Raw genomic sequence first — 69,897 nt, forward strand, 5'->3', positions numbered from 1 at the left:
TGTGTGGAGAGAGAGGGAGAGGGAGAGAGACTGACCTTATTTCAGGGCAAGGTGTCTCAGCTGCTGGCCTGTACCTTGAAGATTATTTCTCAGGCCTTACTTTGTGCCTCACAGAGGCACTATGGCAGATAAAGCCGTCCCCGGTCTCTACCATGGACTGCTGCCACTGGACCTCTGCAGCCTATTAGTATCTCTCTAGTCATTCTGTCTCCAATAATCCTTTCCTGAGAACAGGAAAGACTAGATCCAATAGGGATGGAAGCAACAGCAGAGTCTGGCATTTCACAGGCCAATGGCAACAGACTGACTAGGAAGAACCTGAGACTTTTCCCCTCTCAGGAGGCCTGCAATAGTTCCTGCCTTTTTTGCCACAAGGAAAGACATTGATCTGCATACTTTGAAGAAGAGAGAAATGTCCTCCCAATCTGTGTCTTCAAGCAACTTCCAGATACAGGTTTGCTAATTTACATGTTCTCAGAACCAGGTGCTCACTGAACAGTCTCCATCTGTAATTTCATCTTATTGGATTCTGCCCATTATTCTAGACTACAAAGATCATTTTGGAGAGGAGTCTATTGTCTGATGTGTTAGTTATCTCCAGCTTCCTGTCAGTGAAATTTAAGCTAGTTAAGGATGGAAAATATAGGGTTTTTTTGTTTCTGTATGCCCCAAACAAAATAGATGCATTATAAATGTCTGTTGAATCCACATCTCACATTTAGATCCATAAATTTAATAAGCATGGAATTTCTGCTTTTATGTTAGTCATAAAACTACTGAAAAGCACAGAAGAAAGACCTGCGGCAGTTTCTGATTTAGCAAGGAACTATTAATGATTATTTGTTGGATACCATCAATTAGTCTCAAATTCACCTAATCAATCAACCAAAAGACATTTATTAAGCACCTACTCTATGCCAGCCACTTTGATGGGGGCTAAAGACAGACAAAAAAATTGAAACAGTCCCTACCAACTTTCAGGATGCTTATATTCTACTCTGCTATCTTCCAGTGTAATAGTGTCAATAGGCAGAAACAAGACCAATAATTCACACAATGAGATTCTTGTAGGCTGAGTATTGACTTAGTTTGAAAATGTTCCATTATGGATGTTTTAATGTAATTTTGTTAAATATTTCCAAATTACATTTTAATCTTTTTGAGTAAGCTCTCTGGATTGTTGTGGGTTGTGTGTTCCACATCTCTGTTATAATACATCTTTATTTTATAAAGAATATCATGTTTATGTTTATGTCTTTTCTTTTCTAAAAAATAAATTTTATTGATGACCAAAATTTTTCCCAGTATCTCCCCTCCTTCCCTTCCCAAAGAACTATATATGTGTGTGTATACACACACACACATTTTTAAAGAAAAGAGAAAAATATTAGCAAACTGAACACAAAAAAGTCTGAAAATATGTGACCCGTCTTACCCTTCCACTATTGCAAAGTGATGGAATTAGGGTATCTTCTTATAACTCTTCTTTGGTGCTATATTTATTCTTTATAATTTTGCATTCACTTTAGATTTTTTTTTAGTTTTTTTTAGGTTTTTGCAAGGCAAATGGGGTTAAGTTGCTTGCCCAAGGCCACACAGCTAGGTAATTATTAAGTGTCTGAGACCGGATTTGAACCCTGGTACTCCTGACTCCAGGGCTGGTGCTTTATCCACTGTGCCACCTAGCCGCCCCCACTTTAGATTTTTTTTGTCTGTTGGCATGGTGGTCTTCAGAGTGTATATTGTTTTCTTGACTCTACTGATTTCACTCTGCATCAATTTATGTAGATCTTTTCATGCATTCTTTATCATATCATTTCTTATAGCATGGTAATATTCCTTGACATTCATGTGCCATGATTTTTTATCAGTGGCCTCCTTGGTGTCTAAGTCTAGTGGTAGACAAAATTATTTTGAGTAATTTATCATTTGTCACTGCCATACGCTGAAATACATTCAAAGTCCTTCATAATCTAGGTCCCTCCAATCTTTCCAGTCTTCTTGAGTAACATTTGCTCTGATCCAGTTAACTGGTTGATCCACAAACAAGATATTCCATCTCTTGAATCTGGATATTTTTCTCTAGCTATTCCTTCTTCAATTTCTCCTGATTTTCCTGGCTTAAGGTCCAACTAAAATTCCATCTTTCACAGGAGGCCCTGCCCAACCCCTCTTCATTCTAATGCATCTAGTTAAATATTTCCATTTTATCCTGTGGATAGCTTATTTATATATGTTTTCGTGTTGTGTACCCTATCAGACTGTGAGCTCACTGAGAACAAGGACTGTCTTTTATCTCTTTTCCTACCCCAGAGACTGGCATATAATAAGTGCTTACTAATTAGTCTGCCACATTATGGGGTAGATGCCACCAGCACAATATCATTCATTACAAGAACATCTAGATGATCTCACCATCTACTGAACATTCCTCTTCAACTTGGGTTCTGTATTGGGTCACAGTAGAGAACAGCTTTAACATGGTACATGTCAGTGTCTCTCCTACTAGTTATGATCAGAGAGCCAAAGAACAAGATTATTTGTTTTTATATCTTCTAAGGAATCTTGATTTGACATATGGATGTAAGACATTTGTTAGATGTGACACCATACAATATTATACTTATTAAGACTGATATGTGAAGAAACATAGTCTCTAAGATGGAATATGATGAATTGTTCTTTAGAGTGTCTGAGACTAGCAGTCCTGCTGCCCATTTACAAATAACTGTCTTAAGATCAATTAGGGTAAAACACAGGAAAACAAAAAAATTAAAAAAAAAAGATGTGGCACCATATTGGAAGTGAACTTTAAAGGATTCTTCAGAATTCAACAGATATGATAGACATATAGAAGATTGTGAGCCAAAGTCCAAAGGCAAAAGGTATATTTGTCAGATCAGTTTGGCTGAACCACAGTGGGGCTAAGGGTTGGATGCATTTAGAAAGACAAAGCATGTATGACTATTTTATAGAGAGAAGATAAAAGAGTTTGTTTATTCTGGAGGCAATAGGGGAACAGAATAGATTTTTGAGCAAAATGAATGACCAGACCATGGACCACATAATGGAAGAGTACTTTGGCAACACAATGAAGACATTTCAGAATCCACTGCAGTAGGGTGGTGTGTAGGGTGTCCTTTTCAAGAGCAGTAGTAAGAATAGACACACAGAAATAGAAGTGACAAGATAGAAAGTGAAGGGGCAGCTAGGTACCATAGTGGATAGAGCATCTGCCCTGGAGTCCCTGAGTTCAAATCTGGCCTCACACACTTAATAATTACCTAGCCTTGGGCAAGTCATTTAACCCCATTACCTTGGAAAAATTTTAAAAATTTAGATAATACTCGAGAGTCCCCTTCTGGACTCCCTCAATCTTCCCCAGGTGAGGTTAGAGGGGGCAGGAGACAAGGTACTCCATCAAGATCTACCAAAACACCAATGCTTAACCAGCCTTTCCAGTCTCTAATCCACTCCTGTGGCGCTCAAGGACAGCAGGTGATGGTAGGTAGTGTACAGAGCTCCCCACACATATAGGGAAGCTGATGAACCCGGTGCCAGAATCTGAAGCCTGAATGGGGAGGCTTACGGCACATGGAGGACCATCTGGGGACAAGGGGGAGAAGGCTGACTTTGAGTTCTGGCTTCCCAATGGAGCTATGGAGGCTGATGCCCAATTAGGGAGCAGGCCGTGCCAAGGCGAGGTGCCCATGAGCTCCATCAGCATTTACGGGGTTGGGAGGTCTTTGAAGGCTTCATTACAGCAAGCGTGCCTCAGTGCTCTCCAGTCTTCAAAGGGCTGGGGGGGTGGAGGAAGAGGAGGAAGAGGAGGAGGGGGAGGGGGAGGAGGAGGGGAGGAGGGGGAGGAAGAGGAAGAGGAGGAGGGGAGGAAGAAGAGGAGGGGGAGGAGGAGAGTAGGGGGAGGGGAGGGGAGGAGAAGAAGAGGAGGAGGGGAGGAGGAAGTGGAGGGGGAGGAGAGGAAGAGGAGGGGGAGGGGAGGAGAGGAGGAAGAGGAAGAAGAGGAGGGGAGAAGGAGGAGAGGAGGGGAGGAGGAGGAGGAGGAGGAGGAGGAGGAGGAGGAGGGGGAGGGGAGGAGGAGGGGAGGAAGAGGAAGAGGAGGGGAGGAGGAGGAAGAGGAGGAGGGGAGGGGAGGGGAGGAGGAGGAGGAAGAGGAGGAGGGGAGGGGAGGGGAGGAGGAGGAGGAGGAAGAGGAGGAGGGGAGGGGTGGAGGAGGAGGAGGAGGAAGAGGAGGAGGAGGAGGGGGAGGAGGAGGAGGGGGAGGAGGAGGAGGAGGAAGAGGAGGAGGGGAGGAGGAGGAGGAAGAGGCGGCGGCGCCCAGGCTTTCACCCTCCCCAGCACACGGGCACTGCGTCCGGCCGAGGTCCCGGCTCCCTCCGCGGGGGGCGGCGCGGGCCTCCTGGCCGCGGACACTTACACTGGGGGGGGTGGGGGTGGGGGTGGGGGGGGGCCCCCCGCAGGACCCCCGGGCCCGCGGTCGGCCCTCGGCTTTGAGGCTCGCCCGGGCTCCTGTCCCCTCCCCTCCCCCCAGCCCGTGAGCCCGGGGCGCGGGTTCAAGTCTCCCTCGGGGCCGGCCGAGGCTCCTCGCGGTTCTGCGCCCCTCCCCCGCTCGGGGGCCCGGGGGGGGGGGCCACACGCAGGCGCCCCAGGCCCGTTCCGGGGGGGGGGCGCGCGGGGCGACCGCGGAGGATTCTGGGGCCGGAGTGGGCGGGGACAAAGGCCCAGGCTGAGAAGGCCCCGCCGCCAGCGCGCCTGCGCCGAGCCAGGCCCCGCTCTCCCCCCCCCTCGGAAGGAGGCCACGCCCACGCCCGGTTGGTCCCCCACTCGCATTGGCTGCTGTGGAGCCCAGAGCCGCCATTGGTCAGCATCAACAGGGCCACTCTGTCGAGACTCCGAGGCCTGTAATTTTCCCGGGACCCCCTCCTTCCCGGCAAGGGTCCCCTTCGGCGTTCAGCCTCAGAAATGCCTTTTCGCCGCCTAGTGAGTGGCAACGGCACCCACCAATAGAAAGCGGGGATGCCGAAAAGCGCCGACCCACCGGGACCTCGATTGGCTCGACGAATGTGACAGTAAGCCGGAGCAGCAGGTGCCCAACAACCAATCGGTGAGGGCGGAAGAGGGTATGAGGAAGGAGTGATGGAACGGGGTGACGTGGCGGTGACGGTGACATAAACTAAAACGAGTGGCGGAAGCCGGGGCCAATCACCTACGCGGCGGGTTGGGCCCGTTCCCTCTTCCTCTGAGAGTATGGACGACTTCCAACCCCCAGGACCAATGAACCAGGGCCTCGGCGTGATTGGCCTCCCCGGCACCCAACCGGCGGAATCTCTGGCGGAAGTGTCCCACCCAGGTGTACTTTAGGGTGGGGCTACCCGACCAGCCCGGGGGACACGCCAATGGTAAGGGATCGCCGCTCGAGCGGCAGCTGCGCCGGCCAACGGGGGCCCTGCGCTCGGCCGCCGGTCCCGCCTCCCGGCCGCTGGACGGGCGGGGCGTGGACGTTGCGCGGCGGCCGCTGCTGCGCTCGCCGTGTGTCCGTGAGTGAGTGTGTGCGCGAAGGAGTCCGGGCGCCGCCGCCGCCGCTGCGGGGCCGCCGGGGCCGGTGTCTGGGCGCGATGGCGGCGACCGAGCTGCGGGGCGTGGTGGGGCCCGGCCCGGCCATGGGCGCCGCGCCGGGCGGCGGGGGCTCGGGGCCGGCCGCGGCCGGCGGAGGAGGCGGCCGCGGCGACGCCGGGCCCGGGCCCGGGCCGACGCCGGGCCCCGCGGCGGCCGCGGCCGGGGGAGGCCCGGGCTCGGGGCCGGGCCCCGCGGCCGGGGGTGGGGCGGCGGCCGGCCCCGCCCCGGCTCCGCCCTCGGGGGGCTCGGGCGGCGGCGCGGGGGGCTCGGGCTCGGCCCGGGAGGGCTGGCTCTTCAAGTGGACCAACTACATCAAGGGCTACCAGCGGCGCTGGTTCGTGCTGAGCAACGGGCTCCTCAGCTACTACCGGTGAGTGGAGGCCGGGACCCCCGACCTGCCGGGCCTCCTCAGAGCGGGGACCGGCCGGGGCCAGGAGCCGGCTTCCCGGGGCCCTGCTTGCGGGCCTTTCGCGCGTCCTCCCCTGCCCCGCAGCAGGAGTGGGGGGCCGACCCGGACCCTCCGCCCGGCTCCCTCGTCCGCCTTCCCTGCTGGGGGCTGGTCCGAGAAGCGGCCGGCCACCTCCGCTCCCTTCTCCACCTGCCGCCCGGGCCGTCCGCATCCCGGCGGGCCCGGGGCGTCCGCATCCCGGCGGGCCCGGGGCGTCCGCATCCCGGCGGGCCCGGGCCGTCCGCATCCCGGCGGGCCCGGGGCGTCCGCATCCCGGCGGGCCCGGGCCGTCCGCATCCCGGCGGGCCCGGGGCGTCCGCATCCCGGCGGGCCCGGGGCGCCGCGCCGAGAGCCCCCGGGCGTGCCCGCGGAGAGGCCCGCGCTGCCGGCCTGGGGCGCTGTGCTTCGCGGGCGGCGGGTCTCTTTGTTGTGCTCGGTTCTGCTCCGCCTCCGCGCACGGGGCCCTTGTTGGACCCCCACGATCCTGAAATTCCGAACCGAACGCTGCCGTCCTGCTCAACGAAGTAGGGTCCCCCAGACGCAGCCCAGTGGGTAGAGCTCTGCCCCCGAAGTCCGGAGGACCCCAGTTTCAAAGGAGGCCTCAGATACTCACTAGCTAGGTGGCCCCCAGCTAGTCACTTTCCCCATATTGCCCAAGAAAATCCAACACAGCTACCGTGGAAATAAATTACCTGGTTCCTTAGCCCCTAAAAAGACTCTCCTTCCGTTGTATTTAGGACAGCACAGGGCAAAGGAGCCATCCAGGTAGAACTAGCTCCTTCCAAAGCCAGGTTTAAGTAACTAGTTTAATTGAACAGAAGTGTTCGGTAGAAGACAATGGGTTCTTGCCCTAATGTTTAGGCCGATATAATTCCGTTCACAGGTCTAAAATATTAAATGTAGGATGGCTCATATAAGATGCTTAGCAAACGATGAATTAAGATCTTTTCCGAAGGACTGTTCACTTCAAGTTTCAGGAGACTCATGGCTCACGCCATAATGTTGGATTTTTGCATTCGCTAGCCAGCTCTGCATGTCTGCCCCTTCCCGAGGTAGCAGTCGGATTTTGCTCAACCTGTCCTATTTCTTATATAAGCCTGAGTGGAGCACAGAATTTAGACTTACTTGATTTTTGCTTTACCTCATCTGATTCCTTCCTCTCCAAAAATGACACGTAAACAAGGAAGCTTTGTCGTGGTGACTTTTCCCAACTCAGATTCCTGACAAATCCATTTTAGTCTGTTAGGGTCTTGGACTTCCCTGTGGCCTTATTGTCTTAGTCCTAGAGAACTCTGTTAGTTTTCCAGATAGACTGTGACTATCCAAGCAGATAAAATAATCCAAGATATATTGAGATTCAAATACAGAGCAGTGGTTCTCAAGTATGGGTTGGGGATCCTTGAGGATCCTTGAGACTTTCAGGAGATTCATGAGGTCTAGACTTAATATAATATTATAATATATTGTGATAGATTAAATTGTGATATATATTAGTAATATAATATTACTAAAATGCTTTCATTTCTAATTCTGTAAACATCAGTAGGTATATACTTAAACAAAAGAGTAAGGTGCACTGGGACCAAAGAGTCTGAGAATTTGTGTTATAGATTTTCCTTGTCCCTTGGAGAATTCTATTCACATGCCAACCAGCCAACAGGCTCTTATAGAACTACACTTGGGGCCACATTACCATATTGCTTGCAGGTCAGGCTTGTGATTTCCCTGCCCTTGATGGAGCTCCTTACTTGTCCCCTTTGTATACTTATGAATTGTGCAGTATGGTAGAGGTCCAAGGCCAGTGGGCTTGGGTTCAACTTCTAACTGCCAGCCATCAGCTGTGGGATGGTTGACAAGTCGCTTCACCTCTTATCTGCAAAATGGGGAAGATAAAACTTGTGCTGGCTCCCTCCTAGTAAGCAGTAAGGAATGGGCTAGATGGGTATGCTGCTTTGTAATTCCATCTGCCCCTCCTAAAGCAATCCCTGGGAGACTGGTCAGATTGTCCTTCCTTGTTGTGGGGAGTCTGGTTTTTAGCCTTTGTGCTTGTGCTCTGCATCCCCAACCAGCACAAATGTGTCTTTATATATGGCAGTCTAGGATATGGAAATGAAGCATCTGCCTGGCCTTTGAAACCCTCAGGTAAGAAGTTCTCTGTGCAGGGTTCCATTATCTCTACTATAATTTTTTAAGGGAAAAGCTTTCAGGCAAAGAAGTAACACTTCTTGCATATTCCTGTAAGAACTCCCCAATCTCAAGCATCATGTCTCCTTATTCACTCGGCCTTTAGAAGGAGTCCTCTGAACTCCACAGAACTGAATAGAATCAGACCTTACTCAGGAGTTTTTAAAAAAATCTCAGTCCTTCAGAGGGGTCAGAAAAACTTCTAGATTCGAAATGGTTAGTTTGGGGATATCACACTGGGTACAAGAGATTCCCGTGAAGTAGCCTGTGGAAATTGCCACCAGGAAGGAATGTGATGAAGGGGCCAGGTGGTGCCCTTGGAAGGGCGAGCCAGGGTGTCAGCTGTGAGGGCCTGGAATTTGGCCTGTATTATTCATAGAGTAACCGAAGCCTGGGGAGGGAGAGGGGTGGTGGCAAATAGCCTGCTGCCTGGGCTCAGGTTACCGTGGATCAGGTAGAGGGAAGGGGAAGGCATGGTCTGTTGAGAAGCCTCACTTTTTTTTTTCATAGTTGGGGGGGAGGGGAATGGGGAGACACTGAGTGGGCAGAAAAAACTGGATTCTCCTGAGCAGAGAGTCAGCAGACTTTGCTCAGCCCTTCCAAACCTTTTTGGAAAAGGTTTGTAATAAGCTTCCCTTTGGAGCAAGTAGGAATTCAGGACATTCCAGGTGTTTTAGTCCCTTAGCTAGGAAGAAAGAGAACTTGGGGCTGGCAAAGGACTTTGATCTCTTCATGTTTGTGGCTTGGACAGAGTACAGCCTAAGTAACCAGGCTGTTTCTTGTTGGTAGGGCCTGGGAAGCGGGCAGGTCGACACTGGGAGGGCTCCAGAGCCTTGCACATTTCTGCTTCCCTTGTAAACATATACATTTAACTGAAGCTTATTATTTAATGAAAACTCTCTTGCTGGTTGTTGTGTCGCTGAGCGGTGCATTAAAGCTCCAGAAGTTGCTGCTATTAATAGACCTGCCAGTCAGGGAGCTCTGGGGAACTTTTACAGCACTGATCAGAGCGGGCTTGCTGGATCTCACCTAGCCAAGAAGAGCTTCTCGTCTAGTCAGTGGGGCTTAGGAAGGAGCCGAGAGGAGGAAGACAATGGCTGGTTGTTCTCTTCTTGACACCCATCTTCCCCCCACACACAAGAGAGGTTACTTCAGAGTAGCGGAACTCCACACTGCATTTGCTGAGCTTCGTTTCAAAAAGGTCCGAGAGACTTTTCACACCTTCCTAAAACGTTGTTGGACTGAAAATGATGTTAGCAGCCAAGGCTAGAGTTTTCATCTTGTCTCATCCTTACATCGTTGAAACTGTTGCAGAGATAGTTAACCTGTTATAAGTAGCAAATGTGTTGCAAAAAGCATCTTGTGAAGGGGCTGCATCCTAAACTGAGCCCTGCAGGCCCAACCTGTGAGAAGTCACTGAAGTACTCAGCCATTATAACGTCATCAATTAAGTCATTCTACTGAAGGCAAAAGGTATGACAGAGCAGGGTGGTGTTCTCTGACTTGGAACTAGCATTTATAGACTTGGAAGATAACCCCACATAACCTGCCTTGCATTTTAGAACCAAACAAAAAAATCCTAACTAGAATTTGCAGGTTTGTGAGTCTGCTAGCTTTGCATTTATCTTAGGGTATTGCAAGGGAATGGAATGTGATGAGGGATAGATTTTCAGCCTTACATTCTACCTGGCTTGTCTTTTGTTTCCTTGGTGTAGATCAAAGGCAGAAATGCGTCACACCTGCCGAGGAACTATCAACCTGGCCACAGCCAATATCACTGTAGAAGATTCCTGTAACTTTATCATCTCTAATGGTGGGGCTCAGACCTATCACCTGAAGGCCAGTTCAGAAGTAGAACGTCAGCGCTGGGTGACAGCCTTGGAACTGGCCAAGGCAAAGGCTGTGAAGATGCTGGCAGAGTCAGGTAAGTGGGGGCACAAAGGAAGGAGAGATGCCCATGGTGAACTTCTTGTTAGTGTTAAATGCTCTTTGGGCCCATCATGCTCTGCTGATGTCGACCTGCTGTTCCCCTGTGTCTTTTGGGTACAGTTCCCCCTAAGTTTCTATTATCCCATAGCAATATTCTTGTAGATGTATTCTATTAAGAATTCTTCTTTTTTTAATGCAAACTATCCACCTCATGCTTTAATATGACTTTACAGGTCCAAGAAACACCATTGATTAATGGCCTTAATCTTTGGATTACTATATACCTAAATCTAGGATGCAATAGGATTTCCACTCACTTCTCACTTCACTGTTGTAGGATTTGATTTCTGGATTCATTAATTATTCATTGCATCCTAAGACCTATATCCCAGACTTGATGGCATCTCTCTGTCTTGACTTTTCATTTGAGTCTAAATCATTGGACAGAAAATAAATCTCAGCAGTTTCCTTAAAAGTGTAATTGCAGACTTCCCTGCCTTAAAGCCCCATTGCTACCTTGGTTTCTATAAAGTGAGTTACATTTTTCTGTGCTCTTGATTTTTCCATCCAAATGGTCCTCCAGGGAAACTGACAGAGTGCTCCACTATAGCCAAGCTGCATGGCTATTTATAGGCTGGTAGGGTGGTCATTCATAGGTCTACTTTTTCTCCTCACCGCCATGCCATTTTTAGGGTTCGTATAGCAAAGACAGCATGTTACTGTAAATTCATGTTTATGATTCCATTTGAACTTGGACCTTTTTCCCTCATTAGAGAGATTTAAGTGGATTTCATACTTTTTTTTTTTTTGCAAGGCAATGGGGTTAAGTAGCTTGCCCAAGGCCACACAGCTGGTAATTATTAAGTGTCTGAGGACACATTAGAACTCAGGTCCTCCTGACTGCAGGGCTGGTGCTCTATCCACCCTACCTCCTAGCAGCCCCTGATTTCATACTTTTTAATGCTAACTTAAGCGAGATGTTGCACTCCTAGGGCTAGTGGCTCTTAGAAGTAAACTTCATTATCTAGTCCTGTGAACTAGAGAGTTAGTCAATCTCCTACTACCTAATGCAGTTTCCCAGGTCTCAGAATGAACATCTTTTGAAATTTCCGATCCCTAAGCCCACCTTTCTAGAGGTAATTTAGTTCCAGTTCTCGAGTTTTGTGATGTGGACTTTTGTCCACAAGAAATTAGACTGAGATTCTTAACTCATTTCATACAGGGCCCACCGAACAACCAACAGATGGTAGTGGATTTTCAGTAACAGTCAGCTTGGGCTGGATTGGAACCGGCAAACTAGAGGTAAAAGAAAGGCTCGAATAACCCACTCCTGAGCCCAGGAGCCATTGAGCTCTCCCTTCCTCATCCCTGCCCTGGAATCAGGTGCTCAGTTAGTCTCCCTAGGGCCTCTGTGTTGGTAAGAACTCTGACCACGAGAATCACCAGTGGCAGGCGTGTCTCAAGTTGGTGGACTCCTGATTGGTTCCCTGGAAAATGTGCCCTGGCTCAGCATCACCTCACTGCATTGTTTTCTCTCACAGATGAATCGGGAGATGAAGAGTCAGTCTCTCAAACGGATAAGACAGAACTGCAGAACACCCTCCGTACCCTCTCCAGCAAAGTGGAGGACCTGAGCACATGCAACGACCTCATCGCCAAGCATGGCACGGCACTTCAGCGCTCCCTCAGTGAGCTCGAGTCCCTCAAATTGCCTGCTGAGAGCAATGAGAAGATCAAGCAGGTCAATGAACGTGCCACGCTCTTCAGGATCACATCCAATGCCATGATTAATGTAAGTCAAACCTCATACCATGTGGCCCTTGGCTCCCTTTCCTGACTAGAATATAAACGCCTGCATATATGCTGAAATTGGAGCTCTGTAGCATAGAACATCAGGCTTCGCCTCACTGCTCCTGGAACTAGAATTGCTAAGCTGGTTGCTTAAAGGGGAACCGGGCACCCAGCTGAAATGACCCTTTGCGTCCTGCTCAGGTAGAGACAAGGGCTCTCTGGGGACCCAGAGTAAAGTCTGGTTCCTACCCTGCTTGTGTATGTTGGCCCAGAGAGGAGTAAACTGGTCAGGTAGATAAAGTATTAGAGGGAACTGGAGGACACTCGAGGACACTGTCCGGTTTCACTACTTGCTTTCAGAGGTAATTCATGTTTTAAAAAAAAATTCTTTACATTTTGGGGACTTTTCTGGGGAGGGGACAGTGTTGGAGTGTGTTCTGTCACAGGTGGATCTTGTTGGGAGGATTGGGAATGTGGGGAAAATGCTTCCTCTGCTTTGTTAGGAACAAATGCTGGGTAAACAGCTTTTATGACCTCTAGACATTGTGTAGTAAGTACAATGTAAGCATGGAGAAAAAACAGCAGCAGCCAGCGAGGATAACTCATTCAGGTCACACTTAAACATTAGAAAGATGATGGAGAGGAGGAAGATCCTTAAGAAAAATAGTTCTTTGGGTAGTTTTTTTGCCTCTTAAATCAAATGAAGGCATGATGAGATAGAGTGAATAATGTCAAGGTTAGCAGTTAGAGGACCTAGATTTGAATCCTCACTCCTTACTACCTTCTTGACTTTGAACAAGTTGCTTCTCTTCTCTGAGCCCAGTTTCCTCACTAGTAAAAGGAGAGAGTTGGATGAAAAGATTTTAATGTTTCCTTTGACCTCCAAATTCTGTGTAGCCATTTATTTCATGGGGCCTCTGTGTCTAGTTTCAGGGGTATTCCTAACTACTTAAAATTAGTTTGATTTAACTTAGTTTCTAAATACCAAATTTTTCTTATTAGCAGCACAACTAAATGCCCCCTTATTATTAATAGACAGTGCCGGTAACTTATATTTTCATATTATTTTTTCTAAAATGTTCCAACAGATACTGTAGTTAACCTTATAGCTAGAATGCCTCATCACCTGCTTCTAGCCTGAGAATTTCTGCATTAAAAGGCCAATTCAAATGTCACCTCCTCCAGGTAATCTTCCTTGATATCTCTAGTCAGTGATGACCTTTTTCTCCCATAACATTTTGATTATATTTTTGTACTGTATAAATATAGTAAGAGTTGACACAGGGCTTTCCAGATTAGCTCATCTGATTCTCAAGACAGCCCTGTGAGATGACTACCAGGAGTATTCTCCTCATCTCATAGATGAAAAAATTGAGGCTCACAGAAACTCAGTGACTTTGAGCCCATGGTCACTAAGTGTCAAAAGGCAGCGTTTGGAATTGGAGTCTTTTCCCAGCTCCAAACCCAGCCCCCCTTTCTCTGTAAATATCTTGAGACCAGGAATTTTATATCTCCCCCCCCCCCCCACCAGTCCCTGGCACTTCTGTGCATGCAGTCAGAGTTTAATAACTGTTCAGCATGAGTTGGGGATTCTCTTAACTTCAGAAGGCAGCAAGAGAATGACTTGTTTGAGCCATCTGCTCAAGAGGAAGGAATGTAGAAAAGTGGATGATCTTCATGATTTCTGCATTTCTCCACCATTGAACCAGTCTTTCTGATTCCAAGACCCATTGTCTTTCCCCAAAACGACCTGTCATTTAAAAGATATCCTCTGACTCCATTAGTTCTCTTATGACATCTTTATCAAAAAAGGGAGGTGATTAAGGCAGTAGCAAATAAATTTACTTGGAGCTTTTCCTAAAAGAAATGATAAGAAAGCAGTGCCGGTGATGTGGTGGTGTGGGGTAGCACCCAAGCTAGACTTGGAGTCAGACAAGAGGGAGGGTTGCTTCCTACCTCTTATGTTTATTGGTTGGGTGACTATGGGCATGTCCCTAAAAGCTCTGAGCCTCTGTTTCCTCTTCTATAAAACGGGGATAATAATACCTGTCATAATTCATGGCAGAGGCAGGATTTCAGTTTTGGTTTTCTCTTGACTCCAGGGTCAGCAAGTGCTCTTTTAGGCCATGCTGACACTCTGTTGTTCTTTTGAATTATAGCTGTACATGAACGTTAATGCCATCAGAATGGGGACTTAATCTCATCAAATTTTCTATCTCCCCCTGTTTTTTCAGTTGATATTTTATTTTATTTTTCCAAATAAATGTTAAAGTTTTTCAACATTCATTCACATGCATATGCATATTTTTTAAGTTACATAATTTCCTTTCACCTTCCTTTCCCAACCCCTCCTCTCAGTGGCAAATAGTCTGGTGAATGTTGTACATACACATTTGTGTGTTTAAGATGTTTGCAGATTAGTCATTTTCTATTTGAGGAATTAGGATTAAGGGAAAAGAAAGAAAACCATGACACAGGGGAGAAAAACACAAGAGAAAATTTTTAAAAAGTAAATGTAAGAGACAGCTAGGGTGGTGCAGTGGATAGGTCACTGACCCTGGAGTCAGGAGGATCTCAGCTCAAATCTGGCCTCAGACAATTTAATTACCTAGCTGTGTGACCTTGGGCCAAGTCACTTAACCCCATTGCCTTGCAAAAAAGAAAAAAAAGTGAATGTAGCATTCTTCCAGATTCTGTAGGTTTTTTGTTTGTTTTGTTTTTCTTCCTCTGGATGTGGATAGCATTGTCCATATGAGATGTCCAAGAATTGTCCTAGCTCTCTCAACAGCTGAGAGCAACTGTATCCATCAGGGTTGATCATCTCACAGTGATGTTGTTGTTAATGTGTACATTGTTCTCTTGGTTTTGCTCCCTTTGCTTAGCATCAGCTCCTGTAATTCATTCCATACTTCTCTAGAGTCTGACCAATCATGGCTTTTTATAGAACAATAGTACTCCATAGCATTCATATTACCAAAACTTGTTCATCCATTCCCCAATTTATGGGTATCCCCTCAATTTCTAATTCTTTACCACTACAAAAAAGGGCTGCTATGACTATCTTGAAACATGTTCTCCCCCAATTTCTAACACAGAAAGGATGATATATAATGCTTTGTGTAACCTCAAATGTTATTTAAATGTTAGATATTATAAAAAGAGAGAAAAATCTCTATACATAGACATTCCAAATTTAATTGAAAAGCTTTCTCATATTAGAATTTGCTCAATATTGTCCTTTAATTTTTCATCTTTTCTCTCAATCACATTGAACTCAATGGGGATTATTCTTCATGTTTTAAAAACTTTGGTACTGTACATCTCATTCATTGCAATATGGCAAAGCATTATACAAAATGCCAGGGCCACAGAGATGAGCAGTTGCCCAGGCCCACTCCAAAGTAGTTTCCTGTATAGGGAAGGGGACTCAGACCAGATTTATACAAGATATGGGGTTGGATTCAGTCAGGGGAGAGAGATACATGAAGAAGACTGTTGGGTGCTTTTGAGGAGGTAAAATCCTTTGAGTTGAGGGTGAGGGGAGTTGTCAGGGAAGGCTTCCTGAAGGTGCCACATTCAAGCTGAGCCTTAAAGGGAGAATGCAACTATTTATTTTCAGAGATGGAATATTATCTTGGTCAGGTTACTTTGCTTGTTAGTCTTCCCCTGGGCTGCCCTCAGCCTTTTCTCATTTGAGTATTCTGTAAAATGCATTGTGCTTTTTGTCTGTATGTTCTTGATTTTCCACTTAATGATGAGTCTGTATATTAAGATTTCTATGTTTGTTAGCAATGAAACTGGGAAAATATATTGAAAAGCATTTTCTCAAGGAGAAATAGACTTGTTGTATCTTGAGAGATTAGTTTTCTAGACTTTCAAATCTTCCTGTTTTGTTTCTTTGTAAAAATAAGGTCTTTTTTCAGCTCTCCTTTTCTTCTTTCAAATCAAGGTGAAGGTGACCTGACCTTACCAGATGACACTGAATCCTTTTGTGATCCTGAAGTTTGAAACATCAAACTTTTCCTTTACTCCCAGTTGTACTTTGACTTGACTTCACTTCTATCAAGTGAGAACCAAAGTTTTTGAAACATGAAGAATAATCCCCATAGGTACAATGTGATTGAGAGAAAAGATGAAAATTAAAGGAGAACATTGAGCAAATTCTAATACGAGAGTGCTTTCATTTAGATTTTGAATAAAGTCTAGGTGTAGAGGAGATTTTTCTCCCCTTTATAACATCTAACATTTAAACAACATTTGAGGGTACACAAAGCTCCATCATGGTCACTCTCAAATCCAAAATTAAAGAGGTATTTTGTTAAAGCAAGCCCCAAAGCATCACCTGCTCTGGACCCATTTGCCCAGTTTCAGTGAGTTTGGCTAAATATTCTTCCCTACTTGGTGCAGGATTCTTCAGCCTTTTTTAAACCCTCAGCTCTCTCTCTCTGTTTTTTTTTGGGGGGGGGGGTTAAGTTTTTGAAAGGCAAATGGGGTTAAGTGGCTTGCCCAAGGTCACACAGCTAGGTAATTATTAAGTGTCTGAGACCGGATTTAAACCCACGTACTCCTGACTCCAGGGCCGGTGCTTTATCCACTGTGCCACCTAGCTGCCCCTCAGCTCTCTCTCTGAAGAAGACTCTTGAACTCTTTTTGTTTCGCCATTTGCTACTTGATCCTATCTGCAGAGATAGATGTCATCATTTGTGGTATCACATGTGGCATTTCTTTGGTCCTTTTGGCCCCAAGAGCATTAACAAATTAAGATTCTCCCACAGAAATGTTCTTCTCCCCTGAATTTGTCCTCGATCATAGTGGGAAATTGGCCATCACTGATCCTCAGGAATATTGCGCACCATGCCTGGTCAGGGTAAAGTTTCTCAGCATGGGAATCCTTTACTCAGTGGGGCTCTTAAGTGATCAGATGAATGACCTGCATCCTTCTGTGATCCTCCAGGCTTGCAGGGATTTCCTGATGTTAGCCCAGACACATAGTAAGAAGTGGCAGAAGTCTTTGCAGTATGAAAGGGACCAGCGTATCCGCTTGGAGGAGACCTTGGAGCAGCTGGCCAAGCAGCATAACCACCTGGAGAGGGCTTTCCGAGGTGCCACAGTGCTACCAGCCAGCGCCCCTGGCAGTGCCGGATCTGTGAAAGGTAAGCACTGGAACTCTGGATGGGTCTGTTGCATCACTTGGAGGCTGGTGGTTGCAGCCAGAACCAGAGCGTCTTAATGCCTCGTGTCCAACATCACTGCTCCATTCCCTTTATTTCTACATAAAGTTAGAATCCTCTCTAGTAGACTGGCTTTCTGCCTTTGCCTTATTTTCTCTGATCCATACTTGCTGTGTTGGCATTTGAGAATTGCTCAGGATATTGGGAAATTGGAGATAAAGAGTGTCAGCCTGGCCTTCCCCTTGCAGATCAGATCTGTTCTGGCAAAGGAGATATGAGTGATGAAGACGATGACAATGAATTCTTTGATGCTCCTGAGATCATCACCATGCCTGAGAGCTTGGGCCACAAGTAAGTTCATCTTGGCTCTCCACCCCTCCAGGATCCAAAGCATCCGACCTCCAGGAGGTCAGAGGCCTCAGAGACAGCAAGGTTCGTCTTGATGTTTGCTCCCTAGAGCTGGACTGGGCCCTTGGGGCACGTCAGGCTGTCTGCTGGCTTTGTGCATTACTCACTGTGGCCCATTTTCTGCCCAGTGCTATCATTTTTCTGACTTACTTGTTAAGAGCTGTCTCTGCAGTCCAGCACCCATTTTACTTTGAAAAGACAATGCCTAGAATGAGAACTTGACAATCTTGGTCTAATTCTCATGCTTTTTCCATCCATTCAGACGGACTGGCAGCAATATCAGTGGGGCCAGCAGTGACATCAGCCTGGATGAACAGGTAGTTCTCCACTGTGAGAAGGGTTATTAGCAGTTATAGGAAAGGGACAAGTTTATTGGTGGGACATTTTGAGGGAAACTCCAGGTGACAATTCACTGGGAACGAGCTAGGAGGAATATAGGATTTCACCTTTTGGGGATTTTTGGCTTTTTGTTTGTTTGTTTCTGTAGGGTGTAATTACCTGCTTCTTATCTCACCTCCAGTATAAACATCAGGTGGAAGAGACAAAGAAGGAAAAAAGAACACGAATTCCCTATAAGCCAAACTACAGCCTCAATTTATGGAGTATAATGAAGAACTGTATTGGAAAGGAACTCTCCAAGATCCCAATGCCGGTGAGGCTCTGCTTGTGGAGGTAGACTGGTATTTGCACAGACCTTTCTTGGGAGGGATCTGACCCATGTCAGTCTCTGATCGGAGTGGCATATGGCCCAGTGGAAAGACCATGACCTTGGTGCCAGGGGAGATCTCCTTGCAGCATGCACTAGCTCTGTGACCTTGGTTGAGTAGCAAACCCCAGTCTCCTCCTCTGGAAAGTGAGAATAAGACTATTTGTACCACCTACCTGTAAAGGAAGCATTTTGTAAATCTAAAAAGACAATAGAAATATGAGTAGTTGTGACTGTCAGCTGAATGTAGCTCTTGGGGTTCCTGTCTACTAGGGTGAAGGCTAGAGTGGGTGCCTCTGGGGCTGGTGGCAGCCCTGGTGTGGCTTTCTTTGCACAGGCAACATCATGAATTCAGAGCCTGGAGGAATTCTAGAGATTACCTTGTCTTACCTCCTCCTTTCAGAAAGAGGAGAGTGAGCCTCCGGATATCACAGAGGTGGTAGGAAAGGACAGAGCAAGGTGGGGAGAGGCCAGGACTTTTGGCTCCATTTTTAGTTCTTCTTCCATTCTCTCCCTGGAGAGGTGAGATATTAGAAGTGCACTTGGCTACTGTTGTTTTTGTTGGAATTTCAGTTCAATTTAACTTGATCCATACTTGTGCCAAGTCATTCTCCCTTGGGGAGGGAGAAAGGGCAGGTGCAGCCCAATCTCCCCAAATAAGCCTGGTGCAGTGGAGAGTGCTAACAGGGCCCATCTGGATGTCTCCTGAAGTGAGGAAAGGCCTTCCTGGAAAATAAGGAACTTTTTAAATTTTGAAATGACTTCTCCTGAGGAACAGTTGTTCTTGCTCCTTCTCCCCTTAATCTCAGAACCCCTGGTGTCACAGCCAGGAAAACGGAGGAGGAAACTAGGAGGCTTTTAGAGCCTGGACCCTGCAGCAGGGGATGGCAAGAGACAGAGCAAAGCGGTCCAGGCAGAACTGACCAGCTTAGTGGTCACCTGCTAGCGCCCCGCTCACACTGCCCAAGATTCTCTTGACGTTAATAATGCTTATAGAATTCCAAAAATTATTTTTTGGGGCTTCATCATAACTTTTGGTTTTGGTCTTTTCTTTGTTTTTAGGTTTTTTCAAGGCAAACAGGGTTAAGTGGCTTGCCCAACGCCACACAGCTAGGTAGTTACTAAGTGTCTGAGACCAGATTTGGACCCAGGTACTCCTGGCTCCAAAGCCAGCGCTTTATTCACTATGCCACCTAGCTGCCCCTTGTTTTTGTTTTTACAAGGCAATGGGGTTAAATGACTTACCCAGGTCATACAGCTAGGTAATTATTAAGTGCCTAGGGTGGGATTTGAACCCAGGTACTCCTGACTCTAGGGCTGGTGCTCTATCCACTGTACCACCTAGCTGCCCCATCATAAGTTTTAAAAGTTCAAAGGTTCTGAAACAGTTATTGGGCTATCGGTGAGTCATCTGTAGCATTAATTTATTTACACCTTTTTGGTTGAGATCATCTCCAGTGAAGGAGTCAGAATTGGAGAGGGAACAGAAGAACATGTGGGGACATGGAGGGTAGAATCCCAGGGCTAGAAGCTGGGAAAGGGGGCCATTTGTAGAAGGGGCAAGGGCCTCAGGGAATCCCACTTGGAAGTTCTGCCCAGAACTGGCCTTGGGCCAGAAGCTGTCTTCTTCCCTGTACTTCATTATTTCGTGTCATCATTTATTTCTAGCACTCAGAACTTAGGCTAATATTATCTAGCTTAGTCACATTTTGAGTCCACATTTAGTGGACTATCCTGGAAACCTAAGCAAACCTAAGGACATTTCTAACATTGTCTGGAAAAATACAGACATCTACATTTCCAGCTTATTTTAGAACTGCAAAGAATAATTCCAAAAGTCCCTTTATAAACTGGGAACTTCCTGTATCTAAAATTAAGCCTTTACACTTAGATGCTTGAACCCCCCCCCCCCTTCTTCCCAAGCTCTGCAGGTGTGTTCATATAAAAGTCTTCTTTACTAGTTGCCTGCTGCGAGTTCTGACTTCCTCCCCAGGAGAGAGAAGTTCATTTGCAAGACTGAGCTTGGAAATGAAGCCCTGGACCAAAAAGGGCTGTGCCCTCCTCCATTGACTTACTTTGACCAAAGCTCTCCACCTCTTAAAATCTCCATTTCTTAGTTTGCAGAAGAATAACTACCCAGTAGATGTAGTTAGTATTTTATTGCCTTGGTTGTTATAGGCTTTTCTGGGTATGTTGAATAAATGTGGCATTTTTCTTCTTTTCCTGTCAGGTAAACTTTAATGAGCCCTTGTCTATGCTCCAGCGCCTCACTGAGGATTTAGAGTATCATGAACTATTAGACCGAGCTGCAAAATGTGAGAACTCCTTAGAACAGCTGTGCTATGTAGCAGCTTTCACTGTCTCCTCCTACTCCACTACTGTCTTCCGAACTAGCAAGCCATTCAACCCACTCCTAGGGGAGACTTTTGAGCTGGACCGACTTGAGGAGAACGGTTATCGATCCCTCTGTGAACAGGTAAGGGATCTTCTAGAGAGGGTGCAGAATTTGGCGGCCCTTATGGTAGCCTCTTTACGTGGAGAAGAAAACTTTCATGATTAGTGAAATGACTTGCAAATTTTTCATCACAATTAGTGAAATGACTTGCAAATTTTTCAATAATATCATTGTATCCTGGCCTTTATTCTTCCCTTTAAGCTGTGATGGCTGATGATCTCATGGATCCATTTGTTCTCATGGACTTATAGGTATCAAGAATAGTTTTCAGTATTGTTTATGGCAGCCCAATATAATGCCCCTGGGCAGACAGAACTCCCCCCCCCCCAAAAAAAAAACCCTAACTGGGGCAGCAAGACTCTCTGAGGGAGAGCAACATGTCCCAGTCAAGTCAAATGGCCACCACTGCCTAGTCTGCCATCTAAACATTCCAGACCTTGAAATCAGAATCAGTATCAGTATCCCCAGTCCAGTCTCCCTCCCCTCCTTCTAGCAGGCACCATTGAGGGGAGAAGTCATTCCTAATCAACACAAACACAGCAGATGGGCACAAGAATCCTGAGCTTGTCAACACCCCTCCCCACCTCTCACTGGACATTCTATGTCCAGCCTAGCCCTCTAAGGAGGTGGTTTCTTTGGAAAAGGGACCAATCATCCCTGCCAGCTGCCAGCTGTCCACAGGGCAGGAAACACCTACCACAGGGCAGGTAGGTCAATCTAATATGAGTGAGACCAGAGTATCCTGAGAGAGAATAGGTGGTGGGTCAGACCACTTTCACTACCATATCTCCTTGGTCCCTATGCCCCAGAGCCTTGGCAGTGGGTGTGCTCCCATCCCAGCTCCTTCTGCTATCAGCTTGGAAGCTGCTCCTGCTGGTTTTGCAGTTATAGCTGCTGACCTCCTGGAAGAGGAAGTTCTCATCCAAAAAGTGTTTTTCACTGTCAGATGGTTTAACTCCAGAAACTGATGGGATCTTATCAGGGGCACTGACCTTAAGGAAGAGACCTTGCCATCTGCTTTACAGCTGCATGCTCAGGACCTCAGTGCTATGGCAGCACCTTGAGAACAAAGCCAGATATGATTCTGTTTATATCCTCAGCCTTAGCATATCCAAAGAACCAATGCTTCATTCATTCAAAGAACCTGGGCCAGGAGTTAGGAGAACTGGGTTTTCCCTTTGAGTGCTACCACTTCTGGGTAGACTTGGACCAAGTGCTTGCCCTCTCTCTGCTTCAGTATTCGCTTCATCTATAAAATGATGAACTGAATTGACTATCCTCTAAGAACCTAAAAGCACAAAAATTCTATTATAAAGGGAAGTTTTTGTTCCCTTTCATTTCTAACTCATATTTTTATTTCTCTTTTCTTCAAGGTGAGCCACCATCCTCCTGCTGCCGCACACCATGCTGAATCCAAAAATGGCTGGACATTACGACAGGAAATCAAAATCACCAGCAAGTTCCGTGGCAAATATCTGTCCATCATGCCCCTTGGTAAGGCGAGCACGCACATGCATGGGCACACACACCCCACTTTGTAAAGTGCTTTTTAAATGCTTTTAGAATAACTCTAGCTAGACCAGAAACTCAAGATCTAAGTCTCATGTCATTTTTTTGTTACAGGAGAGAGACAATCCTTTATCTGCCCCAAATAGAGCTACTCCTCAGATTAAGAAAATCACTTTATTATAATATTTTTATATTGTTGTCATTCTTATTTTCCAAAACTCATACTTTAGTTTCTTCTGTTGGTAATGTGTTTAAGACTTTTCAGTTTTGCTCAGTACCTTCTAAATTGTAGAGTAGTCTTTTAGAAATGCTTAGTAATAGCTGATTTCACTATTTGCTCTGAATTGAAGGGTAAAGAGCAACACCAAATTTCTCTTTAAGCTGATCAAGAGTTCCTAACCCCCTTCTTTGGAGCAATAATTCCCTGCTACGGGCCTCCACATAGGGGAGTGATGTACACAGGGTACCCTCTGGATACCAGGTCCAAATGAGCTTGAACAGGACATGTAACAATTGACCCTTAAGAGTCTGTTTTTTGGGTTGAAGTGACTCATTGTTTACAGCTTTTCTTCTCTTTGTAGTATGCTTCAAGAAAGTGGAAAAAATGGCCTTGGGCAAGCCACTTAACCCCGTTTGCTTTGCAAAAAAAAAACAACTAAAAAAAAAATCAGCCAGAAATGTATGAAGCACCTGCTGCATACCCTTGTGGGTACCATGAATACAAAGAAAAACAATTGCTCCTGCCTTTAAGTAGTTTACTGTCTACTTCAGGACATTACACGTAAATCAATAAAAAGTAGAAGGTCAGAAGGAGTCAGGGGGAGAGGATTGACTTGGTTGCCCAGAAAAAGGGTCCATTGAACCTGAAATTACTAGTCAGGATTTTCTGAGGCCCAGGGGTTCAGGAGGGAGAGCATTCCAAATATGGGGGTGGGGTGGGCAATATACTTGGACAGTGGTCCAGAATTTGAGGGGTGAGTTTGGAGGACCAAAAGCAAACATGTTTGTTGGAGTGCATGGAAGGGAAGGCTGTGAAATAAACTTGGCCAGACAGATGGGTGCCAGGTTGTAAAGGGAGATTGCATTTTATCTGAAGGGTGGTTGGAAGCCAGTGAAGATTTTGAGCAGGGGAGTCTAGATCTCTGTTTTAGGAACATTGTTTTGTCAGCTGTGGGTAGGACAATGGAAGACTAATTTGAAAGTTCTTGCAGTAATCTGTGCAAGAGATGATAATGATGGAGACTAGGAGACAGATACAAAAGGTGCAATGAATGTTGAATTGACAAGGCTTGGAAATGACTGGATGTTGGGTGACTAGAAAGCAGAGGGCCTTTGGGAGAAGGGGCAGACTTAGAGGGGGTAGCACAGGAGATCTGATGTTGGATATGGAGAGAACCTCCAGGTGGGAAGACTCAGCAGGGGGTTGTTGGTCTTGATCTCCAGATCCGGAAGGCTAGGTGTGTAGAGTTAGGGATCGTTAGAATAGAAATGATCATTGATCTTATGGAAACTATTGAAAATCACCCCTTACCTGGAGCTGGGATAGAAATGTTTAATTAAATGTTTTTTTCTTTTCAAATGAGAATATGACTTCAGAGGAGGCTTGTCTTCCCTCCTTTTAGATGGTGAACTTCAAAGTGGGGGCTGGTGCTTAGGTGATACTTAATAAATACTGCCTGGAGTTTCAAGAGGACAAGTGTTGCAATAAAGTTTTCACTTCTCCAAATTGGCAATCTGCACTTACATTCCAACTCTATCGCTTCATTATTTAATATCCTTATGACCCTGGGGCAAGCCACTTAACATCTCTAGGCGTTGTTTCCCCATGTTTAAAATGAAGGGGTTAACATGGGTCAATAATTTTGAAATAAAGGGTGATATAAAATAAGTAAATCAGAGGAACATTGTAATTTTTACCTCTCTTTTATCTCATGGATAAGAATTTGAGACCAGACAAGAGATAGTGAGGATCAGGGAAGTAAAATGAATAATTTTATTTTTTTATTTTATTTTATTTTATTTATTTATTTTTAGGGGTTTTTTTTTGCAAGGCAAACGGGGTTAAGTGGCTTGCCCAAGGCCACACAGCTAGGTAATCATTAAGTGTCTGAAACCAGATTTGAACCCAGGTACTCCTGACTCCAGGGCTGGTGCTTTATCCACTATGCCACCTAGCCACCCCTAAAATGAATAATTTTGATTAAATGAAATTAAAATATTACTGCACAAAGCCAATACAACCAAAATTAGAAGGAAAACAAGAAACTGGGAGGTGGAGAGTGAGATTTACAGTATGTTTCTCTGATAAAAGCCTCATTTCCCAAATATATAGGAAACTAAGTCAAATTAATAAAATTTGGTCAAAGGGATGTGAACAGGAATTTCTCTGATGAAGAAATTAAAACTGTAGTCACTTGAAAAAAATGCTATAAATCACTATTTTTTTTTTTGGAAGGTGGTGGAGTTAAGTGACTTGCCTAAGGTCACATAGTTAAGTAAGTATTAAGTGTCTGAGACTGAATTTGAACTCAGGCCCTCTTGACTCCAGGGTTAGTGCTCTATTCATTACTGTCATCTATTCACTATTCACTAGCTGCTCCTGTAAATCATCATTGATTAGAGAAATGGAAATTAAGCAACTTGATTTATCTTTACTCCTAATATGACAGAAAAAGATAAATGCTGGAAGGGGTGTGAAAATATAGGAACATTAAGGCACAGATGCTGGAGTTGTGCATAGGAACATTAAGGCACAGATGCTGGAGTTGTGCATAGGAACATTAAGGCACAGATGCTGGAGTTGTGCAGTTGTACAGTCATTCCACCAAACAATCTGGAACCATGCCCAAAAGGCTATAAAAAAGATCATGCCTTCTGACCCAGCAATATCACTTCTAGGTCTGTACCCCAAAGGGATCAAAAGAAAAAGGACCTATTTACACAAAAAATATCTATAACAACTCTTTTATTGTTTGCAAAGAATTGGAAATTAAAAGGATGTTTATCAGTCAGAAAATGGCTAAACAACTGGTGTATAATTGTGACAGAATACTAGCTCACCCAAAGGAAATGATGAGGGTGGTGGTTTTGAAAAAACCTGAGAAGACTTAGATGAACTGACACAAAAATAAAGTGAGCAGAACTAGAATACTATAACGTATGAATGCTATTGCTGTAACAATGGGAAAGCCTTAGCTATTGAATCATGGCAGTCATTCAAGATAATTCCAAAGGACCCAGGATAAAAAAAAATGGTATTTACCTCCAGAGTGAGAACTGATGAATTATAAGTGCAGATTGAAACATTTTCCACTTTATTTTTCTTTCCTTTTTGTTTGTTTTTAAATGTAACTGATATGGAAATGTTTTATATGATCTCACATGTAAAATTGAGATAGTCCTTGCTTTCTTTATGGGTGGTATGAGAAGGGTAGGCAGGTGGGAGAGAGATTTGGAACTCAACATTTTTTATAAATGAATGTTAATAAAATGAGGGGATTGAAATAGAAAAGATGAAAGGTTCCTTTCAACTCTTTTTTTTTTTAAGGGTTTTTTGCAAGGCAAATGGGGTTAAGTGACTTGCCCAAGGCCACACAGCTAGGTAATTAAGTGTCTGAGGCCGGGTTTGAACTCAGGTACTCCTGACTCCAGGGCGGGTACTCTATCCACTGTGCCACCTAGCCACCCCACCTTCAACTCTTAAAACCTATCACTCTGGATTTAGTTTGGGGAACTTGTACTTTAGGACTGAGACAGCTAGTTGGCACAGAGTTAGACTTCAAGTCAGGCAGACTCTTCCTGAGTTCAAATCTGACTTCAGATACTTATTAACTGTGATCTTTGAACCCTCTTTGTCTTAGTATCTCATCTGCCAAATGAGCTGGAGAAGGAAATGACAAATCTCTCCAGTATCTTTGCCAAGAAATCCCCAAGTGGGCTCACAAAGAGAAGATTGAAAATGAGTGAACAACATGCACTACCTCGAGCTGCCCCTATAATTTAGCTACTGCACTACTGGATGGCAGTACTGCACCACCACCAATAGGCCCAAGTCCAAACCCTCCAGGTGTTCATGGCAAGAGATGGGTATTTTTTTGCCTCTTATATCTGCCCAGCTTCCACCCCTTCATAACATTAAAAATTAAATTTCTAGGAAGTCAGAAAACTTTGGTTTTGGGTCTGTACCTTCCATTGTCTAGTTGTGTGATCAGAGCAAGCCCTGGTGTTCTCTTATTTGATAAGGATAAAGGTTGGATAGTAGGATCTCACAGGTCTCTTTCAACTAGAAAAGCTACAGTCTATGAAATTCAGAGGAGTAGAAGTAGGAGCTGGTGATAGACAGATGACATGATCTGTTCATAGTCACATGCAAAGTTGGTGGTCAGGCTGCAATTTGAAGTCTCCAGTTATCCCACAATCTTTTGGCTGCTTTTCCTGCTGGACACCTACTTCTTGATCTGTTAGATCTCATCTGGCCCATCTCAGTACTATGGATGCCCATAAGGTCTGTAGAGAGGCAAGATTGATTTTCAAAAAAGTTGAGATTCTTTCATTTCCATTTCTGTTGGTATAAATAGCTCCAGTCAATATATATAGATTGTCAAAAGCTTTTTCAGCAGATTGTATTTTATTCATTTAACCAGTATTTATTATGGGATTGTTTTTGTCACTTTATTTCTTGGTGTTTTTTTTTTTTTTTTGCAGGGCAGTGGGCTTAAGTAACCTGTATTTGTTATGTATTTCTCATTGAGCTCCTATTTGCATGGTTGCTAGACAAAATTCATTGTAATAGCAAGGTGCTTACCTATAGGACTTTAGCACTCTTATTAAAGAGCAAATTAGAAAAAGCACAAAACAATTTGTCACAACCTGGAAAACGATCTATTTCCTTTTCATAGCAATTTTATGCCAGTCATTATCTGTATCTCTCTCTCCAGGTAGCATCCATTGTATCTTCCATGCCACTGGTCATCACTACACTTGGAAAAAAGTCACCACGACAGTGCACAATATTATTGTGGGCAAATTGTGGATAGATCAGGTAAGCTAAGGTGCCTACAGGGTCTCTAATGTTTAGAGGCCATCTGCTTAGGTGCAACTTTACAGACAAATATGAAAGGTAAATGAAATTGGGCCACAAAATTTTAATTAGTTAATCTATTATAGGTGGCAAAGTAAATAAAAAATATTACTTGCCACTGATAGAGGTTTGTAAATGGAGCACACTTCAGAATTGGGAGGGAGAAAGCTTGGGTTTGAATTTTGATTCCATCACTAAGTAGCTCTATGACCTAGGACAAATCACTTGATCCTTCTCGGTGTCTTGTTTACTTCTCTGTAAAACAAGAGGATCAGACTAGCATGATCTTTAAAGTACTTTCAGGTCTAATTCTAGTATGTGCTGGTGACCACATTTGAGCTTTGTAATTTTTAAAAATAAAAAAAATAAAAAGAAGAAAGAACTCTTGCATTAAATTCATTTATTAAAGCAGTCCAAGAGTGCAAAGGTTTATGGGACATGGGCCCTTTTTTCAGTGAGTGTGCAGTCTGGTTTAAATGAATAAAATTTAAATGAAAATATAAATTATCAGTATAGTATATGCCATGTGGCAATGTATGATTCAGTGCTGTGTAGAAAGTTCATAAGAGAGACTTCATTGTGAGTTGGAATGGTCAGGGAATGCTTCTTGGAGGAAAACAGTTTACTCCAACTTGCCTTGAGATGTGTAGGATTTAGATGGATTGATAGGGTTTAAGTGAGCACAGACTGTGAAGGTAGGAAATGGGTAGTTTGTCTACTGGGATCAATACTCTTCTAACTGGGTGGTGATAGAAGGGAAGGGGAATGGGGAGTATGTATGATGGGAGGCTATGAAGTATCATGTCCTGCAAAACAGTCTTAGAAACCTCACTTATCACTTTAATCTGGAAATCTGCCACAGACCTTATTTTGTCACCTGTAAACTATGGCCAGCCACCATAGTTTGGGTGTTTGTCATATCTCCTTATTGTATAAAGGGTGCCAGCTTATCTCCAAAATGACTTTGGTGGGAAACAGTCACTGATTAATTCTAGAATGCGTAAGTTGTAGGATGAATGAATGAAATTTGAGATTTAATATGTGTTCCAAGTACCTGAATCTTGGTAAAAAATAATCTTTATTTCTCTCCCTTTGTAGTCTGGAGAGATTGACATTGTGAATCACAAGACAGGAGACAAGTGCAATCTCAAGTTTGTTCCTTACAGCTACTTTTCTCGAGATGTGGCCAGAAAGGTAAGAGAAATGAGAATCAGAATTATTCGTGAACTCCTATGTAAGAATAACATTAATGCTTGTGTCTTTGATCCCTTGTCTTCCCCATCTTTTCTGGAAACTTCTGAATTGATCATTTTCTCTCCCAGTTTTTCTCTCTAACTAGGTATTCTTTCCTTATTAAAATTGTTCTTTCCAGGGTCACCATTGGCTTTTTAATTTGACAAATCCAATAGTTTCTTCTCAGTTTTTATCTATAGACTTGACTTTATTCATTCTTGATTCTCTTTAAATCTGCTTTTGGCCCTCAGATTGGAGGGCTAGAGGATAGAGTAAAGAACTCCTAAAGCCTCCATTTAAATTAGTGTAATCAAAATTATCCCTTTCCATAGATCTGGTAGGTAAACTATTCCTTAATTTCCTAGTTTGCTTATGATATTGTCTTTAATGTCTAAATCCTGTTTCCATTTTGATCACATCTTGGGGTGTTGGTCTAATCCTAGTTTCTGCCATATTAACTTCCAATTTTCCCTATAGTTTTTATCCCCAAAGATGGACTCTTTGGGTTTATCAAACAGCAGATTACTGTAATCATTTCGTGCTATTACACTTAGTCTATTCCACTGATCCACTGCCCTATTTCTTATCTAGTACCAGTGTTGATGACTGATGCTTTATAATATAATTTTAGATCTGGTAGTGCTAGGTACCTTCCTTTGAATTTTTTCCATTAAATCCCTGGAAATTCTTGACTTTTTATTTTTTCATATGAATTTACTTACAATTTTTTCTAACTCTTAAAGTAGTTTTTTTGAATTTTGATTGGTAGGGCACTAAATAAATAGTTTAATTTAGGTAGAATTGTCATTTTTATTATATTAGCTCAGCCTATCCATGAGCAGTTGATATTTGCCCAGTTTTTTAAATCTTATTTTATTTATTTGTGAGAGAAGTGTTTTGTAGTTGCTTTCATAGAGTTTCTGAGTCTGCTTTGGCAGGTAGACTTCCAAGTATTTTATACTGTCTGAAGTTATTTTAAATGGGATTTCTCCTTCTAGCTAAAGCCTCCATTTAAAGAGGGCTCCATTCTCCCCATGGTGACTTCTTTCCTCCTTCCCCTTTCAGTTTCTTTCCCTCATTAGATTGTAAATTTTTTTGTGGGCAGGGACTTTTTTCCCCCACCAGTATTTGTAATGCCAGCACATAGTAGACACTTAGGTACTTATTGACTGACTCTTCCATTTCTGGACTCTGCCTCTTGGGAAGCTTATCCATTCCTCTGATCTCAGGGAGCATTTCTTGGCACATAATGTAGTTCTCCATATCTAGCTGGCCCAGACATTATTGAGGTCCTGATTTCTTCTGAACTACTGTACCCCATTTTTTTCTTTTTTTTTAAAATGTATTTTCTTTTCATTTATCAAGCCCCCCCCACCATATTTATCTTATGCAACTCCACCAAAAACAGCCCTTTGTGACAGAAAGGCAAAAGAGTTCCAAAATTGGCCGTGTCATAAAACATGTTACTCCAGTACCACTCTCAGGAGTTGGATCTGTGGATCTCTGGAATCTTGATTGTTCTGATTGGAATTCTTAAGTTTTTCATCATTGTTTATATTTACAATGGTGTTATAGTATAAATTGTCCTGGTTTTGTTTACTCTGTATCAATTCGTCCAAATCTTCTCAGTTTTCTCTGAAGTCATATTTCATATACTCTTAATTTATTCAGCCATTCCCATTTGATGGCTACCTCCTTAATTTTTGATTCTTGCCAGTGCAAAAGAGCTGCTCTAAATATTTTTATAAATATGGAACTTTTTTCCTCTTTCTTTGATCTCTTTAGGTAAGTATGTAGTATTGCTGAGTACACACAATTTAATAAGTTTTGGATATAGTTCCAGAGTGACTATATCAGTTTACACTCCACTAAATAGAGCATTTATGTATCATTTTTCACATAACTCTAATATTTACTGTTTTCCTATTTTGTCAAACTGATGGGTGTGAAGTGGGACCTCAGAGTTGTTTTAATTTGCATTTCTCTGATTTAGAGCATTTTTTATGACTATAAGTAGTTTGTATGTTTTCCCTTAAAACTGCCTATTCATATCCTTTCACCATCTATCAATTGAGGGATGACTTTTATTCTTATCCCAGCACTTAGCACATGGCTTGGCCCATAATAGGTGCTTAATTTAAAAAGCTTACTGACTGTCTAAATGACTAAATTAAAATCAGTTCCTTATACGTTGAGGCCTTAATGGGGAAACTTTTTGTAGAGTTTTTTTTCAGTTTCTTCTCTTCTCAATAACATTGGATTAATTTCTGCAAAAATTTTTCTATGACCTGAATTGTTCATTTTATCTTCTTCTATCTATCTTCTCTCTGTCCTTGTGTAGTCATGGACACCTTCTAAATCCATGGATCTATGGAGAATTTCTTATTTCTTTCTCTGATTTAACATCTCCCTGTTTCCACATATCTGCTGAACAACTCTAGTAGGGCATCCCACTGGAACCTCAAGCCAAGCATGACTATAAGTCACAATTTTCCTTTCAGAATTTCTTCTGCTTCTTTAGTTAAGTACTTTTCTCAAGATGTGGCCAGAAAGGCAAGAGTCACAAGTGAGACCACCCAGCCACCCAAACTCAGAATACTGGTCGTTTTTGAATCTTTCTCTCTCATAACTCACATTCAGTCATTTGGGTTCTATCATTTCACTTGTGAAATACGTCTTTCAGACATCTCTTCCTGCTCTTTCTGACATCTCCTCAATACTTGAAATAAGTTGGTCTCCAGCATCACCTATCTCCAATTCATCCTTTGTACAACTACCAAATTAATCTTTCTAATGTACAGGCCTTATAATGGTATTCTCTATTGAAAACATTTCTGTTTCTTCCCACTGACTATGGAAGAAAATGTGGACTCCTTAACCTTTTGTTTTCATTCCTGCACAGTCTGACTTCAGCATGTGTCTCCAGATTTATTTTGTGGTGCTCTACTTAACTCAACCTACACTCTAGCAAAGCAGGCTTCCTGTTTTCCTGTCTTACTTAAATGTAAGCTTGAGGGAATAAACTTTTTCTGTCTTTATCTTTAGGATTTAACTCAGAGTCCTGCACTTGATAGATGCTTGTTGGGTTGGCTTGACCTGTTTTCTGTCTTAGAGCTTGTCTTGCACACCTTTGCTCAGGGCCCAATTGAAACAGATTTCCCAGTCTGCTTTTGCAGTATTTGCTGAAGAAATGTTTGCTGTTCTTCTGTGACACCTTCTCTAACTCCCTTGCACATGATCTGTCTTTCCCCTCACCCCATTGAAGTGATTTCCCCTCTCAATCTGTCATGCTACTCAGACCTATCCAATGTATTTATTATAATAACATGCTGTCTTGTATTAAAGGTATTCCAGGACGGGTCCAATCCCAAACAATGTTAAGTCTTGTGAGGTGAAGTTTTTGTGAGATCTGGCAGGGTTATATTTATCTTTATATCCTTAGTAACTGCTAGCAGAATACTTTGCATATGGTAGATCTGAACTATTTTAAGTAATAAAAAATCATTTTGAAGATGAAAAGCAAAGGATTCTTTTTTTGGTACTTTTTTCAATGTATTTATTTATTTTTCCACTTATATGTAAAGATAGTTTTCAACATTCATTTTTGTGAAATTTTCTCCTTTGTACTCTTTCCTTCTTCCTTACTAGGAAAGCAAGTAATCTGATATAGTTCATATATACCTAAACATGTTTTACATATTTCTATATTAGTTATGAAAAGCAAGGAATTCATGAAGTTAGAAAATATATGTCTTCCAGTATAGTTTATTTCCTTTGTAATCCTGTATATTTTATTTTATGTATTTAACAACATTATTCTGAGAGCAGGTCCATAGGCTTCCCAAGATGCCCAAGGAGTGTCCAAAACACAGAAAAGGAGACAATTCCCTGGTCTAGAATTTAAAGAAAATGGCGGGGGGTGGCAGCAGAATGCAGGGGAGAATGTGACTGAAAGAGCAATAACTTTTCCAGACTCTAGTAAAGCAGCAATCATCAAAACTGATTTGTACTAGAATTCATAAACAAAGAATAGAGGGGATCAAAAAGAGAATTTCTTTGTGAAATTGAAAAACTTTTGTGCATACAAAATCAGCATAGATAAATTAAGAGAAGCAGTCACATGGGGAAAAAATCTTTTTGATATATGGTAGATGTGTAATTTGATGTTTGTTATTAAATACCATTATAATGAAAGATCTTGGTATGATTAAAAAATTGCCAAGCCCCATTTAACTGATTACTGAGTTTAGTTATTGTGGCCCAGTGATTTCGAGTCATATTCTGGTTTGTGCAATTTATTACAATAGCCCTGTGACTATTCTTTCATGTGAATTTAGAAAAAAAAATCAGTAATTGGAAACTAAAATGACTGCTGTGCCCCTGCTTTGCATCCTGGTAGGTTACAGGGGAAGTGACAGACCCATCAGGAAAAGTACACTTTGCTCTTCTGGGAACCTGGGATGAGAAAATGGATTATTTCAAAGTTCTCCCCAGCAATGGGGATAATGGTGGTGACATCCGGCAAAGAAGCCATGAATTAGAGGAAAGCAGGGTCATGCTCTGGAAGAGGAACCCACTGCCGTGAGTATGCTACCTAAATCTTAACCTGACTGATGGGGCACTGAACCCAGAGGAATGGGCACAACTTTCTGCCCTACTTTTCCCCCTTAAATGTCAAGGGAAAGAGACTGAGCAAGTCAAATGGGAGTTTATAAAAGCAGTTTTCATTTTATTTGAATTTGTCTTTCCTAAAAGAAAACAAAATCCTATTATTGGTACCTCTACTACTCATATAGCATTGATGCTTCCTAAAATCAGTTCAGAGGTCATCCTGGTTTGGGGAGGGGTAGGCACTGTGCCATAGAAATTTCAGAGCCATATAATGGAGGAAATCACCTAATACCTGGTTCATGATTGCCCCAGGCAGAGAAGACCAAAGAGAAGAAATTACCACACTAATCTAAGAGTGAGATTATGAACACAACTGGTTGAATTTTTTCCCCAATTACATGTAGAGATAATTTTCACATTTGATTTTATAAGATCTTGAGTTTCAAATTTTTCTCCCTCCCTTTCCTTCCCTCCCCCCTCCTCAAGATAGCAAGTTGCATCTGACTTGGGTTATACATGTACAATTAAGTTAAATATTTTCATATTAATCATTTTGTGAAAGAAGAATCAGAACAAAAGGGAATGGTCACAAGATAGAAAAAAACCAAAAAAAACCCAAATAAAGTGAAAATAGTCTGCTTTGGTCTGATCAGACTTCATAGTTCTTTCTCTGGATGGCATTTTTCTTTGCAGGTTTTTGGAATTGTCTTTGATCACTGTATTGCTGAGAAGAGTGAAGTCTTATCATTGTTGATCATCACACAGTGATACTGTTAATGTGGATGATCTGATTCTGCCCACTTCACTCAGCCTCAGTTCATGTCTTTCCAGATTTTTCTGAAATACACCTGCTCGTGATTTTTTAAAGAACAAAACATTCCATGACGTTCATCTACCACAACTTGTTCAGCCATTCCCCAGTTGATGGATTTCCCCTCACTTTCCAACTCTTTGCCAACTGGTCGAATTCCTTGACCCTACTTAGTGAGATAGAAGACAGTTCAGGACAAATATGCCACAAGCCTAAAGTATTGTAAACAGTTAGTAGTATTCTCAATTGGAACTCTAGGGAAGGACTATAAGTAGAGAAAGTCACCTCGTATGATAGAACTGGGGCCCTTCCACCAGGAAGTTTGGATGCCTCAACAGAACTTCTCACAAAAGCCCTGAAAAGATTCTGAGAGATAAGGTCCAGGCACAGCTGTATTTTGGATCTTTGGATCGTGACTCGGCTCTGGGATCTTTCATCTTTCTTGGCCTTTCAGCAGTGCCCTTAACCCTTCTCTAATGGAATCTTGCTTCTGATATTTCCTTGTCTTTTTCCCTCACCCTAGGAAGAATGCAGAGAATATGTATTACTTCTCTGAACTTGCCCTAACCCTCAACGCATGGGAGAGTGGCACAGCCCCCACAGACAGCCGCCTGAGGCCTGACCAGAGACTGATGGAAAACGGGCGCTGGGACGAGGCCAATGCAGAGAAGCAGCGTCTAGAGGAGAAGCAGCGTCTTTCCAGGAAGAAGAGGGAAGCTGAAGCCATGAAAGCAACCGAGGACGGTGAGAGGAGTTACCACTGCACCTTGGCAGCAGAAATGGTGCCAGCTTGGTGCCCCCCTAACTCCAACTTCTCTCTTGTAGGCACTCCGTATGATCCTTACAAAGCACTGTGGTTCGAAAGGAAAAAGGACCCTGTTACCAAGGAATTAACCCATATTTATAGAGGAGGATACTGGGAAAGTAAAGAAAAACAGGACTGGAGTTCATGCCCCGACATTTTCTGAAATTACAGGAGCAAGAGGGAGGAGGACCAGAGGGAAGAGGACGAAGGTTGGGAGAGAAAGCCAGCCATTCTGACTTCCTTACCTAGTGCTTTCCTCAAGGTTGTCTTTCTTAACCAATCATTTGTTCCAAAGCAATCACCAGGAGCCGAAGCCCTGGGGGTGGTGATTGATTGGCTGTGATGCCTTATCTGATTGAACCCGACATTGACTTACTAGATACCTGTGTTTGTAAGGGAGAGGTTGGGTAGCTGGGAGTTAGCATTATTTCCTTCCTGCAGGTCTCTCTGTCTTTGACTCTTCCTCCTCCCTTTTACCCCATTTAAAATTATGCCACCTCGAGTCCCATCCTAGCAACAGTATCTCATTCAGCCAAGAGACATGTGAGGTGAGTATGTGGATTAGAGGTAACTTGGTGCTGCCAAGAGCAAGCTCTGATATTAGAAGTTCCTTTTTTAAAAAATGCAAGTGAGAATCTCTCTAAGTAGCAACAGCAATGACTGCAGTTGAAGTGCAGGTGTCCCTTTTTAATAAGAATTCTTCAACTTTTAGAGGGTCGGTGGCAAGCCACGCCAACCCAAGAGCTTCCTGCAGGATGGGAGTTCCTAGTGGAAGAGTTTACTTGTAAGTAGAATGGGTCAGCCATGGAAGCTCCTTTATGCTTGGAAGTTTGTCTTCATCCATGGAAAGCTCCCCTTGACTACTCTTCATCTTTTGGGCTACACAGCAGGTGGCTGCCTCTTTAGTCGTCGGTAGGAGTGGGCTAATCCTCATGGATTATAGTTCTTGTAACTTTGGGGTCTGCTGGGATGTCTGCAACTAAGATGAGAAGATAAGAAGGGCCAGAGCAAGACTTCAGCCATTCTGCTCTCCGCATCACTTCTCACCCCACCCTCCCCACCCCAATTGCCTTCTGTGCTTCAGCTCTCTCCTGGCAGTAGGTCACCATGGGGTCTGTGTTCCACTGTGGAGCAGAACTTGCCCGTTTTCTGACATATTTTGGAATAGGAGAGACATAGAGTAATTGCTCTGGAATAAGTCTTTCCACCAACTGTCTCAAGCCCCATGGACTGGAGCCACCTCTTGAATAATTTGTTAAATATCTGTATATTATATATATGTAGAGAAAAATCTAATTTTTCTGTTTTTGATTATCCTCCCTTCCATTAAGAATCTTGTTTTTGTTTTTAAATCCACCCTGCCTTGGGACTCTTTGGCATTGAACATATATTGATGTAGATTTCATGTTCTATTTTTCCACCTCAGATGAGGCAGGAAGATTTTAAAGCCAGTCAGGATCATGTATGAGCTTTCAGGGAACAAGGGAAGGTTCTCATGGCTCATTTCATGAGGTACCCTTACTCTTTGAACTCTGGTAAATGTCCTTATTGCCCTGCTACCAAAATTGAAATCCATCGCCCTTCCTCCCCTGCTTGGAAGTTCTCTAGCTGGGAGACCCCAAGGGTGACTTCTAGTTGGCTTTGGCCTGTGTGCTGGGAAGAAGGTAGTGGCAAGGTTCCCAAAGAGCTCCTTGGTGGGGTGTGAGAGATGATCTGTTTTGTCTTGCCTTCCTTCCCTGCTGTTTTATTTGGTTTGTGTCCTTTATCTCCCCTAGAAAACCTTCCTCCCCTCCCCAACATCATCCATCCCTGGTTGAGGATCACACTGAGGTGCCTTCCTTGTATGCTTTTGTTGGTGTTTTTGATTCTGTTCTTTAACTAATGAGCCTCAGCCAGTGGGAGTGTTGGCTGGGGAGGATTGGGGGGGGTGGGGAACGGTGTGTAGTATAGGTCGTTCCAGAGGAAACCACCACTCCATTGAAAAGGAATTCATGCTGGCTCAAGGATTTCCCTTGCTTCCTTTCCAGCTTTGACGGGCATAACAGAAGGGTGGTTGGGGGACTTTCTCCAACATGCCCTACTCCCAGAGCAGGGAAAGGCTAATAATGCAGGAGATGGATCAAGAAAGTGGTTTGAGCAGAAGGCTTCAGAATGGGCCATTCTCAGCTACCCCAACCTCATGGCTCACCTCTTCCCCTGCTGCCTGCATTCTATTTCCAAGTTTGCTACCCAATCAGAACCCGATTCCTGCCCTTCAAGTCCTACAGGTGGAATAAAGGCAGATTTAAAACAAAACAAAACTATAATTATATTTTTGGGTTTTTTTGCATTATTGCTTTTTTCCAAGAAAACAACTAAATTAAATAATTTTTAAAAAGTCGTATTGTCTGTCTTTTTCTTTATCATCCATGTATAAGTAAGAAAGATGAGGGGAGACCTGGACCTCACTGAATTAATTCTTGGGAATGTGGTATCTATGGGTGACCATGGAAGAAGTGAAGAGAAATGTAGAGGATGAAAAAACAGTAGCAACTTGAGTAAAAACACTGATATGGCCCATTTCTTTGACTCCCACTTGGCAAAAGAAAAAAAGATAGAAATGTAAATTGTGAAGTACAGAGAATGCCAAGTACCTACAGTAACTGATTTATTAGCTTGCTCTGCTCATGCCACAGGCTGCCAAGCTGACCAGCCTGAGCCTAATGCCTTCTTTGGCATGCCCTTACCTGGTTCATAGCTATCACACAGGATAAGATACATTGAAAATTTAGGCAAAACAAAATCAGAGTCCTAAGACCAATGCTTTTCCTTCTCAACTTCTCTGGTTGTTTCTGAAAGGGGGATTTTTCCAGTTTTTATTTCTTGGAGCCACAGAGTTCTATTTGATCTAAATTGAAACCATGACAGAAGGGAAAGTGCTTTTTAGATGAAGAGAACCTCATACTACCTTTGCTTTTGTTTTCCCAGTAATTTCCCAAGATTGAGATAGTCTGATGGTATGAGAAAAGCACAGGACTTTTAAGTCAGAATTGATTTCATTAACTGTTACAAGGCTTAATTAAGTAGCCTGAGTAGCAGTGTGACCCTGGAGAAGTCACAACTTGTGTGAATCTTAATTTCCCCATCTTCTAAATAGGGATTGTAATTTGCATTCCCTGCCTCAGGGATATTGTGAGGAATATGTTCTATAAATCCTAAAACACGTTGAAATTAGAAGTATATGGAGTAGGCAATTTTTGAGATCCTTTCCAGCTCATTTTGTTGTTACTCCAAACTACCAATTTAGGGGTTTTGACTTGCCCAAGGTCACACAGCTAGGTAATTATTACCCGATTTGAACTCAGGTCTTCCTGACTCCAGGGCTGGTGCTCTATCCACTGCGCCCCAATTTAGGTTTCTAAAAATTAAGTTTCACAGAGCAGGTGAGGAGTAGGTTGGGGTGATTGGCTTTAGAATTTTGACCTTCAGATAGTTGAGAAAATGGAACAGAGCTTCATTTGTTATCACTCAAATCACTTGAAACAATTACCCTGTTGGTTAATCAGTCTTTTGATTAGTCATTCAATCTTTATCCTTGACTTCTCAGTGGCATTTAACAGAACCATTCAATCCTCCCTTGTATGAGCCATACTCATGTCAATGTCTATCTTTAAGATTTGTCCTCTAAGAGGTTTTCTATATCGCTGTTCCTTAAAAGTGAGTGTTGTCATAATTCTTAGCCCTTGGGCATTGAATGGGCATTCCCTTAGACAAACAGACCTGGGAGGGACCTTAATATTAAAAGACCAAGGTCATCTCCACTATTCTGGACCATCACCAATCATCTTGACTCTTCTCTTGCCAATGGACTCCCAATGACTGGAGGAAAGAGCAAGTTGGGACATCACCTTTGTGATGTCATTGATTCTCTTTGAAAATGGAGGATGAACCAAAAAAACCTACAAATGGTGTTCCCACCAAGTCTTAGCCTGGACCCTCCTCTATATTTCTCCCCTTGGTGATCTTTCACTCAGGGCTTCAATTTCTACCTCCAAGCCAATGACTTCCAAATTGTTACATCTAACAGGTAATTTTTATTCTCTGCAGGTTCTGTTTGTTCTATAAATAATCTACATAGGATCCATCCAGTGTGTGGGAAGTCTTTTAAGTCTTTTTATATTTCTTGAGTACCAAGGAAGAATTCAGATATTTTCACCTGTTAATATCCTGGTTTAACACATGATTGGCTCACATCCGGTTTTGGTTTATGTGTTCTTGATGCTATCTGTCTTATTTGTTCTGTCTGGTTCATGAGTTATCTTCAGAGGCAAGCTTTTCTGCCTCTCCACCACTCTTCCACTGCCTACTGCAATGGCATTCCAGAATTTAGATCATACAGCATCACTAGGGGAGTACTTGCACTGGAAAGCTTAAGTCTCTTCAAGCAAAGCAGATGCAAAATTATAATGGCCAAATCTGACCCTAAAGACAAAATATATAAGAAAGCTGCTCTACATTTTTTGGCAATGAGAGACTTGGGGGTGTGGAACCATTTACATAATGTCAGACTTTTTCAATGTACTGTTTAGTTTTGCTGAATCCCACCTTCCCTTTCCTTTTTAAGTTCTGTTATGAAGGATGACTGGGACGGAGTAGGGAGAGGGGAAGATTGAGAAATGATGGTGAAATAAAAACAAAAGATAACTTTGTGTGTATAAAATGAATAAGTAGGTCTTTGTACAAGGGAGCAGCTTGTCATCAAAAGCATTGCATAACTTTCCAAATGCACTCTTGAAATTCTTACTCCTGTTCAAATCTGCGCCCAGTTCATAGTCTACCTTTTTTATCTTTGTTGTACAGATCATATGCATTTACCTGCACTGACATTTGCATAAATGAACAATTCATTGTACTGGCCAAGGTCATCCACTATATTGATTATATATATAAGCATTTTTCATATGGTTAGGGTTTTTTGGTTTTTTACATATATTGTTTTAGACAGATTCTCTGAAATAATCACACACCTCATAGGGACTTTGAGCTTGATGTAATTGACACATATTGAGTACCAGGAAGAGGTATTCTTCCAAGAATCATAGATTCACAGAATTTCCATTGGGCTCTGAGTGGCCAAATAATTCATTGGGGGGAAAAAAATCTACAGAACGATAAATGGTCAATCGGCTTTTGCCTGGAGACTTCTGGAGAGGAGCTCCCTCCTCTTGAAAACGTCCTTTCCATTGTTGGACAGCTCTATTTTCTTTCTCTATAACTTACACCTGTTGCTATTAATTCTATCCTTGAACCAAACCAAACAACTCTAACCCCTCTTCTGTCTGGACCTTGATACACATGATTTCTTCTAAACACAGGTCTGTGTCTCCCATGTTTGATGTCTTCCTTGGCAGTTAATCTAACTAGATCATTGTGCGGTCATTTCTGAGGTTACATTTATCAAATTCAAAATGTTCAAAACTGAACATGTTTCTCCTAAATCTTTCCCCTCCCCAAACTTTGCCAGTCTCCCAGGTTCATTTTTAACTCATATACCCCTTTCACCTTACACCTTCTTTCACCTTACACATCCCTAGAGATCTCTGAAATACCTCTTGCATCTTGCTCTTTTACACCCAATTTCAAGGCCTCACCTCTTTCATTGTAAAAACCTCCTAGCTGGTCTTTCTGGATCTACTCTATTCCCTCTCAACATTGCTATTCAAAACAGAAAAGAACAATGTCATCACTACTTTAAAACTTGAAGTGATTGCCTAATGAATAAAATGGAAGCTCTTGATCCCAGCATTCAAAGATCTCAATCTGATTTTAACTGATCTGTTCAGTTCCTTGTTGCTCTTCACTGAAACAGTGAATCTCTTTCTGAGATTACTACTTAAATTGCTCACCACCACCCATTTCTCCTCCCCACCCATTCTATTTGATACCTTCTTCACGCCTTTGGTCACAAAGTCCCCACCCCATGTCCCCCACCCCCTCCTCTTTCTAAATCTGTTGAAGTCCCATTTAAGGTCCAACTCAGAGATCTCTTCCATGAACCCTTCTCCAGACCAAAGATATCTCTTCCTTTCTGATAGCACTTTACCTTGACTTGGGAAGGATAGCTGGTATTCTATCTACATAGATTACAATGGAGAAGGTTAAACCAGTCTGCTTGTGAATAGGGTTTGCTGAGAAATTCATAGTATTGGTATATTCATTATACTTCTCATATTGATGGATCTCTTTCTTTTGACAGTGGCTGGTAGATAAATAGGCAAACCTATGTTCTCTTGTTAGGGAAGGGAATAAGCATCATTAAGCTCTTATAAAATATCTCATTTGATGCTCATCCCATTTTACAGTTAGGGAAATTGGGGTTAAGTGACTTGCTATAGCTACACAGCTCACATGTGCCTGAATGTCTGAGGTCAAATTTGAACTCAGGTCTATTCTGATTTCAGACCCAGTCACCTATTCATTGTGCAACCTGGTTCGCAATATAAGCACATATAATAGATGCTGTCTAAATGCTTATTCCTTTTCCTTCCCTCATTCCTCAGCCCCTAGAAGGGGGTATGTCCCATATAGAGGCTACAAAAGTGGATAGAGATTTCAAGCTACTAAGTCAGAAGCTTCAAGAGGTAGCAAAGGATCTTCAGAGGAACTTTTTCATTTTTATAGCTGATAGAAATGTGACATCATTTGTATGAAGATTCCTCTGTAGTATGAGATCAAAGACTATGAATAGTCAGCTCTTAAAAAGAGGTACAAATGATCCTTTAACCCTCAAAATGATTTGAACTCTAATCATTGGAAAAGTTGCAAGAATAAAATCTCATAGATAAACATTATATCTGTTAATAATTGATCTTAAATAGTCCTCAAAGATTTGTAAACCTTTTTCACAGAATTTCAGCAAAGATTGGAAAGAAATTCCTTATAAATGGTGAGGTCTGCTGGATGCTTCTGTATGCCAATGTCAATAGACATTCCATCAAGCCCCAAGATGCTATAGAATCTCCTAAATGAGCTTCAGAATTACTCAAAAGAATTTGCATTAATAATCTACACTTGAAAAAGCAAGGAGAGAGAGAATATTGTTTTTCCCTCCTGTGATGACAGCTCATTTGTATGAAAATCTTGAATAGATGTTGTCCATAGACAATGAACTAAGCTGAGAGCCAGACAGAAGAAAGAAAGTAGGCAGGATGGTCTCTACCAAATTTTTATTTTGCTTTTTAAAAAGTTCAGTCTTCTCAAAACAAAGACTTATCTGTTTAACATTAATATCCTTTCCATAGGGTAGGTAGGTGGTACGGTGGATAGAGAACTGAGTTTGGATTTAGGAAGATTCAACTTTTTGAGTTCAAATCTACCCTCAACCACTGTGTGATCTTGGGTAAGTCACTTAACCCTGTTTGCCTCAGTTTTCTTACTGTAAAATGAGCTGCAGAAGGATAGGGCAAATCACTCCAGTATCTTTTCCAAGAAAACCTTAAATGGGCTTGTGAAGAACTGGACACAAGTGGTCAGAAGCACTGATTACAGCCACATAATAACTAATGATATTCCTTATTTAAAAATAATAAAAATTTGAAACATTTGTGAATTATAATAATGTTGGCTTTGAAAGAGATGTGGGAATGAAATATCCTTTCCTTCTTTGCAAAAGTTAAGAATCACTGAAGTGGAACACTTTCTATTATGTCAGACTCAACTGAGGTATTTTGCAAAGAAAACAAAATTCATTGATAGTGTAGAACCAAGTTTTGGAATAACATGGTCTCAAACTGTATAGAAAGATAAACTCCAGATGGACACATGACATTGAAAAAAAGAATTAGATGAACAAGAAAAAAATTATCTTTTGGAAGTCACATGAATTTTCTATCAATTTAACTGGTTAACACCAATAGATCAGAAGGAATAAGTTTTAGTACTCTCAGAAGGTGGCATGCTCCATCAGCAATTGATGGGGAATGTGTCATTCACAATTCAATATTTACGCAATAAATGGAACAACAAAGAAGAAAAATGACTTCATCAAAATGCTATTGGTCATACAAAGAAAACTAGTATGCGTTTTAAAGGAAGATAGAAAAAAGGAAGCATTTTCTTAGTAGAGGGAATTTGACTAAAATAAAGAGAATTGTCAGTCTGGTCAGGCAAAGGGAGGAGGACCTTCCCAGGAATCTGGAATCCTTCCCTTTCAGGAACTAAGTAATTTTGTAGAGATAAGACATTGCTGGACACCAACTTCTGCAGCCAGTTCTGCAAGTCCTTGGGGGAGCACAAACAGCAGAATAGTTGATAACAGAACAAAACGTTCTTCCCCCCCAAATTCCCTTTCAGCAGAGATCTAGAGATAGGGGCAGAAGTCAGGATCAAACAAGGAGGGAGAGGATCATAGAAGACAAAAATGGAAGCTTGATGATATGAAATTCTTTTTATAAACATAACTAATACAGTTGAAATGGAAAGAAAACAGGTAACTGGGGTGGAGGGGTGGCGGGGAATCTCTGCAGCACGTTTCTCTGATAACAAGATATAGAAAGAATTTCGACCCAGATATATCTCTCTGTTGCTTTTAGAAAAATGTACCATGGCAAAGTGATCAGAAGAAATGATTACAGCCACATAATAACTAATGATATTCCTTATTTAAAAATAATAAAAATTTGAAACTTTTGTAAATTATAATATTGACTTTGAAAGAGATTTGGGAATGAAAAACCCTTCCCTTCTTTTGAAGTGAAACACTTTCTATAAAGTCAGACTCAATTGAAGTATTTTGCAAAACTGTTGCAACAGCAAGGTATTTTGCCCTTTTTTGTTCTTTAAAGATTGGTTATTTGGGGGTTAGAGATATTGGGAAATGGGGTGATGTAAAAATAAAAGATTCCTAAATTTTAGAAAAAAGATCATATAATGTAATTCTGTCTCCTTTCTCCCATATTTATTTTCCAATTATATACAAGGATAGTTTGCAACATTTAATAACAATTTGTCCATTTTCCCAGGAAACAGTGACAAGCACATGAATTGGATTTGAAAAAGGGGGTGCAAGCTTTTGAGTTCCACGTTTTTCCACCACCCTCCCTTCCCACCTCCCCTCCCCATGTCAGCAGTTTGATATAGGTGCTACATGGAAAATTCCGTTTAACCCAACTCTCTTTTAATGTTATTCAAAAGACATTAAGCCCTACTGGGTCCGTTAGGTGGCTCAATGGACAGAACCCGGGTTCTAGAGTCAGGTAGGACCTGAGTTCAAATGTGACCTTAGGCACTTCACTGTGTGACCTTGGACGAGTCATTTAGCCCTGGTCATCTCACTTTCCTCATCTGTCAAAAGGAGAAGGAAAGGACAAAGCACAGGTATCTGAGGCGGGATAAGGGACTCGGGTCTTGCTAACGCGAAGCCCAGCGCTCTGGGCACTATGGCGCCATCCAGCGGCCCTCGAGGAAGAAAGGGTGATGCCATCTTCCTGGTAAAGATTGAGTTTAAGCATGACATCGCTGGTATTGATAAAACCGCGATGTGCAAGGGAACTGGTTTTTAAATGAGGGTGGGCTGTGCTAAGTCACCAGACTCACTTTTTCCCCTCTGGAACTATGATATTAATAATTACATAATAATGATTAAGAGCCTACAATTAATTAGGAAACAAAGAAAGATGTCACAGCTCTTGTCCCTAAGGATTGACTAAGCTACATAAGACACATAAACAAGTACAGGTAAGGAATCCATGCGAAAGAAATAGAAGACAATCCTAAGCGAGATTTGCAAAGTCTCCATTTTTCTAGTTTTCTCCAATTTATCGTTTCTTAGGGGGCAAGAATGCTTCTTCACGATATCTTTGGATACCCAATCATGGGGTGCCCATGGGCACCCACATGTTTCTGGTTGCTGTCTGTCACAGAAGAGGTTGCTATGAACTCCAGGAGGATGGGAGACCTTTGAATAGTCCCCTTTCCTTTCTACTTTCATCCTTTCATTTTGGGGGACACAGAAAGTGAAAGGATCTGCTCAGAGCATCTCCCCAAGGTTTTTTTTTTTTGCAAGGCAATGGGGGTTAAGTGGCTCACCCCATGCCAAGGATTTTCTAAGGCGTACCCCCAAATCAGAAGAATCGGAGAAACCTACAGAGACGCTTACGCAGTTAACTTTTCCAGAGCCCGGATAGCTCAGTCGGTAGAGCATCAGACTTTTAATCTGAGGGTCCAGGGTTCAAGTCCCTGTTCGGGCGCTCAGTCCCTTTTACACAGAATTCTGTTTGGCGCTGAATTTGAAGGGAATAAACTCGAGGCAGGAAGAACTCTATTACAAAGAACTGGCTCCGACTGGATGAAGCAGTGATGTGGGAGGGAGGCGCGATGTGCAAAGTCGCCACCCTCCTTTTTCCTCCGGAAGATCATGCAAAAAATAAAACTAAAAATATAGGGCGAAGGGCACGGGCCAGGCTGACACAATTGGCAAGAATCTGCAGCCAGATTTCGTCTCTGGTCCGGGGCTATCCGAGGTGCCACCTGACGATTCCTTAAGGAGCCCGGATAGCTCAGTCGGTAGAGCATCAGACTTTTAATCTGAGGGTCCAGGGTTCAAGTCCCTGTTCGGGCGATATTCCGCAAATTTTTATTTATGGGGAAATATAAAGTACCCCTGATGGAAAGAAAATTGGGAACCCTCCCACCCAAGGGTTTTATATTGAAATCCCAGGAATGAAGCTCAGTTCTCGTTTAGTTTACTCTTCTAAAAACAAAAACGCGACTCTGGTGGGACTCGAACCCACAACCTTTGAATGCCTCGCCGAGCGCAGCTAGAAGTCCAATGCGCTATCCATTGCGCCACAGAGCCACACGATACCCAGGGTCCTTTAAGGCCGCAGACAAAGGTGCAGGGGAGTCCGGGGCGCTCTGGGGTCCTGAGGTCCCGGCCCCGCCGCGACTCCCCAGAGGCAGGCTTCGCGCTTGACGCCGTCCTCAGGACCTCCGGGCTCAGCTCCAGCCTCCGCTGTCTTCAGAATCGGGCCTCCGGCTCCTCCACCGCCTTCCTCGGGCCCTGGGTTCGAGTCCAGCGGCTTTGCTGCTCTGCGTCTCCCGCCTCGGGGACCGTCAGGACTCCCCTTCCTGCCCCCCACCTTCCATTCCCTCGCTCCCTCCAAACTCGGTGCCCCCGAAGCCTCTCCGGACCTTCCATGAACGGAGCCCCGCAACGCCCTGCTCTCTGCGTTCTCCGACAGTCCCTCGCATACAGTGGGTGCTTAATAAATGCCCATTGGATCGAATGGACCGGCTCAGAAGGCCGCGGAGCCCCGCGATCTGCAAGGGTCGGCGCGGGGGTGGACAGAAGGGAGAGGCGGGGGGGCTGTGACGTCAGCGGGGCACTGTCAGAAAAGGGGAGGCGGGGTGACGTCAGCCGGGCAATGTCACAAAATGGGGGGCGGTAGGGGCAGGGCCGTGACGTCCGCGGGGCAGGGCCCCACAGACCGGCTCATCACTGCCAGGTGTCCCAGGCCCGGGCGGCGCTAAAAGCCGGGGGGGGGGGGGGGCGCCCGAACAGGGACTTGAACCCTGGACCCTCAGATTAAAAGTCTGATGCTCTACCGACTGAGCTATCCGGGCCCTGGGGAGGGCTCTGGCTGGCCAGAGGGTGAAGAGGCCAGCAGGGCGCGGGGTGCCGCCTGGGCGCGTCTGACAGGAGGGCAGGCCTGGGGAGGGGCTCCTGGAGAGCCCGACTGTGGGGCGGGGGCTCCCGGGCGGGGCGGGGCGGGGCGGGGCGCGGCGCCTCCTTCCTAGCGCCGGCGGAGCTGAGAGATCCTCGGGAGCCGAAATAGCTCAGCTGGGAGAGCGTTAGACTGAAGATCTAAAGGTCCCTGGTTCGATCCCGGGTTTCGGCAGACATTTTAACTCGGGCCCGGCCTCGGCTCTCGGCCCTCCGGGGCTGCAGGCCGGGCCCGCGAGCCAGTCCGGGAGCCGGGCTCCCCCTGCCCCGCAGCGGCCGCGGACCCCCGCGCTCCCCGGCCCTGGCCCGGCCCAGGCCCGGCTCCCCTCCGGAGAGCGGCGGCCCCGCAGCCAGCCCGGGCTGCCGAGCCTGCCTCCTTGCGCCCGTCCTTTGTTCCTTCCTCCCTCCCCTCCCTCCGCTCCTCTATATTCCCTCCCTTCTTCCTCCCTTTCTTCTTTCGTCCTCCGTCCTTTTTCTCTCCCTCCTCCCTTCTTTCCCTTCCCTCCTCCTCTCCTTTCCTCTTTTCCTTTCACCCTCCCTCCCCTCTCCCCACCTTTCCCTCCCTCCCTTCCTTCCTTCCCCCCTCCCTTCCTTCCTTCCCCCTCCCTTCCTTCCTCCCTCCCTCCCTCCCTCCCTCCCTTCCTTCCTTCCTTCCTTCCTTCCTTCCTTCCTTCCTTCCTTCCTTCCTTCGATCCTTCCCTCCCTCCCTCCCTCCCTTCCTCCCTCCCTCCCTTCCTTCCATCCTTCCCTCCCTCCCTCCCTCCCTTCCTCCCTTCCTTCCTTCCTTCCTTCTTTCCTTCCTTCCTTCCTTTCTTCCTTCCTTCGATCCTTCCCTCCCTCCCTTCCTTCCTTCCTTCCTTCCTTCCTTCCCTCCCTCCCTCCCTTCCTCCCTTCCTCCCTCCCTTCCTCCCTTCCTCCCTCCCTCCCTCCCTCCCTCCCTTCCTTCCTTCCTTCCTTCCTTCCTTCCCTCCCTCCCTCCCTTCCTCCCTTCCTCCCTTCCTTCCTTCCTTCTTTCCTTCCTTCCTCCCTCCCTCCCTCCCTCCCTCCCTTCCTTCCTTCCTTCCTTCCTTCCTTCGATCCTTCCTTCCTTCGATCCTTCCTTCCCTCCCTCCCTCCCTCCCTTCCTTCCTTCCTCCCTTCCTTCCTTCCTTCCTTCCTTCCTTCCTTCCTTCCTTCCTTCCTTCCTTCCTTCCTTCCTTCCTTCCTTCCTTCCTTCCTTCCTTCCTTCGATCCTTCCTTCCCTCCCTCCCTCCCTCCCTCCCTCTTCTCCCCTCATGGTCAGCCGGCAGCAGCCCTAGCCGCACCCCCACCCTAGCCCGCCCCCAGGACGTGAGCAGGTCCAACCGCAAGGTCCAGTGACAGGCAGGCCGTCGCGGCCGGGCACCGCCACTTGGCAGAGTTGGCTTGGCTCTGGAGGGAGCTATTGCTCCCCCAAGCTTGCGGTGGTAGCCGCTGGGGAAAGGAGGCTTGCCCCAGCCGGCTGCCAGGGTCAGTGCGGGCCCAGATAGGGCAGGGGCTTCGCTGCCGCATTCGGAGGGAAGGCGGCGGGGGACAGGGATGTGGTTTAGGATCCTTGGCATCCAGGGAGCACTTCCAGTTTGGGCTCCGCACGGCCCTGCCAAGGCTACCCCTGTGCTCAGGAAACTTGACCTTCCCGCCCCTGCCCTACTTCGGGGAACTTTAGGCACTTTAGCAAGTGCCAACTGAGCAGTTTTCATTTCTACATCAGTTGGGAGAACCAGGGGGAAACGTCTATGTGTTCCAGAGAGACAGTCGGGGCGGCTGAAGACAAAGCCATACTGACGGAGGCAGACACAATCAGTCATGAAATCCGGATCGTGCCTTTACAGGCTGCAAATCAAGCTCCTTGACATAGGGCCGGGAATGAAAGCCATTCCTGCCTCTGGAGGAGTAATCAACTTCCAACAGGAAAGTAAGAGACTTGGAATTAGAATGCTGGGGGAGTGAGTGAGTGAGTGAGGGACAAATGGAGCCAGTCTTGCGGTCAGATCCACACAGTCGTGTTACACCTCTTAAGCGCCTGATTGGGGAGGGGGGTTGAGAAAGAATTGGGACCCCTGTGGGGAGAGAATTCAGATAGCCAACTGGGGCCATGGGAGGGACTCGTGTGTCTCCACGGGAGATAAAAGACTTCGGTTTGGTGTCCCAGCTGTTCCCATTTCTTTTTGGGACACATTTCTTAGGAACATTTCAATAATGTTTCACTAATGGCTGTTCGGAATTCTTGGTGTTGCTGACGTCGCCTTTTTGGGACATGTACAGGCTGCCAGATTCAACTTCAAAACTGTGAGTGACTCCTTTTGACCTAATGAGTCAAGGATTCCATACTCCTTGGCCTGGCACTCACAGGTTTCCACTGCCTGTGTAATTTTACTTTCCACTAATCCCTTTTCCTCAAAGAACAATTCCTGTTCTCTTTCAACAAAGCTTGTCCTTTTGTAACTGGCACCAATTCTAAAGGGCTAAATGTTCCTCTGACTCTCCTTTTTTTGTCACCATTATTTATTCTGTCTCCCCACTTCATAGCTGTGGGATACTTGTGATCTAATTTCCCCCTCTTACATCTGAGCAGTTACAGAATCCTGTTCATTCTATCTCTACAACACATTTTGAATTCTGACGAATGATCAAATCTCAGCCTCAAGTCTCTTTCTGTCACAAGTTGTTCACCATTCAGCTGCCAAGGTGCAAGGTCTCTATTGGTAAAAATCACCACTACTACCACTGTTACCAACACCACCCCATCATCATCATCACCACCACCACCACCACCACCATCATCAAATCTCTGTCAGTGAAAACCATGAATAATATAAATCAAGATGGATACAAACTAAAAAATGGACCAAAGAATGATGAGGGGTGACCAATCCATAACCTTGCATGTTTGGGATTCCAGCCTAAAAAACACTGATAGTATATCCAGTTGTCTGACACCCAAGTCCAGTGTTGAACAGAATAAACTAAAAAATATCAGTCAATTCATACTAACAGACTCTCTAATTCCTCCTCCCTTTGTCTGATTCCCATGGGGCTTTGGAGGGCCACTGGACCCAGATGGTTTTGGAAGAGAAAGTGAGGCTGGTGGATTTAGCACAGTCCCCTTTACTCAAATCCAATTCACTTGCTTGTCTTGGTATCACTTGCCTGACGTTATGATCTTCAAGCACTAAGGATAAACATCATCATCATCATCAATAAATGCCTTTTAAGTGACTCATTGACTTCCTCTTCACCAAGCACATACTTTAGATTCTAGGGGTTATGGAAAGGTGGAAGGTGGAAGAAGACAGGAAAGGTGACAAGAAGCTACATCATGAAGCAAAAAATCTCTCTCAAGGAGCTTATACAATCAACAGTGGGACACAATGCCTATTGAGGACAGGATCTGGGAGGTATATGTTGTTTTGTAAACTTCTGTAGGTGGTGAAGCTGCCATAGGGGATTTAATTTACACAACCTGCCTCTGAATTTGATTCTCTAACTGGAAGAAAGGGGAAAATTTGACTGCTTTAGTGTGGAGAGGCCAAGAATATGAAGTTAAGACAAGCTTGGCTAGAAGCTAAGCCTAGATATGGATAGCAAGTGAGGCATCCACCAGTCTTTGACATTTCCTTTGCCCCAACTTTTATGAAATCTTTTCTGTGTGCTAGGCATGGTCCTAGGCATTGGGGATAGAAAGTCAAGAAGTCTTTGCCTTCAAGGAATTTCTATTCTCCAATGTCACCATCCAAGACTGGGACCCTAAGAACCATCTACTTAGACTACAACTTCCTACAGAAGTTGATCCATTCATTCCCCATTCCACACCCAATACACATACCTCAGTTCCTACTTAGCAGGATCACTTCTTATGACATACAATGATTGGGTAAAGTTGCAGAATAGATTTCCCCTACCACAAATGGAAGCCTTGAAAGTAGGGGATATTTGGTTCATTCTAGTCACTGTGAATATTGTTCTTTTGGTTTTCAGTTCTTGGTTCTGAATCAATTCATAAAATTCTTTCTATGCTTCTTTAAAATACTTGGACATTTCTTAAAATGATAGCATCATCTATAATCTTTAGAAATCTTTTTTTGTTCAGTCATTTCCACATCTGTGAGCATTCATTTTCCCCTGTGTTTGCTACTGTGAAAAAAGAGGGATAAGATGAATATTTTGTTATATATGAGACCTTTCTCTTTTTGACGTTCTGGGGAATACATACATTTCTTGAAGGCAGCAACAATTTCCTTTTCATCTTTTGAATTATCTTCAGTTGCTAGAAAAGTGCTTAAAATTGTTGACATCACTTAAAAACAAATATAATTCTTTTCTGTTCTTTTTTCTCCTTAATAACAAATATGAATCTCTCCATTGTATCGATTGTGCTGACATCCTGGAGGGATATCATGCTTTGTGGAGGTCTAAGCATATCTGTTAAGACACAAAGGTCCTGAGTTGGGAGGGGGGCATTAATCCTGACCTAATATCCAGTTCTATCCTGAGTTGAGAGCTGCCCCCTTGATGGACAAGCCAGAGGCAACCTTTTCAGATCCTACCTTTTGATAGTAGAATTGTATAAAAATTCCTCTCCAAAACTCCATTTTGAGAGTCCAGTTTCTAGCTAGGCTCACACACCCCTTTCTTATCAGTAAGCTTAGAAAAATTAAATAACCCTGTATGTTAACCCAATTCTAGTCATTCATTCTTTCTTGAGATCAAACTCTGGAGGCTAGTGTTTGTCCCTTACTGGAACAAACTCTGGAGGTTAACACCTTGTTTAGTTTCATTTTTTTTTTATTTAGGCCAAACTCATGGAGGTTGCCAGCATAGAGTAGTTGATTAATAAATATCCCTGTTATTAAATGGTTATATATCTAGTAAGGGTCAAAAGGGTAAGGACTCTTTAGTGACTTTTCTTCTACCCTTCAAATTACTTTGAAGTATAATCAGATTAATGTTATAGCTCCATCAACAGAATATGGATACACCTGTCTTCCTATAGCCCTTCCGACAATGACTTTTTCCATCTTCTATCATGTTTGTTATTTTCTTAGGAATAAAGTGAAAAGCTCAGAGTGTTAACTAGATTTCAAGCAACATTAAAAGGATTTAAGGCCTGGGATTCAAGTTCCAGTAGTGACAGATTTTAGAGGGATTAGAATGTTGACTCTGCTCCTGTGAAACAGAATTGAAATAGGGAGAATTGTTTAGGGAAAGGTTGCAATGATTGGTAAGGGTTCACTTATTAGTGAAGAAATCACAAGGTTCTATAATTTAGGAGGGTAGGAAAAGCCATAAATTTTAATTCGCAAACTGTTGCAAAAGTTGCAAAAGTTGCAAGTTAATTCACAGAGTCCTTTAGCGAGGCAGCAAGGTAAAGAAAGTGATTTTTTAAGAAGATAGTAAAGTTTAAGTGAAGAAGAAACAGTTTCAATTTGGACTGGTGAGAACATCAAAGACAGTTAAGGAGGAGGAAAGAGGGTGGGGAACAGCCACAAGACAGTGGTTGGGCTAAGATCAATAGAAATCCAGCATGGCAGAGAGGATGAACAGAACCTTTAAAGAGAGCCTGGCCCACCTCCTGTGCAGAGAGGAGTCGGGGGGGGGGGGGGATCAAGGATGTGACTGGAGTCAGACAAACACCATGGCATGCTATGTACCAGACAGGTAAAGGAGGAGTGGGGAAAGGGGCTGAGGTTGCTCCTATTATCTTAGTGAATTTATATTCCAGGAAAGAGGAAGTCAGAGGTTCTCAGAAAAATGCCAGGCAAGCACAGATAATATTTCCTTAATAGTACAGGAAACGACAGACATCTATTTCTCTATATTTCTTCTTTACCAGAATCGTTTTTAGAAATTCTTCCCAGGTTTCCTCTTTGGGATAGGACCACACTCCATTCAAGGCTTACATATTTTTTCCTGCACTTTTCTAATACATTTGCCATGTAATATTGGGCATTCCTATTGTCTTTGTTTTTATTTCTTCTACTTATCCCCCTAGTAAAAGGTGAGTTCCATGAGAACAAGTAAAGACTACAAGCTCCTTGAGGGAATCTCACTTTTGTTGCTGTATCCCATAGTGCCAAGCAAAAAGAGGAACATCACAAATGCTTGTTTATCTTTCCCAGAATCTAACAGCTTTCCCTGCACACAACAAAATCCCGGTTGCTTGGGGCATCTTGTTTCCTTTGGCTGTATTGCACATCCTGCTTTGATCTTTCCTTCCCCTAGATTGCATTCATGGATCCGGGGTAGGATTCTTTGGAAAAGTAATGAAAAAATAGCAGACTCTGGGTTCTGGTCTCCGTTCCCTGTTAGGGAGCAGTGGGATAAGGAAGAAGGGCAGAATCATCTCCTGCCTCCTTAAGACTTTTTTTTCCTTCTTTTAAAAATTTCTACTTATTTATTTGTTTACTTACTCGTTTGCTTATTTATTAATTAATTTAATTTATTGCTCTTTCCATGCTGTAAGAAGAGGATACAGAAGGTAAAGCATGACTGGGAAAATTCCACTAAAATGAATAAAGCTGAGATGGTTTTCCATCTGTTGATCATGGATTTTTGCCAAATATTAAATATGATCACAAAAGCATTTTGATTTCTACTTATGTTTTAAAAGGGAACCTTCTTTCAATTTCTTAGTGTGCTGTCTCAGGAGTTTTATATATATAGTTATTTATAGAAGTACATATAGAAATATATATATATATGTATATATCCACACTCATACATACGCACATATCTGCCTATCTATTCTCTCTCTCTCTGTCTCTCGACTTAATTTATCATCTGTACCAGAATAGTGTCAATTTATGTGTGGCAAAAGCAAAAAATCCCCCAACAACCATAAGGACAAAGGCTCCATCGCCCTTCTCTCCTGTCCCGCCCCCCCCCCCCACCATTGATACATATACCCTTAAACACAGTTGGACAAGTATTCCTGACTTACCTGTACCACAAATTGGCATAGACAATCGTGAATTAGCATTTTAAAAGAACAGGTTCCCAAATGTAGGCTGCAAAGCCACCCCAACCTGGGGGCTGGTGGACGGTGGCATGGGGAAAGGGTGGCGTCCCTATGTTTCCCTTCCTCTTCTATTCTGGAATACTCGGAAGGTCTAGTGGGGACAAGTCTTAGTACTAACCTAACTTCTCAGAAAAAAGGTAGCAAGAGTGAGGTTTTTCCCTTAGGTGCAGGAGGGTCTCACTCCTCCAAGCCGTGGCTCCCCACCCTTCCTACCTTCCCTTTCTTCTCTCTCTCTCTCTCTCTCTCTCTCTCTCTCTCATCCCAAACATGTCCAGTACTGAAACAGGTGACCCTAGGATTCTAGCTCTGCAAGGCGCCCTTTGGTCACTTGTGGGAAGGAGCCAGGGTGGCGTGGCTGGAGTGGAGAGAGGCTTTTGTTTTTTCAGTCCCCAAATATGAAAATGGAGTCAAATGAAAGAAACATCTCCAATATGACATAGAAAATCAAATTAAAGTGTTCAGTTATCCAGTCTCTTCAGTACTTCGAGAGCCCGGATAGCTCAGTCGGTAGAGCATCAGACTTTTAATCTGAGGGTCCAGGGTTCAAGTCCCTGTTCGGGCGTAAACTCAACTTTTATGGAGAAAAATATAAAAACCTCTCAGAAAAGAAAACATCCTTCCTGCAACCCAGGTTGCATCTTATAAGAGGGATTTGTGCCCCTGGGTGTTTCAGGAAAAGGAGAATGGAAAGGAAAGAGAGAGTATTCTGACCTGTGGCCCTAGGGCGCAGAGATCCGGGCAAGGGCAGAGCCTCTCTTCTCGGTTTGGGGGATGGAAGATTTTGAGTTGGAAGGACATGCTGGCTGTATCGACTCAAATGAGACCTTTCCAAGCAAATAGAAGTTATTACTGTCACTCCAATCCTCATTCTATAGGCGACAAAATTGAAGTGGGGGGGAAGGGCGGTGGAACGATTTCCAAAATCTCCCACGAATCCCAACTCGAACCCAACGGGAGGCTCTTTTCTGTAGTTCTTTGTTGAGGTGATGCAGGGCTGATGAGGAGCCTGGCAGCGTCACAGATGTTGGAAGGTGGAAGCAACAGGGCTTGTTTGAATATGGGGGATGGGTGAGAGTGAGCCTGGTTGATTGGGATCTTGGTGACCGTCTTAACCGCCAAAGAGGGTTTGAAGAGTTGGGGGATGAGTGGAAAGGAATGGGGGGGGTGGGGTGGAAATCCAGGCAATAGAGAGGCAAAAGATAGCAGTAAAAGCTAATTTGAAAAAACTCAGGAGGACAATGAACATGGGGGTCCTTGAAGGTCAAAGTAAAGTATGAGCTGATAGAAATCCTTCGGATGTGAAAAAAAGAGATCTCTCTTTGACAAAGAACGTTACGTACTGACTTAGATTTCAAGCCGTAGAAAAGGGATGAACGTGACACCCCAAGGAGAGCCAGGAGAAGACAGAGGCTCGTAGGGGCGAGGCTCGGGGTGTGGGCAGCCTGGGGACCCGCCGCAGGACGGATTAGCCAGCTTTTGCAGGAGCGCGTAGATCCTAAACACTGACAACGCCTCCTGTGAGGGGAAGCGAGAATGGGGCGAAAATTGTAAAACTCAAAATCAATCAATTCTTTTTTAAAAAAAAGTACGTTGATGAAGGCCAGGCAGCACTGGTTCATGGACAGAGGCAGGAGGAGCCGAGTTCATAGCTGACGCTAGACACTTGGTACTTACTAGCTCTGGCACTTAACCCCATTGCTCCACAAAGGCAAACAGACATATATTTCCCCTCTTTCCTTCTTTTTTTTTTTTCCCTTTAAAAAATCCTCTCTGGGAAGGGGTTGGGGACAAGGAGAGGGAAACAAATCTAAGCAGTTTCAAGTATAGAATTGCTTCCAGGTCAAGTTAATAAAAAAAAAACCAGAAGGCATTCCAGGTGGGTCTGGGGGGTGGGGGAGAAGAAAAACAAGGCAAGAAGTGTCTGTGTGTGTGTGTGTGTGTGTATGTGTATCTGTTTGTGAGAGGGTGTGTATCTTGTGAGAGACAGAGAGACAGAGACTGTGTGTGTGTCTGTGTGTGTCTGTATATCTGTGTGTGTCTGTGTGTGTCTTTGTGTCTGTGTGTATCTGTTTGTGTGTGTCTGTGTGTCTGTGTGTATCTGTGTGTGTGTATCTGTGAGAGTGTGTGTATCTTTTGTGAGAGACAGAGAGACAGAGACTGTGTGTCTGTATATCTGTGTGTCTGTGTGTGTCTTTGTGTATGTGTGTATCTGTGTGTGTGTGTATCTGTTTGTGTGTGTCTGTGTGTGTATCTGTTTGTGTATCTGTGAGTGTCTGTGTGTGTATCTGTTTGTGTGTGTCTGTGTGTATCTGTGTGTGTGTCTGTGTGTGTGTGTGTATCTGTTTGTGTGTGTGTCTGTGTGTGTGTGTGTCTGTGTGTGTGTGTGTGTCTGTGTGTGTCTGTGTGTCTCTGCCGCCAGTGAGGAGTCTGGCCGGTCCGGGGTGGGCAGTGAGTGTAACAGGGCCGGGACGGCAGCGCCGGGGCCGCCCTGGCACGCGGGTCGAAGTCCGGGAGCAGCGGAGCGCCCTGGGGCCGGGCCGGGAGCTCCTCCGGGCTCCTCCGGCCCGGGTCCGGGGGTTCTGGGCCCCGCAGCCGCCGGCGTGTCCGCGGGACCCGGGCTGTCCTTCGGGCCGCGACGCTGCCCGAGTGGCCCCGTGATGCCAGCCCCGGTGCCCCGTGATGCCAGCCCCGGCGCCCGCGCCCCTGTCCCTTGGCCCCGGAGCCAGCCCAGCCTTGGCGGCCCCGCGGGCAGCCCGACGCTGCGCTCCCGAGGTAGCTCGGCTGGGAGAGCGTGAGACTGACGATGTAAAGGTGCCCGGTTCGGTCCCGGGTTTCGGCAGGAGCCGCCGCTCGCATTTTGGCTTTTTCTCCCCCCTTGAGGGAAAAGCTCAGTCCTAACGGAGGAGGTCCGTGCCCCCCGGCTCTCATTTCTGGGGAGCCCCTCCCGCGTGGCGCCGCATCCCTGGGGAGGGGGCGCAGGGCCACCCACTCCTGACGCGCCCCGCCGCCACGCGCAACAGAAGCCGCGGGCCCGGGGCCCGGGGCCACAGGCTCTCTTCTTCTTAGATTGATTTCTCTGGAGATTTACCGTCCTCCCCCTTACAGCCCACCCCGCCCCGCACAGAAACAAGTTACAGTCCGCCTCAGCCCTAAGCACCGGGGGCGAGAGGTGCCCAGCGGCCTCGGGTTCCATAGTGTAGCGGTTATCACGTCTGCTTTACACGCAGAAGGTCCTGGGTTCGAGCCCCAGTGGAACCAGCTGCTGTTCTTTATGGTTCTCGGCGCGATGGGGCGCCTTTTTGAGCCTTCGACCGGGGCTTGGGGTAGCACAGGCCGGGGGTCTCGGGGCTCTGGTATTCGCGGGATCGATCGGGGGCCCCTCGCTCCCTCAGCGGCATCTCCTTTGCTTCAAAAACAAACAAACACAAAGGCTATCATTAGCAAAAGACAGAAAGCAGACGTCTTCCAGAAAAGGGATTTGAACCCTGTACCTTGCGACCACAAACGCAGAAGGGAACACCCTACCCATTGAGCTAGCGGGGCCGCGCTCCTTGTCTGCTTTTCTGAGTCCACCCCCACTGAAACCTCCCATTTCTATTTGCGTGTGTATAGAAACCCGCAGGCGTGTGCATGTACACGCAGACCCAGACCCACGGACTCGCATCCATGCATCCATGCATCCATGCATCCATGCATCCATGCATCCACGCATCCACGTATCCACGCATCCACGCATCCACGTATCCACGCATCCACGCATCCATGCATCCATGCATCCATGCATCCATATATCTATGAGAATGCAGACATGCAGACGCACACCCGCACAGTACACGCACATAGGCATTGACACACACACACACACACAAACACATGCGTGTGCGTGTGTGTGTAAGCTGACCCCAGGGTTGGGAACCCCCCTCATAATCCCATCGGGTCCTTCCTTATTTCAGGTTCCCCTGAAGACCAATCCCGTGGGCCAGGATCTATTTAGGAGCCTACTATGTGTCAGCCGCTTGCGAAGTAAGCCCCGGATCAGTTGAGCTAATGAGCCCCTGGGAAGGAGACCTCTTCACATGCTTATGGAAAATAATGACAATCGTTGCTTCATTCCAATAATCACCTTTTGTTACTATGAAATGAGCGCGCGTCTCCTTGCTGGAGAAAAGCAGACAGCCGCTTAGTAGGGCTGCGCTTTTCAAGGGATCTTTCTGAAAGGGCTCAGCTCCAGGACAAGGGTTGGGGGAAGCCTGCATTGCCACGGGCAGCCCGCCCTCCAGCGCATTTAGGTGACTTTTCTGCTTTCATAATTTTTCCCTCCTCCCCTGGATGGGACTAGAGAATGGAAATCAAAAATGAAATCTTCCTACCAGAAGTGGGGTTCGAACCCACGCGGACATATGTCCATTGGATCTTAAGTCCAACGCCTTAACCACTCGGCCATTCTGGTCGGTGATGGTCGGTGTCTCCCCCCTTCTCAGATGAGATCTCCTCTCCTCTCAGTGGTTCTGATGCCTGGCTTGGTGGCCCATACCGAAAAGGGCAAGGAAACCGAACCTTCAAGACGCGAGAGGCAAGGAGACCGTGGGCCCCTCGATGCCCACCTAAAATGCTCCTCAGCTCGTCCTTCAGGCTGACACATGGCGCCCAAGGTTCGGTCATCTTTGGCACCGGGAGCCCAAGGGGAATAAGCCTCTATTAGTCGTTTGCTTAAACGTGCCAAGAGCTCTCCCCCGAGTTTCGGGGTCCCAGAGAGGCACGTGTTCCTGTCTTCAGGGGGTTTGCATTCCAGCTGGGGAGCCAGCAGGAGTGTCCATACAACATAAATCCGTAGTAAAGGGAGAGGAGGGGAAGGGACTGAGTGGGCTATAAACGTTCCCACCGGGTCCCTCCCCTCAGCCAATCGTCTCTCCAGTCCTCTTACTCCTCCCTCGGCCTCGGAACCAGGATAATGACGGAGCTGCTCTCTGGTTCCTGAACAAGCCCCTTCCTCTCTCTACCCCAGGGCTGGCTGGCATGCCCTCATCCCAGGGCTCGTCCTCCTCATCTGCCCTTTCTAGCTTGCCTGGCTTCTCTGCCAGCGGCCTCTTCTCATCCCGCGTCTCTTCTGAGGGTCTCTCCAACTTATCTCGGATGGGTCTTGTTTGGACCTTCCTGCTCCTGTGGTTGGGGCAAGCCCTCACAATCCGATCCGGTCCTTATTTGGGGTTCTCTTAAGATCATTTCAGTGGGTCAGTAGCTATGTAAGAACCTACTATGTGTCAGCCACTTTCCAAGTAAGCCCAGGGTCCGTGGAGATAATGAACCTGCGAGGTCTGGGCCAGTAAAATGGAAACTCCTTGGGGGGGGGGCACTGCTAGCAAACGCTAATGGATTGGCCTTTGGAGGAAAGAGAAAGTGAAAGAGCACCCATTAAGCACCTTTATTAAGCTCCTTCCTAGAAGCAGACGGACAATAAACAGATAAACATTCCAAGGATGACACCCACTCCAGCCTTTGGTATCTGGAGCTCTCGTGGCTGGCAAAGCTCCACCCTACCATTCTGGAAGAGATCAGTGGAACTTGGTGGACTTCTCTTTCCCTGGGAATGGTAGGAAGAATGGAGAAAGCCTAGAATCACCTTAGTTTTCATTTCTAAAAACACGACTCTGGTGGGACTCGAACCCACAACCTTTGAATTCCTTCAGCTCTACTAGAAGTCCAATGCGCTATCCATTGCGCCACAGAGCCACACGCTTGAGGACACCTCCCTTAATCGTCACATCTATACGCAAGAGGTAGCGTGCCTCCCGGGGCAGGGCCCAAGTCTCTTAAGGGATTCCGGAGTTTGCAGTTGGGAGAGGCCTTGGAGATCATCTGTTCCACCCCCGCCGCTGGGATCCCCTGGCAGTCCATCCGGTGTGCGCGTAAGTGCAGGGCATGGGCTGTTGTTGGAGGCGGGGAGTCTGGAGAGCCTGTGCTTGCCTAACCAGGACAGTCCACCACTCCACCGGGCCTTAGCGCCGGGCTCGGGAGAGGAGAAGCCACATTTGGGGAGGATGCACTGCCTGAAGGTGGGGGTCCCGTGGGACTCCCCCGCCAATTTAGAGAGGAGAAAAGGGAAAAAGGAAGGACAGAAAGAAGAGAAAAACGAAATAGGGGAAAGAAGTCTTTTTTCACTTAAAGTTTCTTAAAAGCACCTTGTTTCAACGGTTCCATAGTGTAGCGGTTATCACGTCTGCTTTACACGCAGAAGGTCCTGGGTTCGAGCCCCAGTGGAACCAAGAGATGAGTAAAACATTTCGCTTTTTAGCTGGTGGGTTCTTAAGAAAAATTCTCATCTCCAGGAAAGAAAGGAAGTCCGAATCCCTTCATCATCCATTCCCTACAAACTGACCACACCAACCTTTCGCCCTCTATAGCCTTATAACAATCTTATTCCCCCAATGGGAAAAGAAGGGAAAATTGAACTGGCATCTCTAATTTCTATGCCAACTTCACATTCAGTGATGGCCCCAAATAGCCTTCAGTTTCTTTTGTAAAGTGGGGCTGTGGCAGGCAGGAGAGAGGGAGGACTAATGGATACTTCCCAGGAACTTTTCTTCCAGTTCTGGGTCCTAGCATTTTTGTACAGAAAAGTCTCTCAGACAAGGCCGATCACTTTGGGGAAGCTGGGTAAGTAGCCAGAGCTCCCTCAATCCCCAAGCCCCGAGGATGCTGCCTGGTCACCAGAGCTTTCCAGAGATCCTTCATCATCCATCATCCATACACCATAGTAGTCAGAGGATCCAGCTAGAGAGTCGGCCAGGCGCAGGGGAAACAGGGGTGAGTCCGTGACTGGGAGAAGGAAAAAGCCTGGAAGTCTGGTCGAAGGGAAGCTATGCTTTGGAGTTTTAAGGGATCAAGAAATGAATAAGTATTGATTAAATGTCCTCTTTTTGTCAGACACAATGCTAGAATAAAGACAGGGAATTCAGTCCCAGCTCTCGACTGGCTGATAACTGACTTCAACTTTCTAGGCCAGGTCTATAAAATGAAGGGCACGGGGTGAAATGCCGTTTAATGTTCCTTCCATCTCTTTATTTTATTATTAATTGAAATATTGATTATTTATTGTTATTAATAATATGAAGATGGAGTGAAGACAAATATTTGGGGAGAGCCAAAATCCTTGCTGTGACCTCTCAAAGTAAAACACTGAGGTTGCCACACTATCCAACTTAACTTCTCATCTCCTTGCAACCTGGTTCATCCACTCTATTGAAGGTTTTCTTACAAATGACTCCCTACTCCAATAGTTTTTTCCCTTCCTCAACTTTCTTGAATTCCGAATTACATGACGTTCCTTTTTTCTTTTGGATTTTGTTGTCTCTTAAGCTTACATACATTGGACTATAGCTTGAGAGGAATTTTCTGATTATGTAACCAAAAGAAGAATTATAACCAGTCAAAATACTAATGCTAGATAGTGGAATAAGGGTCAAAGATGTGGAATCATGGAATGTTGGAGATGAAAGAGACTTTAGAAAATAGAATGGAGCACATTAGAGTTTAACAGGGAATCTTTGAATGTAGAAGGGCCCTTAGAACAGAGCTTGGTAAGACTGGAAGGGGCCAACTAGTGCTTATGCAGCTAGGGTCTAAAAGTTGGAGTCAGAAGATTTGGATTCAAATTCTGTTTTGGTCAAATGAACTTTAAAAAGCCCCTCTGGGCTTCAGTCTCCTCGTTTATAAAGTGAGGGTCTTGGACTGAATGGCTTCTAAGCTTCCAGTGCAGCTCTAAATCTGTGATCCTATGGCTCTGGGTGAACATAGACAAATCTGAGAGTGTGGAATGTTAGAATTGGAAGACACCATGGACCACAGATTTCTAGATCTTGGAGGAAATTTAGAACATAGAACATTAGAACCAGAAAGGATCTTAGCAAAGAGAATGATAGAATCTAATAGCTGGAAGAATCTTAGAATAAAGTATATGGAAACATAGGAACTGTAACTTGGAACTGGATGAGACCTTGGAGAATATCTTGTTTAACCCCTCTGTTTTAAACTGAGAAACTGAGACCAGTTGAGGGTGAGTGACTTGCTCATCTAGATATTGCCCACTAATTACAAGTCTCTTTTAAGGTTCCATGTTGGGCCTTTTCCCCCCTTTTTTCTCTAGACTATATCTCTTGGTGATTTCATCATCTGCACTGGATTCAGATTCATCGTTGTTTTTTTTTTAAGGTTTTTGCAAGGCAAATGGGGTTGAGTGGCTTGTCCAAGGTCACACAGCTAGGTAATTATTAAGTGGGGCCGGATTTTAACTCAGGTACTCCCAATTCTAGGGTTCTATCCACTGCTCCACCTAGCCGCCCCTCCCCCCCCAGATTTATCTTTCTGCAGATGTTTCTCAGATTTATTCAACCCTTTCATCTATCCTAACCTTTAATCTTCTACCTCCGAGTGTCAACCGGACATCTCAAACAGGGTATCCCATAAGCAACTTAAATTTGAAATGTCCAAAACTTACATCATTATTTTCCCTCAATCATTCACCAATTTGTAACTTTCTTATTACTGTTAAGAGTATTACTATTGTCTCTCAAAGTAGGGGTCATTCTCAACCCTTCACTTCCTCACCCCTAAAAACTATTCACTTGCTAAATTCTGTTGATTTTTTAGCATTTCATATTTAGGTTCCCTTTTCTTCTTCTGAAGAAAAGCTACCACCCTTGTTTAGGCTCTCATTGCCTCAATAGTTGTCGTTTGTTCTTCTTTCTAAAAGAGGACCAAAGCACTGGTGATGCCCTGACATGTAAGTAAATTTTATTTAAGCAAGGAAGGACTGTATAAAGTCCCTAGCTTCACTTTCTTGTCCACAGTCATATAGATTCAGTGGCCAGTTATGGATCAGGAAAACTGGAGATTGCCTTGGATGCAGTGGGAGATTTTGGTTTTTTTAAAGCTCAATTGCATACTATTGCTATAGACTTCTAAAGGATTTGTTTAAGAGACTTTAAGGCAGGAGTGGAAAAAATTTGGTCTGCAATTCCAAATAAGACTTTCAAAATCATTTGTTCTATTGTTGTCAAGGCAACTGCAGGTGGATTCGAAATTCAATAAATCTAGGAGCTTTTGAGAGGTGAATTAATTAGATGTTAGTCTAAATATATCAGATCAGTTTTTCAGCTGATAATTTTGTATGGTCCGTCAATGATGTTATAAATATACAAATGACACTTGGCAGAAAAAAAGATTCCCCACCTTGGCTTTAAAGGAAGAAAGTTCCAGAGCAGGAGGAGTAGAAGTAGTTTATTCTGAGCATAAAAACAACCTTCCACTAAAGACAGAGGAAGCTGAGGACAGCTTACATTTAGAAAAAAGATAATAGTTAATGGAACCATGAAGTTTTATTAATCAAAATTTGGTAATCTTTATTAAATACCTACCGAATGCTAGTCACTTTGTCTTTCTTTGTATTTGGCACTAGGGATAAAATGATATCCTTTTGGGGAAAAACATTAATGGTAATAAATAAATTGAATTGAAAAATATAAACATTTAACTATATAATGTATAAATAATATGTGAATATATAACATCAAATAAATATAAAAAAGTAAATCCAAAATAAGTTTTTTGGTGGACAATAATAATTATGGGGAGTTAACTAATGCCTCATTGTTCTTGAGCTGAGCCTAGAAAGACGTCGTTGTGGATTATAAAAGGTAGAGATGAGAGAACCTTTACCAAACATGACAGATTATACAAAGGCGGGAGATGGAATATTGTGTATGTAACAGCACACTGATCAGTTCGCCTATAATATATATTGAGTCATTTTAATTATATCTGATTATGTTTAATCCCATTTGGGGTTTTCTTGGTAAAGACACCGAAGTGATTTGCCAGTTTCTTCTTCTAATTATTATACAGATGAGGAAACTGAGACAATAAGATTAAATGACTTGACCATAGTCACAAAGTTAATACATATTTGAGGCTGAATTTGAACTATATAGCCTTTAGGGCAATCCAGTGAACCACTTAGTTGGCCATGGTGAAATACTTTATATGTCAAAAAGTGGATTTTTATTTTTTCCAGAAGTGACATTCAGCATTTGCTTTAGGATTTAGTTTGGGGACATGGAGTGGTCAGTTTTGGATTTTGTGTCCACAACATATGACTCATATTAGCAGCTTAATAAGTGCTTCTTGAGTCAAAAATGGAACTAGCTTGAATGTTCTGGGATCAGAACACTTTAAGTCCAAACTCTGTTCTATTCTACCCATCATTTCTTGTCTTGTATACGAAAGGTAGATTTTGAAGACAATGCCCCAGAACTTCTATGTTGCCCTAATCTCTGTCACAGGAGTCGTGCTCAGTGGTCTGCCCTTGGACAGGTGGGTTTCAGAAAGAACAACTCTCTCTGGGTTAACCAAGAAATATAGGCCATTATCCCATCCCATTCCTCATCTCAGAAGAAACACACTGAGTCACACCCACAGTCACAAACTCACACATACACACATTCACATACAGACACAGGCACAATTCTCCTTGAGTATAGTGACCACAATTCTCTCTAGGCTCAGTTTCTGACTGATGCTATTTTGTATTTTCACTTGAGAGCACTTGGAGGAGGTTGAGTTGGGACTGTAGGATGAGGGCTTTGGTTGCAAGTAGGGTGGAAATTAGGAGAAAAAGAGTAAAAAAAGGAGTTAATAAAAGGATTATGCCTCTTCCTCTCCCGATTTTCTGCAATCTGATCTTCACTCTCCTTGTATCCTCAAAATTGAATTGAATTTAATTCCATATGTATTTAGTGAGTGCCTAGAACACAAAATATAGGATATACAGTGGGTTCTTAGCTCTAAAACTGAGAGCATTTAGAGATCAGCAGTCTTTATCCTCAAGCTATGAGCAGCAGAACCATGAAATTCTGGTGAAATCTTTCCACCTGCATCTGTCCAATTACCAAGAGCAAAAATATCCTTCCTCTTTCTTTTGTTTTCATTTCTCTGTCACAAGTGGATCCTCTGAAGATCTGCAGAGTTCTCCAGAATATGAAAGGCCCTTCTGTCCTTTGTATTTAGAGAGTATTGCCACCCCCCTTCCTTTGCTCAGACATTTAAGACACTATTTCCTTAGAGTGAGTGACCTTTCTTTTGTATTAAACCTCTTGAGGGATTGAGTCTGACAGTAACTTTTTACCATCTCTAGTGTATTGTTGACATTCAATAAATAGTTCACTATATCCAGGCTATGATGGAGATCATTTTTTTTTATGTGTGTGTGTGTTTTTGTGCTTGAAGCTGGGGACAAGTCACTCAGTCTTTCTTTTTTCCAGGACAATCTAATCTATTATGGCTCTCAATTGCTCTGCCTTCTCCTACCCACTCTTTCCTTTCTGTTTTTTCCTTTTTTTTTTCTCATTTTACTCTTCCCATTTTCTCAGTCCCTCTTATTCTTTCTTCCATTCCCTTTCTCTTCTTTTTCTTTCTTCATCTGTCCTTGTCTCCTCTTCATTTCTGTTATAGTAATTGGTATTTTTGCCATTATTACCTTCTTCATCTTCCATTATCTTTTCCTTTTTCCTTCTTTCATCCTTCTACTTTTCTACCTTTTACATGTGTTTGACATTTTCAAGTTTCTATATTGATTTCACATTATGATTTCATTCATTCATTATTTTCTCTCTCCTTTCATTCTGTCCCTCTTCAAATGTGTGCCGTGGGGCAGCTGACAGAGCAGTGACCCTGGGGCCAAGAGGTCCTAAGTCCACATCCCCCCCCCCACCCCGAGAGACCAGCAACTATCCAGTCATATGGTTCCAGACACTACCTTACAAAAAAGTAAAAAAGAAAATGTGTTATATCTGATTATCCTCTTCCATCATCCCCCCTCCCCCATCCCCTTTCTTCCAACCCCCTTCTCTTCTTTTTCTTCTGGATTTCTATACCCTATTAGTATATATTTTGTTTCCTCTCTGAGCCATTTATGACGAGAATGAAGCTCCCTCATTCCCCCTCACCTTCCCCTCTTCCATACCAGTGCAAAATCTGTTTCTTGACTCTTTTACATGAAATATCTTAGTCTATCCTACTTCTCTTTTTCCTTTTTTCCCAATCCATTTCCCTTTCACCCATTGACTCCATTTTTACAATATATTATACCTTCAAATTTAGCTCTCTCTTGTGCCTTGTCTATGTATGCTCCTTCTAACTGATCTAATAAATGAGAAGGCTCATGAGTATTATCAGTATCATCTTTCCATGCAGGAATACACACAGTTCATCATCATTAAATCCCTCATAATTTACCCTTCCCATCTACTCTCTCTATGCTTCACCTGAGTTCTATACTTGAAGATAGAACTTTCTGTTCAACTCTGGCTGTTTCAACAGGAACATTTGAAATTCCCCTGTTTATTGAATGTCCAACTTTTCCCTTGTAAGAAGATGTTCAGTTTTGCTGGGTAGTTGATTCTCTGTGGCATTCCAAGCTGTTTTGCCTTATGGGATATTATATTCCAAGCCCTATAAGCCCTTAATGTAGATGCTGCTAAATCCTGTGTAATCCTAACTGTAGTTTCACAATATTTGAATTATTTCCTTTTAGCTGCTTCTAATATTTTCCCTTTGACTTGGGAGTTCTGGAACTTGGCATATTCCTGGGGATTGTTTTTTTGGATCTCTTTTTTTTTTAAATTTGTATTTCTTTTATTAGTGATTTGGAGAATTTTTTTAATTTAAAATTTATTTTTTTATTAAAGATATTATTTTAGTTTTACATTTTCCCCCCAATCTTGCTTTCCTCCCTGCCCCCCCCCCCAGAATGCACTCTGTCAGTCTTTACTTTGTTTTTTTGGATCTCTTTCAGGAGGAGATTGGTGGATTCTCTCAATTTCTATTTTGCCCTCTGCTTCTAGAATATCAGGGTAATTTTCCTGTAGAAATTCTTTAAAAATGAAGTCAAGGGTCTTTTCCTGATCATGACTTTCAGGTAGCCCAATAATTTTAAAATGATCTCTTTTGGATTTGTTATCCAGGTCAGTTGTTTTCCAATGAGATATTTCATGTTTTCTTCTAGTTTTTCATTCTTTTGATATTGTTTTATTGTATCTTGATGCCTTGCAAAGTCATCAGCTTCCTTTTAGCTCCATTTTATATTTGAAGGAGTTGTTTTCTTCAGAGAACTTTCTATCCCCCTTTCCATCTGGCCAGTTCTGCTTTTTAAGGTATTCTTCTCCTCATTAATTTTCTGAACTGCTCTTTCCATTTGACCCAAACTGTTTTTTTAAAGTTTTTTTTTGCAAGGAAAATGGTGTTCAGTGGCTTGCCCAAGCTAGGTAATTATTAAGTGTCTGAGGCTGGATTTGAACCCAGGTATTCCTGACTCCAGGACTGGTGCTCTATCCACTGTGCCACCTAGCCACCCCAAACTGTTTTTTTAATATGTTGTTTTCTTCAGCATTTTTTGGATCTCCTTCACCAAGCCACTCACTTGGTTTTCATCTTTTTTCCTGCATCTCTCTCATTTCTCTTTCCAATTTTTCCTCTGCCTCTCTTACTTGATTTTCCAAATCTTTTTTTTGAGCTCTTCCATAGTTTGAGCCCAACTCCTATTTTTCTTGGATGCTTTGATTGCAGAAGCTGGGACTTTCTCATCTTGTGAGTGTGTGTTTTGATCCTCCATGGGACCAAAGTAATTGTCTATGGTCAGGTTCCTTTTTTTCTGGCTACTCATTTCCCCACCCTGAGCCCTGGTTTTGGGATGCTTCCCCGAGCTTTTGAATATTATTGGGACACCTCCTGTAAGGACCTCAGTTCCTTAAAGGTCTTGAGAGAGGCTCTGACTGCTCTCCTGGCCTGTGGTCTGGTCTATGGATGACCACAATCACACCCCTCTGCCCTGGAGCTGTGAGGAAGGTACCTGCTCTATGGCAGTGAGGAGTCCCAGACTGCGACCAGGGTCTGAATGTAGATAAAGCACCAGTGTCCTGTCCCAGGGACAGAGGAGAGACCTTGACAATCTCCTTCCACCCCTTTATCTTCTGTGGGCTGAGCGCTCTGGAAGTAGCTGCTAGGTGGCTCCCTGCTGGGTGGCTCTGTATCCCCCAACTCTTTATGTCTACAATTTAAACATTTTTATAAATTCTTATTTAAATTAATTAATTAAATTTAAATTATTCTAAATAATTCTAGTCTTACAATTCTCATCATTCTGTTTTTGGAAGGGGAAGCTTTTCATTTGTTGTCATTTTGAACTTGACAAACAACACCACGCACAATTATTTCATCAAAGGGGATTGTATATGAAACTACAGTTTGCTTTTTAAAAAATTATATAAGTGCATCACATTAGTTTCAAAACTCTTGTCTGTGTTCTGAACTTTCCTCTGTTCTGTTGTGTTCATTAAAAATGAAAGGATTCAATGACCCTATTTCCTTTTATTTCTTCTCTTTGGTATCACAATTTCCAGTCTCCCTTTCTCTCCAAAATGTCCTATGCTCTAAGTTCAAAACAAGGGAAAACAAACTTGCAACAAGCAAGCATAGTTTCCCTAGGATGAGTTAAATATATTTTCCTATCAAATGTTTTGGTGTGTCTCTGTATTTGATCTATCTTCTTTTGCTCAGTGCTGTTAATGGTGAAGTTTATGTGGTGGCTATTCTTCTGATCTCTTCCATTCTCCTTTTTCTCATTAGAAATAATAGGTACATCTCCTTCTTGCTTTTTTTCCCTAAGGAATTCTTTTTTATCTCCTTTTCCTCTCCAAGATGATTGAGACAGAAATGATCTCTCTCCAAATCTTTTTGTCTTAGATTTCTCCACGATCTAAGATACTAAGTTTTTGAAGGATCACTTGTTTCTTTTTTCCCTCTTAGAATGGAAATACTTCATTCCTTAGTTTACTTGTCTATGGAAAAAGGATGGATTTATTATCAAATAAGAGACAGAGAGCATTATGGAATATAGATTGGATAATTTTGAATACATTAAATGAAAAATGTTACTTCTATCATGGTAATAGAGGGCAGTGGTTAGATAACACATGTGGACCCCTTAACCCCATGGTAATAATAGAAAGCAGAAAAAGGGAGGAGGAGTTATGTTGAGTTTACTGTGCTCAGCACTGGACTTGATCCCAGACATCTTGAGATCATATCAGCGCTGATTGGACTAGAGTCCTGGACAGGCAAGGCAAGACTGGTCATCTACTGGTCATATTCTCTTCAATATGTTTTCATTTGGCTTACATTAATCTTAGTTTACATTATTCATGGTTTTCACTGACAGACTATTATTATTATTATTATTATTATTATTATTATTAGTAGTAGTAGTAGTAGTATGGCTTTCACCAATATAAACCTGACATTCCATCCCTGAAAGTAGGGTATACATTCTTCCTGAATATCTTCTGCAAAATTCCTGGGGTTTAGGGCCTTCTACTATAGCCAGAAGGTATGGTCTCATTTATAAGCATAATCTGCCAAGGCAATACAGAGAACAATAGCAAAGGAGGAAAGCATCAAAACAGAGAAGAATAGATAATAAGATGGTACTCCAGGACACTGTTAAAGATCAGAGAGAGTTGGTAATTATATCAGTGTACAACATTTATCTCATGGCAATACCCACAGCTTACATAGCACCATTCTTTTCAACACATGGGAGAACAATGATAGGGCACATTGTGCATGTACCCATGTCTTTTTATCGATCAGTTGATCAGATTGTAGAAATTTGCTGTAGCTGGGAAATGAATATAACAGTATCACACTGGTCCTTGACGACTCAACACTTATTCAGCAGGTCACAACTGACAACCAACCATACGGAAACAATTTTACCTCATAGTCAGATTCAGGAATATCCAGGTGCAAACACAGTGGGAAACCTGAACCAGAAGGGTATTACTTTAGGTTAGGCCAAAGGTCATCCTCAAGTTTTTCTTCCAAATACAGACCTCCTGTAACAGTTTAGGGTCTCATTCCCTCTGAATAACCTGTGGCATTTCTCTGAATGATGTTTTATTGATTACAATGACAATCATACCTGAATTCAAATTTGAAAATGAAATCAGTGACAGTCCCAAGTACTTTTTACCTCAAATAGCAAATTTCACAAATTACTGCTTAGAGCTTGATACAATTATTTTTCACATCATGGAATTGCAATGAGCAATTTCCAGGACTCACACACATATGAGAGATATCACCTAACATTTTTCATTTGTTTTTCTCTTCTCAAGTTTAAATTTGTCCTGGTGTCAAAATCAATCATTAAAAATCATTTCTACATTATGAATCAACTTGTAAATCCTCAGGAAGTGAAGTTCATTGTTTACGAATTCCATAATCCAAATTAGTTCATTTCCTAGGGTGGATGATCTTGCTCATGCAAATGGTTT

General features: G+C 43.7%; 1 protein-coding gene, 1 long non-coding RNA gene and 10 other non-coding genes across 13 annotated transcripts in view; 8 read left to right on the forward strand and 4 right to left on the reverse strand.

The window, feature by feature from the left end:
* The first annotated feature begins 4,916 nt into the window (after positions 1–4,916).
* On the forward strand, positions 4,917–37,152 carry OSBP (oxysterol binding protein). 2 transcript variants are annotated; one of them, XM_074231414.1, is made up of 14 exons: positions 4,917–5,417; positions 9,982–10,190; positions 11,737–11,987; positions 16,941–17,139; positions 17,406–17,508; positions 17,828–17,882; positions 18,086–18,217; positions 20,502–20,747; positions 22,100–22,220; positions 27,173–27,276; positions 28,414–28,509; positions 32,948–33,129; positions 34,494–34,714; positions 34,796–37,152. In XM_074231414.1, exons 2-14 carry the CDS (start codon positions 9,995–9,997, stop codon positions 34,936–34,938), a joined length of 2,049 nt encoding a protein of 682 aa, XP_074087515.1. In that variant the 5' UTR covers positions 4,917–5,417; positions 9,982–9,994; the 3' UTR covers positions 34,939–37,152. The 2 variants fall into 2 exon arrangements, with proteins under 2 accessions (XP_074087515.1, XP_074087516.1); XM_074231415.1 differs by lacking the exon at positions 4,917–5,417 and adding an exon at positions 5,619–6,004.
* A 7,776-nt stretch (positions 37,153–44,928) lies between these two features.
* TRNAK-UUU (transfer RNA lysine (anticodon UUU)) lies at positions 44,929–45,001 on the forward strand. Its single transcript has one exon. It is a non-coding gene; the product is annotated as a tRNA-Lys (tRNA).
* A 298-nt stretch (positions 45,002–45,299) lies between these two features.
* Positions 45,300–45,372, forward strand: TRNAK-UUU (transfer RNA lysine (anticodon UUU)). Its single transcript has one exon. It is a non-coding gene; the product is annotated as a tRNA-Lys (tRNA).
* A 147-nt stretch (positions 45,373–45,519) lies between these two features.
* On the reverse strand, positions 45,520–45,609 carry TRNAR-UCU (transfer RNA arginine (anticodon UCU)). The gene is given in 2 exon segments: positions 45,520–45,555; positions 45,573–45,609. It is a non-coding gene; the product is annotated as a tRNA-Arg (tRNA).
* A 694-nt stretch (positions 45,610–46,303) lies between these two features.
* Positions 46,304–46,376, reverse strand: TRNAK-UUU (transfer RNA lysine (anticodon UUU)). The gene has a single exon. It is a non-coding gene; the product is annotated as a tRNA-Lys (tRNA).
* A 202-nt stretch (positions 46,377–46,578) lies between these two features.
* On the forward strand, positions 46,579–46,651 carry TRNAF-GAA (transfer RNA phenylalanine (anticodon GAA)). Its single transcript has one exon. It is a non-coding gene; the product is annotated as a tRNA-Phe (tRNA).
* A 7,350-nt stretch (positions 46,652–54,001) lies between these two features.
* On the forward strand, positions 54,002–54,074 carry TRNAK-UUU (transfer RNA lysine (anticodon UUU)). The gene has a single exon. It is a non-coding gene; the product is annotated as a tRNA-Lys (tRNA).
* Positions 54,075–56,697: 2,623 nt separating this feature from the next.
* On the forward strand, positions 56,698–56,770 carry TRNAV-UAC (transfer RNA valine (anticodon UAC)). The gene has a single exon. It is a non-coding gene; the product is annotated as a tRNA-Val (tRNA).
* Positions 56,771–57,879: 1,109 nt separating this feature from the next.
* On the reverse strand, positions 57,880–57,962 carry TRNAL-UAA (transfer RNA leucine (anticodon UAA)). Its single transcript has one exon. It is a non-coding gene; the product is annotated as a tRNA-Leu (tRNA).
* Positions 57,963–58,456: 494 nt separating this feature from the next.
* The window catches only part of LOC141518990 (uncharacterized), a 61,744-nt gene continuing 50,303 nt past the window's right edge, over positions 58,457–69,897 (forward strand). Inside the window, exon 1 of the long non-coding RNA XR_012477327.1 lies at positions 58,457–59,418. This is a non-coding gene — a long non-coding RNA (uncharacterized LOC141518990). The remainder of the gene's footprint in view (positions 59,419–69,897) is intronic.
* On the reverse strand, positions 59,156–59,242 carry TRNAR-UCU (transfer RNA arginine (anticodon UCU)). Its single transcript is given in 2 exon segments — positions 59,156–59,191; positions 59,206–59,242. It is a non-coding gene; the product is annotated as a tRNA-Arg (tRNA).
* TRNAV-UAC (transfer RNA valine (anticodon UAC)) lies at positions 59,703–59,775 on the forward strand. Its single transcript has one exon. It is a non-coding gene; the product is annotated as a tRNA-Val (tRNA).

The sequence above is a fragment of the Macrotis lagotis genome, chromosome 3 (assembly GCF_037893015.1).
Source record: "Macrotis lagotis isolate mMagLag1 chromosome 3, bilby.v1.9.chrom.fasta, whole genome shotgun sequence".
Lineage (NCBI taxonomy): Eukaryota > Metazoa > Chordata > Mammalia > Peramelemorphia > Peramelidae > Macrotis > Macrotis lagotis.

What these genes read in the sequence shown, in the direction of transcription:
- OSBP (XM_074231415.1), top strand. Translation starts at nt 5,634, where the DNA reads ATGGCGGCGACCGAGCTGCGGGGCGTGGTGGGGCCCGGCCCGGCCATG. An exon ending in CCTGAGAGCTTGGGCCACAA is followed by an intron (nt 17,509 to 17,827) that starts GTAAGTTCATCT and finishes CCATCCATTCAG; the next exon opens with ACGGACTGGCAGCAATATCA. An exon ending in ACATCAGCCTGGATGAACAG is followed by an intron (nt 17,883 to 18,085) that starts GTAGTTCTCCAC and finishes TCTCACCTCCAG; the next exon opens with TATAAACATCAGGTGGAAGA.